This window comes from Neoarius graeffei, chromosome 2 (genome assembly GCF_027579695.1).
Source record: "Neoarius graeffei isolate fNeoGra1 chromosome 2, fNeoGra1.pri, whole genome shotgun sequence".
Taxonomy (NCBI): domain Eukaryota; kingdom Metazoa; phylum Chordata; class Actinopteri; order Siluriformes; family Ariidae; genus Neoarius; species Neoarius graeffei.
Genome location: NC_083570.1, coordinates 103,829,338 through 103,901,426, shown reverse-complemented (window position 1 = coordinate 103,901,426; position 72,089 = coordinate 103,829,338). Strand labels below are relative to the sequence as shown.

Below are 72,089 nucleotides of genomic sequence, written 5' to 3'. Positions count from 1 at the left end.
TCGCTGGCGCAGCTCAGCTCATTCCACTTCTGGAAAAGTTCTCGGGTGAAGTATCTAATGGCAAGGGATTCCTTCTCCAGTGCTTGCTCTACTTCTCCTTGCTCTCTGGCATTACCAATGAACAGAAGATTGTGAAATTTCTCACTCTACTCATGGGCAAAGCTTTACAGTGGGCTAGTGTGGTGTGGGAGCACGATGGTGAACACATCACTTCCAACAACCATTTCTTCGAATTTTTCAAGTGAGTGTTTGATCATGAACCTGAGGGAATAGAGGTTGGAGAGAGTCTCCTGACAATAAAACAGGGGAAGAGTCACGGAGTACGCCCTGGACTTCCGCACATTGGCTGCCGGCAGCTGTTGGAATAAACCTGCATTAAAGGCCACATTTTTCCAAGGGTTGTGTCCAGAAGTGCTGAGGGAATTGGCTTGCCATGAAGAATATCTGTCCCTAGACTCTCTCATCAACTTAGCTATTTGTCTGGACCACCTCATCACAAACCGACCCTCATTGCTCCCATCAACCACTCCCTCTCCTTCTACAAGTATTGAGGTTTTTCACCCACGTGACCAAGCCATGTGAGGCTGCCATTTTGGACGTCACGGCTCGAATCAGTTTGAATGCGAGGAAGGCGACAAACGAAAAACATAAAAGAAAAAGGAGCGAGATGCAGAAAACACCTTCACTATCCAGCGACGTAGGGCATTTACAGGGCGAGCAGAGGGAGAGGTATTTGCAAAAATTGAGGTTAGCAGGCTTAGAGAACGACGTTTACCTGCTTCCACCAGGATTGTTCACTGACAGCTAAGGTTTGTTCACATTTTCATTTACTTTCAGTCCTCAGGATAAACAAAATGTTATTAAATGTCATTGAAATAACTTCTTAGTCTGTTGAGACATGGCCCATTATAAGTTTTTCCTTTACTGTATTTACTAGTTTACTGAGCTAGCATGCTCCGGGGCAGGCTGGCGCTAGCTAGTGCGCTCCGGGGCAGGCTGGCACTAGCTAGCGCACTCCGGCACCGGAGCGTGCCAGCCTGCCCCGGAGCACGCTAGCTAGCGCCAGCCTGCCCCGGAGCGCGCTAGCTAGCGCCAGCCTGCCCCGGAGCACGCTAGCTAGCGCCAGCCTGCCCCGGAATGTGCTAGCTCAGTAAACTAGTAAATACAGTAAAGGAAAAACTTGAGATTGAAAGGTTTTAACAGTCATCCAAATGACTGAATGTAAACATTGCTACAGTAACATACTAGGTACTATGTTGACATTAGCTAGCTTGATGTTCAAAATGGCAGACACTGGGGCGTCACGTGACCCTGTGATGTCAGGTGAAAAACCTCAATACCAACTCCCATGGAATTTCTCTTATGCATGGCTGCAGCGATCAGAGAGAGAGAGAGAAGACAATGAGAGGGCCTTTGCTTCTACTGTGGTGAGTCCAGCCTTCTGATTACCAAATGTCCTATCTGTCCTCCATGAGGCATTCCAGCCCATCAAGTTACCAGCCCACCTAGCCTGGTGAGTTCTCTAATCAGCTATAAAACGCAATCTTTTAAAGTACCAATGATATTGAAGCTGCTAGACTCAACCCATGTCCTCTCTGCATTTATAGACTCAGGGGCAGAAGGAAATTTCATCAACTGCTTGATTGTCCAGAAATTCAACCTGTCCACAGACACCCTGCAAAGACCTCTCAAGCGAAAGGCCATCAACGAGGGTCCCATTGGTGACAGACTGATTTCTACCCATACAACTCCATTCCAAATTCAGGTGGGGGCCTTTCATTCTGAGCACATTTCTCTGTTCATCACCCAAACTGCTCATCACTACATTATCTTAGGATACCCATGGCTTCCACTTCATGACCCCTCAATCTCCTGGCAAAGAAAGGACATTCTGCAATGGTCACTGGCCTGTTTTCAAAATTGTCTTCAGCTTCCTCAGCTAGCCATTTTGTCCACCTTCATGGAAAGCCTTCAGCCAGATTCTCTAGATAATGTTCCTGCCTGTTATCTTGACCTTAAGGAAGTTTTCAGCAGGGGGAAAAGCATGTAGCTTACCTCCTCACTGTCCCTAGGACTGTGTGATTGACTTCCTCCCAGGTACTACCCCTCCTTGTAATCGTATTTATCCATTGTCCCTAACAGAGCATGTTGCCATGGAAGAATATGTACAGGAGGCCCTGAAACAAGGTTACATCAGACCATCTACCTCACCAGCTTCAGCAGCCTTCTTCTTTGTGGAAAAAAGGGAGGAGGTCTCCAGCCCTACATTGATTATCAGGGCCCGAATCAAATCTCATTATCTCTAGCCACTTTATCCTGTTCTACAAGGTTGCAGGCAAGCTGGAGCCTATCCCAGCTGACTACGGGCGAAAGGCGGGGTACACCCTGGACAAGTCACCAGGTCATCGCAGGGCTGACACATAGACACAGACAACCATTCACACTCACATTCACACCTACGGTCAATTTAGAGTCACCAGTTAACCTAACCTGCATGTCTTTGGACTGTGGGGGAAACCAGAGCACCCGGAGGAAACCCACATGGACACGGGGAGAACATGCAAACTCCACACAGAAAGGCCCTTGCCGGCCCCGGGGCTCGAACCCAGGACCTTCTTGCTGTGAGGCGACAGCGCTAACCACTACACCACCGTGCCGCCCCCGAATCAAATCACAGTAAAGTATCCTTATCTGCTTCTGCTGGTGACTTCAGCCTTGAAATAGCTACGCTCAGCCAAAATCTTCTCCAAACTAGACCTTCGCAGTGCGTATAACCTTGTCTGAATTCAGGAGGATGACGAATGGAAGATGGCTTTTAGAACCACCGCCTGCCATTTTGAATACCTGGTCATGCCTTACGGCCTTTCTTCAGTCCCAAGCATCTTCCAGTGCCTAATCAACGACATCTTAAGGGACATGCTGGGGAAATTTGTGATAGCCTACATAGATGATATTCTAATCTACTCACCAGATGAAGTCAGTCACCATGAGCATGTCAGGTCTGTGCTCTCCCGCCTGCTTCAGATTCATCTCTATTTCAAAACAAAGAAATGCGAATTTCATGTCAACCAGATCTCATTCCTAGGGTACAACATCAGTTCTGAGGGGGTAAGCATGGACCAGATGAAGGTTTCAGCCATCACATCATGGCCCACTCCCACATCAGTAAAGGAGTTGCAATGCTTTTTGGGCTTTGCCATCTTCTACCGGCGCTTCATTCAGGGTTTCAGCACTCCTCTTACCTCACTGCTAAAGAATGGACCACATCATCTCCAGTGAAACCCTTTAGCTGAAGAAGCTTTTAACCAGCTCAAGGCAGCCTTCCCCTCCACTCACATTCTCACTCACAGTGGGCTGAAAGGTTGCGCGGGAGCGAGGCTGAGTGAGAGCGGGCCGAGAGGTAGCGTGGGAGCGAGGCTGCGTGAGAGCGGGCCGAGAGGTTGCAAGGGAGCGAGGCTGAGCGAGAGCGGGCCGAGAGGTTGCGCGGGAGTGAGGCTGAGCGAGAGCGGGCTGAGAGCTACCTGCAGGCTGCGTAACAACAACAAAGGCAATGCCCCCGAAGAGAGCACCTACGGTCGAGGAGATTGACGTCATCAAAAAATCCCTTGACTTTCTGGGTGAGGAAATCTCTGCTGTCAGGATGCAGCAGAAGACCATCCTGGACCTGGTGGAAGAGGTCAAAGCTCTGCGGCTGCAGAACACGGAGAAGGCAAAGAGGATCGCCTTTCTCGAGAACCGAGTGGAGGATCTGGAGCAATACACCCGGATAAATAACATCATTGTGACCGGACTGCAGATTAAACCCCGGTCATATGCTGGAGCAGTGGCGAGAGGAGATGGAGAGGAGCAGAACAAGGAGGATGCTAACTCTGTGGATCAACAGGTGTTAGCATTCCTGTACTCCAAACGTCGAAGCATGTCACCCTCTCCCACAGAGAAGCAACACAGATAAACCGGCTGTAATAATAAGATTTGCCAACAGAAAGCATAAAATGCAACTATTAAAGCAAGGGAGGAAACTGAAAGGCTCAGATGTTTTTCTAAATGAGCACTTAACCAAAAAAAATGCAGACATTGCAAGAAAGGCGAGACTCCTGAGGAAACAGGGGAAAATCCAAAACACTTGGACACAAAACTGCAAAGTATTCATAAAGCTGAAGGGATCTCCAGAAGAGGCCAAGATCCTGGTCATCCGAGATATTGGGGAACTGGACAAATTCTGAGGGAGCCAATCAAAGCAACTTAAAATCATGACACAAGGACGGGACACTGGACACTGGACACAAGAACTGGACACTTTCCTTTATACTGAGCATAAAACACAAGATATGAAAAATAATATTGATCCGGAAAATAATCTTTTCAGCAACATCAATATCAGCTGCCGGTATTACACTGAAAATCAGTACAATGCAACGATCAGAGAAGGAAATAAGATATCAATTATTCATTTCAATACCAGAAGTCTGTATGCCAATTTCCATAACATGAAGGAATATCTCAGTCAGTTCAATACTCCATTCAATATAATAGCCATATCAGAAACTTGGATCAGGTGGCACGGTGGTGTAGTGGTTAGCGCTGTCGCCTCACAGCAAGAAGGTCCTGGGTTCGAGCCCCGGGGCCGGCGAGGGCCTTTCTGTGCGGAGTTTGCATGTTCTCCCCGTGTCTGCGTGGGTTTCCTCCGGGTGCTCCGGTTTCCCCCACAGTCCAAAGATATGCAGGTTAGGTTAACTGGTGACTCTAAATTGACCGTAGGTGTGAATGTGAGTGTGAATGATTGTCTGTGTCTATGTGTCAGCCCTGTGATGACCTGGCGACTTGTCCAGGGTGTACCCCGCCTTTCGCCCGTAGTCAGCTGGGATAGGCTCCAGCTTGCCTGCGACCCTGTAGAAGGATAAAGCGGCTAGAGATAATGAGATGAGATGAGAAACTTGGATCAATGATGAGATGGGAGTAGATTTTGAGCTAAACAGGTATGAACTTAATTATATCAACAGAAAGAACAAAAGAGGAGGGGGAGTGGCAATATATGTTGATAATAGTTTGGAATATAAAATTAATAATAAAATGACGGTAGCTGTTGATGATCGGATGGAGTGTATTACAGTAGAAATATGTTGTGAAAAAAATGAAAAATATAACGGTGAGCTGTATATACAGATCTCCTGGATCAAGCATAGAAGTTTTTATAGATTGGATGGAAAGTATGTTTATAAAATCAACACAGAAGGTCATGTACATCTGTGGTGATTTTAACATCGACCTCTTAAATCATAAGAAACATAAAATGACAGAAGAGTTCATTAACTCAATGTTCAGTATGGGACTGTATCCAACTATTACTCGACAAAGCAGGATCACTTCTCACAGCACCACTTTAATAGATAATATATTTACTAATATCCTGGAAAATAATACAGAGAGTGGACTACTATTAACAGACATCAGTGACCACCTACCTATTTTTTAATGTATATTACTGTAATTATAGCAAGAATAAGGATACTAAAAAATATAAATATATAAGAGTGAAAACTGAAGAAACCATGATTGCACTAAAAAATGGCTTAATGATACTACTGGAATGTACTGGAATGTAGTTTATAAAGAAAAAGATGTTGATAAAGCACATACATGTCAACCTATACGGAATGTCCATATTTTATACGGATTTGATTCAATAAACGTAGTATACGGGCATACAAATAAAGTTATATGGATTCTTTAAAAAAAACTTCAATATTTATTTAGAGCTATAATCAATTCCCACGATGATAAAAGAGCGCATAACATTTACAAACGTACTGTACACCACAGAAAGCACAGACAGCCAGTAAAGAGTCTTATGAAATCGCATGTTATCTTGTGGTAGCGAGACTTCGTTCCACTTTTGATCATGCGCACACCGTGTTGCGAGAATCCCGCCAACTGGGAAGTAACATTTTGTTTGAAAAGCGTATTTCCACCTGAGCGACTTTCAGTAGCGACTGAAAAGATTCTGAATGGGCACTCCAGCAAAGAAATTCAAAACACAATACAGCGGTAGGTTTCTCCCTGAATGGAAGGACCTTTTCAATGGCATAATCCAACCAGCAGCCTCCAAAAACAAAGAATACGCACACTGCACACTGTGTGTGCGTGACATCAAAGTTGCAGCATCGGGAGTGTATGATGTGAAAGAACATTTCAAATCGAAACTATATCAGCGGAATGCAAGCCAAAGGCAAAATCAGCCACTGATGACAGTATTTGCACGCTCAAAAACTGATATGCCAACAACTGGAAAATACAGAAAACACAAGGTAGTGGGCATTTTAGTTCGAATTAGGCAGTGCTCTGTTTACCCCACAGTAATGCTGACTGTGAGAGTTTTCTCTCAAGTCAGGAAGATACACACAGAGAGCAGAAAGAACCTGAATGCAGACACACTGACCTGGCCTACTGCAGTGTAAGATCAACACAGACACTTGCTGTGACATGCAGCCTAGTGAGGTATTGGTGCAGAGTGCTAAAAAAGCTGTCATGGAGTACAATTCAGAACATTAGAGTGACACTTTGTGTTTTTGTCAAACATTGGAGCTTTGTATTCATTCTGAAGGTTTATTGTTATTAATATTGAATAAAAAGTAACTGGGATAAATCATTGTTAATTATCATTCAAATTTTAGGTAAATTATTTTAATTTGCATCTTATAAGGATTTTATAAGGGAAATAAGGATTTTGGAGGTTGGTTATACAGGTTTGATTGACCAAAGGTTGACATGTATGAAAGCATATGAGGAATTTTTAATAATATTCAATGAACTATATGATAAAAATTGTCCTATAAAGAAATACAGTAATATACATAAATATACAAATAGTCCGTGGGTCACCAAGGGGCTACAAAATGCCTGCAAAAAGAAAAATATATTATACAGACAATTCTTAAAGCATCAGCAGAGGAAAAATATAAAAAATCTAAAAATAAATTAACTAATATTATGAGGATATGTAAGAAAGACTATTATAATAAATTAGTGGAGAAAAATAAAAACAATATTAAAGGTATATGGACTGTACTAAATGCTATTATGAGAAATGGATCCAAAACTACAAATTATCCGGAGTACTACACTGTAAATGATAAGACCATAAATAATATGGAGGATGTGGTGAATGGTTTTAACCAATTCTTTGTAAATGTGGGACCAGATTTAGTGGCAAAAATAAAGGAACCTGAGACAACACAATGTGGGGGACATAGAAGATATGGGGGACAGAAATCCAAGTACAATTTTTCTAACTGCAATTGATGATGAAGAAATTATGCAAATTGTAAGAAAATGTAAAAACAAAACCTCTGCAGACTGGAATGATATAGACATGTTAACAGTAAAGACAGTTATTGAGGGAATTGTGAAACCACTCACCCACATCTGCAATTTATCTTTTCAATCAGGTACATTTCCAGACAAAATGAAAATTGCAAAAGTGATACCATTGTTTAAAACCGGAGATAGACACCATTTCACAAACTAGAGGCCTGTTTCTTTACTCCCCCAATTCTCCAAAATACTCGAAAAACTTTTTTCAGATAGACTGGACAAATTCATTGAAAAACACAACCTCCTTACAGAAAGTCAATATGGATTCAGAACTGACAGATCAACATCAATGGCAGTAATGGAACTGCTAGAGGAAATCACAAACTGTATAGACAATACAAAATAGCAATTGGAGTATTTGTGGACCTAAAAAAAGCATTCAATACCATTGATCATAGTATATTATTAAGTAAATTAGAAAAGTGTGGTGTTAGGGGAGTTGGGTGGAGCTGGCTGTCGAGCTATCTAAGAAACAGGCAACAGTTTGTGCAGATAGGTGACCATAAATCTGATTTCATGAACATTACATGTGGGGTACCACAGGGGTCAATATTAGGTCCGAAATTATTCATATTATATATCAATGACATATGTAGAATTTCGCAAGTACTGAAATTTGTTTTGTTTGCAGATGACACCAATATTTTTTGTTCCGGTGAGAATTTGCAGCAGACTTTGGAGACAATCACAACTGAAATAAATAAACTAAAACTATGGCTTGACAAAAATAAATTATCATTAAATCTAAGCAAAACAAAGATCATGTTGTTTGGGAGACACAAAATAGATTGTAATGTAGAATTGATAATAGACAATACTAAGATAGAAATGGTACAGGAAATTAAATTTCTTGGTGTGATTTTGGATCATAAAGTCTGCTGGAAACCTCATGTAGGATACATATGAGCAAAACTGGCAAAGTGCTTGGCAATTCTATGGAAAACAAAACATATTCTTGATTGCAAATCTTTGCATACTCTATATTACTTGTTATTTTTGCCATATCTGACTTACTGTGTCGAAGTCTGGGGAAACACCTACAAAACCACTCTGAGGCCGATATGTACAATACAGAAAAGAGCAATAAGGACAATAAACAAAACAGGATACAGAGATCACACAAACTCACTATTCATAAAATCACACATGTTGAAATTTATGGATCTGGTCAAATTCAGAACAGCAGAAATAATGTACAAAGCGAGAAATAATCTCATCTCTCATCTCATTATCTCTAGCCGCTTTATCCTTCTACAGGGTCGCAGGCAAGCTGGAGCCTATCCCAGCTGACTACGGGCGAAAGGCAGGGTACACCCTGGACAAGTCGCCAGGTCATCACAGGGCTGACACATAGACACAGACAACCATTCACACTCACACCTATGGTCAATTTAGAGTCACCAGTTAACCTAACCTGCATGTCTTTGGACTGTGGGGGAAACCGGAGCACCCGGAGGAAACCCACGCGGACACGGGGAGAACATGCAAACTCCACACAGAAAGGCCCTCGCCGGCCCCGGGGCTCGAACCCAGGACCTTCTTGCTGTGAGGCGACAGCGCTAACCACTACACCACTGTGCCGCCCGAGAAATAATCTATTGCCAAAAAATATACAAGGAATGTTTAGTGAGAGAGAGGGGGGGATATAATCTAAGGGGAGACCTAAATTTTAAAAAGCCAAAGGTTCGAACAAATATGAAAAGAATGTGCGTATCGAGCTGTGGGGTAACTTTATGGAACAGACTGGAGACAGAAATAAAACAAAGTGCAAATATAAATCTGTTTAAAAAAAGGTACAAAAAATATTTTAAAACAAATATATAGAAGAGGAAGTATGTTAATGGAGGATGTCTCGTCTCGTCTTCTTCCGCTTATCCAGGACCGGGTCGCGGAGGCAGCAGTCTAAGCATGGAAGCCCAAACTTCCCTTTCCCCAGACACCTCGGCCAGCTCCTCGGGAAGAACACCGAGGTGTTCCCAGGCCAGCCGAGAGACATAGTCCCTCCAGCGTGTCCTGGGTCTTCCCCGGGGCCTCTTCCCAGGGGGACATGCCTGGAACACCTCCCCAGGGAGGCGTCCAGGAGGCATCCGAAAAAGATGCCCGAGCCACCTCAGCTGGTTCCTCTCGATGTGGAGGAGCAGCGGCTCTACTCCGAGCTCCTCCCGAGTGACTGTGCTTCTCACCCTATCTCTAAGGGAGCGCCCAGCCACCCTGCGAAGGAAACTCATTTCAGCCGCTTGTATCCACGATCTTGTTCTTTCTGTCATTACCCAAAGCTCATGACCATAGGTGAGAGTCGGAACGTAGATCGACTGGTAAATTGAGAGCTTTGCCTTTTGGCTCAGCTCCTTCTTCACCATGACGGACCGGTAAAGCGATCGCATCACTGCGGAGGCTGCACCGATCCGCCTGTCGATCTCACGCTCCATCCTTCCCTCACTCGTGAACAAGATCCCGAGATACTTAAACTCCTCCACTTGAGGCAGGACTTCTCCACCAACCTGGAGAGGGCAAGCCACCCTTTTCCGGTCGAGAACCATGGCCTCGGACTTGGAGGTGCTGATTCTCATCCCAGCCGCTTCACACTCGACTGCAAACCGCCCCAGTGCATGCTGAAGGTCCTGGTTTGAAGAAGCCAACAGGACAACATCATCCGCAAAAAGCAGAGATGAAATCCTGTGGTTCCCAAACAGGATTCCTTCCGGCCCCTGGCTGCGCCTAGAAATTCTGTCCATAAAAATTATGAACAGAACCAGTGACAAAGGGCAGCCCTGCCGGAGTCCAACATGCACTGGGAACAGGTTCGCATTGCCGGCAGTAACGGAGGATGATGAGGGATAAATAGAATAGGGTTGATTGTTATATGAGAACTAACTTAGTATATGGTATATATGGTATATATGTATTTATGGGGATAGTTTATATATTCATATTTACAGGGATAGGTATGTAGTAGATATTTTTGTAATTATATATTTATATAGATATTTATGAAGTGTATATATGGTATATAGTATAAATATATTTTTGTAATTATATATTTATATAGATATTTATGAAGTGTATATATGTATGTAGTATATATTTATTTTTGTAAGTATATACTTATATAGATATTTATGAAGTGTATATATGGTATGTAGTATATTGTAAAGGTTCAATACGTGTGGGTGGAGCACAGAGGACGGCAGGACAGAGATCAGGTGTAACAGAGGCTTTATTGCCACACTTTTCAGTCTAACAATCTATATATTTCCAACACACACACCAGCGTCTCGTCCAGGGATGAGCTCCTCTGCTCTCGCTCTCCCTCCTTAAATAGGGCGCGGTCACTGGGAAGACACACACAAACACAGGTTAATTGCCATCAGGTGGAGTGATTCTGCCACTTACCTTCCCTGACTCTGCCCTCCTGTCACAGACCGGTGCTTGACCACGCCCCCGCTGCCACATACCCCCACTGCCCGACTCAGGCCGGGCGGCCGTCCAGCCTGCAGCCGACTCCCCCCCCCCCCGACAGGAGAGGAAGTCCGCCATGACCATCTGCGCCCCCGGCCTGTGGACCACCTTGAAATTGAAGGGTTGGAGTGCCAGATACCAACGGGTGATCCACGCGTTGGCATCTTTCATGCGGTGGAGCCACTGGAGGGGCGCGTGGTCCGAACAGAGGGTGAAAGGGCACCCCAGCAGGTAGTAACGGAGGGCGAGGACCGCCCACTTGATCGCCAGACACTCTTTCTCGATCGTGCTGTAGCGCCCCTCATGCACTGACAGCTTCCTGCTAATGTACAGGATGGGGCGGTCCTCCCCCTCCACCTCCTGGGACAAAACCGCCCCCAGCCCTCTGTCCGACACATCGGTCTGCAACACAAAGGGGAGAGAAAAGTCAAGGGAGTGTAAAAGTGGCCCCCCACACAGTGCAGCCTTCACTTCAGAAAAAGCCCGCTGGCATTGCTCCGTCCACTGGACCGGATCTGGTGCCCCCTTTTTAGTGAGGTCAGTCAGCGGGCTGGTGACGTCCGAATAATTAGGTATAAACCTACGGTAATAGCCAGCCAGCCCCAGGAACTGTCTCACCCCCTTTTTGGTCTTGGGCCTCGGGCAGGCCGCAATCGCTGCCATCTTATTAATTTGGGGACGCCCCTGCCCTTTGCCCAAGTGGAAGCCCAGATACCGTACTTCCACCCGCTCAATCGCACACTTCTTTGGGTTGGCTGTGAGCCCCGCTCATCTCAGAGACCTAAGGATGGCCCTCAGATGTTCGAGGTGCCTCTGCCAGTCATTACTATAGATGATAATATCATCCAGATAGGCGGCTACATAAGTGGCGTGAGGGCGGAGGACTCTGTCCATCAGCCGCTGAAATGTAGCGGACGCCCCAAACAGCCCAAACGGAAGGGTGACAAATTGGTGTAAACCAAACGGTGTGGAAAAGGCCGTTTTCTCTTTGGATAGTGGAGTCAAGGGGATCTGCCAATATCCCTTTGTCAAATCCAGCATCGAATAAAAGCAAGCAGTGCCGAGTTGATCAAGCAACTCATCAATACAAGGCATCGGGTATGCATCGAATTTAGTCACTGTGTTGACTTTTCTATAGTCCACACAGAACCAGACCGACCCGTCGGCCTTGGGTACCAAGACCACCGGGCTGCTCCAGTCACTGTGGGACTCCTCGACGATGCCCATTTTGAGCATGGTCTCAAGTTCTTCCCGAACCACCTTTTTTTTGTGTTCGGGTAACCTGTAAGGGTGGCTACGCACTACTACCCCCGGGGGTGTCTCTATGTGGTGCTCTATGAGGTTGGTGCGACCGGGCAGGGGTGAGAACACATCCGAAAACTCGGTCTGCAACTGGGCGACCTCCGTGAGTTGGGTCGGGGAGAGGTGGTCTCCACAGGGGACCGGAGAGGTGCATGATGCCAATGCCCTCTTTTGAACCTCCGGTCCCAGCTCCGCCTTCTCCGGAACCACCGACACCAATGCCATGGGGACCTCCTCATTCCAGAGTTTAAGCAGGTTGAGGTGGTAAATTTGTAGTGCCCCACCCCTGTCTGTTCGCCTCACCTCATAATCGACATCCCCGACTCGCTGTGTGACCTCAAAGGGCCCTTGCCACTTGGCGATCAATTTGGAGCTTGAAGTGGGCAACAGTACGAGTACTTTATCTCCCTGGCTGAACTCCCTAAGGCGCGTACCCTTGTTGTACAGGCGGGCTTGCCGTTCCTGGGCCTGCCGCAAATTCTCCTGAGTTAGGTGGGTGAGCGTGTGGAGTTTTGCGCGCAGGTCCATAACGTATTGAATTTTGTTCTTGCTTTGTGAAGGTCCCTCCTCCCAATTTTCCCGCAGCACGTCAAGGATGCCGCGCGGCTTACACCCATATAATAATTCGAATGGGAAGAACCCCGTGGAGGCTTGGGGAACCTCTCGCACTGAGAACAACAAGGGCTCGAGCCATTTATCCCAATCATGTGCGTCCTCACTTACGAATTTTTTAATGATATTTTTGAGGGTGCGATTGAACTGTTCCACTAAACCGTCCGTTTGTGGGTGATACACACTGGTGCGGATCGGCTTAATCCCCAATAACCCATACAGTTCGCGTAGTGTCTGTGACATGAATGTAGTGCCTTGATCAGTCAGAATCTCTTTCGGGATTCCGACTCGGGAGATAACGCGGAAGAGTGCCTCTGCAATACTGCATGCTGAGATATTGCGCAGAGGCACTGCTTCCGGGTATCGTGTTGCATAGTCCACCAGAACTAATATAAAGCGGTACCCTCGTGCTGACTGATCTAATGGCCTGACGAGATCCATCCCAATTCTCTCAAACGGGGTCTCGATCAATGGAAGAGGGTGCAAAGGCGCTTTTGGAATGGCCGCTGGATTTACTAACTGGCATTCGCGGCATGCCGTACACCACCTACGAACATCGCCGCGAATCCCTGGCCAATAGAATCGGGCCATTATTCGGGCTAGTGTCTTATCCTGCCCTAAGTGTCCAGCCATGGGATTAAAGTGAGCCGCCTGGAATACCAATTCCCAGCGGCTCTTCGGAATCAAAAGCTGCGTGACTTGCTCTTTAGTTTGAGTGTCCTGTGTCACTCGGTATAACCTATCCTTCATAATTGCGAAGTAGGGGAAGGACGAGGTGGCGTTCGGCTGGAGCGTTTGACCATCGATTACTCTCACTTGGTCAAATGCATGTCGCAGAGTCTCGTCTCGCGATTGTTCTAATGGGAAATCCGCGAGGGATTCCCCAATAGAGAGAGGAGGAGCCGGCGGCTCCTCACTCTGACGCGGAGATGACGTGGACGGCTCTGTGACAGCTGCTCCCGCCAAAGCGACACCGGGACCTCCCCCTGTCAAATGGCAGGACCCACTCTTTACTAAGTGTGTCATTAACCTCCGAAATCCTGGCCAATCAGTCCCCAAAATTAAAGAGTGGGTAAGGCGAGGATTAACCGCCACCTTCACTATAAATTTTTCCCCTCTGAAAAAAATGTGGACTGACACCAAAGGGTAGCTGTGAACATCCCCGTGCACACACAACACCTTCACCCCCTGTGCTCCCCCCAATGCCTCATTTTGCACCAGGCTTTGGCGAATTGAGGTCTGATTACACCCCGAATCCACCAACGCCTGATATGTAGCCCCTTGGATACTCACCAGTATGCGATACGCTCCGGCCCGATCGAGGGTGGCCTCTGGCGCGTCGGGGATCCGAACCACTGCGCCCACTTCCATTGCCGTGCACTGTTGTTGAAGGTGGCCCGGCTCCCCGCAGCGCCAGCAAACCGGCCCGGGCTTTCCCTCTGCACCGGTGTTCTGGGGCTCACTCACCTGAGGGGGGAGAGACAGACACAGAAGGGAGAAACGGAGGGCACTGCGGGTGCGGCGGGCCGGCTGGGGTGGTGCCGGCCCCCATCTCCGCGGTGGGGGAATGGGGCGAGGACGGGACACAGAAGGAGGGAGAGAGAGAGAGAGAGAAGAGGAGAGAAGAGTAGACGCTGTCTGCTGTCCTGCCGCCAGAACAGCCACCAAATGATCCTCTGCCAGCTCAACTGCCTGATCCAGCGACGCCGGGCGGTGGCACTGGACCCACTCTGCAGTTCCTGCGGGTAAGCGAGCTATGAACTGTTCCAGCACCACCTGGTTGATGATCCCCTCGGCGTCGCGGTCGTCGGCCCTCGGCCACCGCCAGCAGGCATCCCGGAGCTGCTGGCCGAACGCGAACAGCCGGCCGATGGTGAGGGGAGACAGGCCTGCGGCCGGAGCGCTGGTGGACCCCGCCGACGCAAGGAGGTGCCGGAACGCCTCGCAGTCTTCCTGCTGGGCCAGCACCAGGGCTTTGAAGCGCCGCTCTTGTTCCTTCTAGAGGGTGATGAGCGCCTGGTGCTGGCTTTGCTGGGCCGTGGCGAGGGCGTGGACCAGGTCGGCGAACGGGGAGGACTCCATGGGGCTGATCGGTTGGTGCTCCACTCTGGTTCCCGGTCTCAGCACCACTGTAAAGGTTCAATACGTGTGTGTGGAGCACAGAGGATGGCAGGACAGAGATCAGGTGTAACAGAGGCTTTATTGCCACACTTTTCAGTCTAACAATCTATATATTTCCAACACGCACACCAGCATCTCGTCCAGGGATGAGCTCCTCTGCTCTCGCTCTCCCTCCTTAAATAGGGCGTGGTCACTGGGAAGACACACACAAACACAGGTTAATTGCCGTCAGGTGTAGTGATTCTGCCACTTACCTTCCCTGACTCCACCCTCCTGTCACAGACCGGCGCTTGACCACGCCCCCACTGCCACATATATATTCATTTTTGTAATTATAAATTTATATAGATATTCATGAAGTGTATATATGGTATATATTTTTATAGGCGTATTAATGTAGTTTGGATTTTGGGGTAGTTAAAAAGGGGTGGGAAATTAAAAAAGTATTGTACTTCTTCCCACTCCTTTTTCGAACAATGTGCGGTGTTTTGTAATGTCTTAGCTCGTTATGTTATTTTATTTTATTTTTTATTTCTCGTTTTCTTTCTTTTGTATTTACAAATAGTTACATACATTTTTTATACATGTTCAAAATACAAATAAATTCATTCATTCATTCTACAGCATCCAGATCCCACCAAGCCCTTCATTGTAGATGTTGATGCATCTGAAATGAGAGTAGTTGGGGTGCTCTCGCAGCGATTTGGGGAGAGACCAAAGCTGCACCAGGTCGCTTTCTTCTCTAAGAAGCTTACATCCACAGAGAGAAACTACAACATTGGCAACCAAGAGCTCTCAGCTATCAAACTGGCCTTGGAAGAGTGGAGGCATTGGCTGGATGGCACCACACACCCGTTCACAATTCTGAATGACCACAAGAACCTAGAACACTTAAAGACCACAAAATGTCTGAACCCACAGCAAGCCAGATGGGCCCTGTTCTTCACCCACTTTCAGTTCACAATATCCTATCACCCCGGCTCCAGAAACACCAAAGCTGATGCCCTCTCCAGAGTTCATAATTCTTTACCCCGCACCTCTGAACTGACTCCCATGATACCACCTAAATGTTTTGTACAAGCCATCACATGGGACATTGACAAGGAAATCAAACAGTCACAGCCCTCAAACCCTCCTGAGAACCGTCTTCCTGGGCTTCTGCATGTCCCACCTGACCTCAGAGGGAAACTCATCATCTGGGCTCATACTTCCCCTGCCACTGGTCATCCCAGCAGTCAGCAGAAAGGGGCTGAAAACTTTCTATATGCACTGGAAGTATATTAAAATATTTTTAATACATTAAAAATAAAATTAAAAAATGTTGAAATCCTTACTTCGTTTCATTGTAGATTTTTTTGACTGTACATTTATGCAGTTTTGCAAAAAGGTATCTGAATCCAAGTGATCTGACTGTCAACCTGGTAGATGTGTCTCACCGCTTACATGTCACCATGCAATTTTACTCAAAATGTCATAGCACACATTTAATTACTTTCTCCTCTGTCCTCATGCATAATAAGCGACTTTTAACTCTGTCACCTGCAGAGTTTTGACAAGTGTGTGTGTGTGTGTGTGAGAGAGAGAGAGAGAGAGAGACGTGTTACAGAATATCATTGTGTCGTATCACATCCTCCAACTCAGCACCTGCAGAGTTTTGACAAGTGTGTGTGAGAGAGAGAGAAAGAGAGAGAGAGAGAGAATGTGTTACAGAATATTATTGTGTCGTATCACATCCTCCAACTCAGCACCTGCAGTCTCTCCCAGCTGCAGCAGTGCAGTCTCTCTACAATCTGACTAAGGGAGGTTTTTGTATGACTCTATAACACCGTGCTAGTACCAGATGCTACTGATGTAATGCCAAGTCTGACAGTAATAATCTCCTGCATCTTCAGTCTGGACTCCACTGATGGTCAGAGTGAAATCAGATCCAGATCCACTGCCACTGAAACGAGCTGGAAAGCCTGACTGTCGCTGATTTACATATTTAATCAGGAGTTTAGGAGCTTCTCCAGGTTTCTGCTGATACCAGAATAACCGTTCACCATATGAGCCCTTGTACACGGCCTGACTGGTTCTACAGTTGATGGTGACTGTTTCTCCTGGAAGAGCAGATTTCACTGCAGGAGTCTGAGTTACTGTGACTTGACCTCTGCATTCTGGGGAAAAAAATCACAATAATGCAATATGAAATTGAAAAGTTATAATAGAAACGGGGCGGCACGGTGGTGTAGTGGTTAGCGCTGTCGCCTCACAGCAAGAAGGTCCTGGGTTTGAGCCCCGGGGCCGGCGAGGGCCTTTCTGTGTGGAGTTTGCATGTTCTCCCCATGTCCGCGTGGGTTTCCTCCGGGTGCTCCGGTTTCCCCCACAGTCCAAAGACATGCAGGTTAGGTTAACTGGTGACTCTAAATTGACCGTAGGTGTGAATGTGAGTGTGAATGGTTGTCTGTGTCTATGTGTCAGCCCTGTGATGACCTGGCGACTTGTCCAGGGTGTACCCTGCCTTTCGCCCGTAGTCAGCTGGGATAGGCTCCAGCTTGCCTGCGACCCTGTAGAAGGATAAAGCGGCTTGAGATAATGAGATGAGATGAGATAATAGAAACGGTAAGTGTATCTGAATGAACAGATCATTGTAGAGATAAAATATGAAGCTGTGTCTGACCTTGAGTCCAGAGGATCAGTGTCCAGATGAAGACGGGGATCAAAGTCATGGTAGCTGTGGGTGAAGTTGCTGTAGCAGCAGCTCTCAGTCATGAAGTGTTAAAGTCACAGCGCTATAAACACTCCCAGAGCACTGAAGCATGTGCTGCCAATGCAAAGTGTCCTCTAAGTATGGAAACACCTTTACCACATTCCCCCAATCTTACTGTAATTCTCACACTACTACAGAGTTATTGTGTGAATTTTACTTGTGGGGTCAGATGGAGGTTTTCTGTAAAACACTTTTCGGTCTAAGATGCATAAATAAGTGAATTAGAGAGAGAAGCTTCAAATTTTACTGGATGGTGTTTGTACTGAATGTTAATGAGTTTCTCACTGTAGTGGATTTATGGTGGAAGAAGCAGCATCAATGTTGGCAGTGAGTAAATACACACTCATATTTTTGACTGTAAATTAATATTTAGATTATTGTAGGACTTAAATATTATATTGTAACTTTATATCAGCCCACAGAAGGAGTGGAGGGATTATTCTCACTTTAGCTCCACACATTCAGTCATATGTTGTAAATTTCTTATTAGTACATCAGCATTTTTACTCCATGAGGCATTCTGGGTAAAACTTGTACAATTGCAGATCTACATTTGTTAAATTTCAGCTTTAGTTTGTGCAATTTATTTGTAGATCTCAGTCACTAAGTACATCCTTGACAAGCTTGATCTTTAAGAATAAAAATTACTAAAAATTCAAAAGGCAGTTAGTGTATTAATCAGCTGATGTGAGCAGAAGTTGGTGTTTTGTAGCTGTTTTGTAATAAGAGGTTTAAATGGATGGAGAGAGCAGTGAGTTTAGAGCAGCAGGGTTTTTGTACGGCCGCTAAACCTGTTTGTATCACTGTGCTCTCCTTTTGGTGGAGGAACTAAACTGTCTGTGGGACGTAAGTAACCTGTTTACTAATTACTGAAATTGTGTTCAAATTCATTTTTTTCTCCTAATAAACCTAATGAAATGTGATTTTAGTACAAAAGCCTTCTGTTTTCAAATTTCCGTTCTTTTAGAAATTTATTAAATGTACCTGACAACAGTTCATGGACCCAGGACACAATATCGGCATTATTTTTTGTGTTACTTTTTTTTTTTAACTTTGACATTTTTTCACCGAATTATACTCATCAAATTTAATATTTTTCAAGGCTGTGTGTCCAAAAACAGAGCTAAATGTGGAAACTATAACTGACTTAAATAAGTTGTCTGTTAAATGCTGTTCATTCAGATTATCAAGTAATTTTCATGTTCTGGATTACTGAATATACAGTAAACTTAAATTTGAAAATCCAGTCATCACAGTAATATAAATGATTATAGAGCTAAGATGTAAAAGTATTTGGATTGAATGTGAAACGTTTTTGATGCTCCACTGAGCTCAGTTGTGCTCTGTAAGATATAAAAGGAAGTGAAACACACAGTGAGCTGAAACGAAGCCTTTTTAAACTCTGTGTGTGTGTGTGTGTGTGTGTGTGTGTGTGTGTGTAGGCGTCACTCAGCCAAGTGTGACGGTGTTGCCTCCCTCCAGTGTGGAGCTGCAGCAGGAGAAGGTCACACTCATGTGTGTGGCTGACAAGGGCTTCCCCTCGGACTGGACACTGAGCTGGAAGGTTGATGGGAGCAGCTGGAGCTCGGGGGAGAGCCGCAGCACCGCCGTTCTGCACGCGGACGGCCTCTACAGCTGGAGCAGCACGCTGAGCCTCCACCCGGAGCAGTGGAGGAACAAGGTGGTGACCTGTGAGGCCTCCAAAGACAACCAACCTACTGTGGTGGGCAGAGTGAACACAGAGCAGTGCTTAGAGCTGTGAGCTCACACACACTTTACTCAGCTCACCTTCTACTGCTTCACTGTGTGTTACATGTCGCCTTTACCTGCCTCAGTTTGACTCAGCTTTTCTTCTTAACATCAAGTATTTGTTGTATCACTGTAATGTCCTGCTTTGAATTATTAATAAACTTCTTTGAATCATTAAACACTTTTGCTTTGTATTATTAATTCTGCGCATCATACACAAATTAGGGGTGGCACGGTGGTGTAGTGGTTAGCGCTGTTACCTCACAGCAAGAAGGTCCGGGTTCGAGCCCCGTGGCCGGTGAGGGCCTTTCTGTGCGGAGTTTGCATGTTCTCCCCGTGTCCGCGTGGGTTTCCTCCGGGTGCTCCGGTTTCCCCCACAGTCCAAAGACATGCAGGTTAGGTTAACTGGTGACTCTAAATTGACCGTAGGTGTGAATGTGAGTGTGAATGGTTGTCTGTGTCTATGTGTCAGCCCTGTGATGACCTGGCGACTTGTCCAGGGTGTACCCCGCCTTTCACCCGTAGTCAGCTGGGATAGGCTCCAGCTTGCCTGCGACCCTGTAGAACAGGATAAAACGGCTAGAGATAATGAGATGAGATGAGATATTCATGAATAAGACACCAGATTGGTCCAGCTGCACCTCCTTAGTGCACAATTTGCCCAACTAATGAATTAAGTATGTACTGCATATTCACATCTGCGATTCTGGGTTTACATTTTTAGGAATAATATAATTAATGTTATTTTGACCATAACACAGACTTTTGGCTCAACTCTGTCATCTTTGAATAAATTATGGCTGCAAATTTTATTTATTTAGAGTGGCTGATCATCCTTTCTTGCAGCTGAATAGCTGAATTGCAAAGGTCGCAGTTCAACATGGCCAAGTCGAAGGCATACAAAGGTGCCACAGGCAGCTGCCATACTACTCATGTCTGACCAGGGAACACAGCCCAGATATTGACAACTATGGGCAATTTAGAGTATTCAATTAACCTAACCGCATGTCTTTTGACAATGGGGGAAACCGGAGCACCCGGAGGTAACCCACACAGACACAGGGAGAACATGCAAACTCCACACAGAAAGGCCCTTGTTGGCCACTGGGATTGAACCCAGGACCTTCTTGCTGTGAGCCAACAGCACTTATCACTACACCACCATACCACCAGATGCATAATAAATGTTTAATACATGGCTTGAACTAATACATTCAAAGGACCCATTGTCCATATAATTTTCGAGATGCCCTGCATTTTGAATCGTCTTCAGCCTGAACTAATTCAACGAAACTATCTAGCCTGAGGCTGTGTTTGAGGGAGACTGAATAGGTAAAGAATTTACTTTTAAAACATAATAAGGGAATTCTTATTTGATGTTTTGACAACCTGTCTAACAGTTGGAGCAGTGCAAAAGATAAGTAAATGTTGTTACATCTGTTAACCAGGGCCATACTTTGCATGTGACTCCTACTGAACTGAAATATGTTTTTGATTCCAAATGATAATTGATTTTACTTATAAAAGGTGGCAGGGAGGTCATCCCTGCAGGGTTGGAATCCTGGTTTGCAACTCAACTTTATTGTTATTCTTCCACATACATAGTATACAGAAGAATGAAATGTTGTTTTCTTATGGACCACGGTGCAAACAACAAATATTCAAGATAAAACAGTCAAAATTAAATAGTGCAAACATCACATAAGATGACAAAAGACAACATAACACAACCTAACATAACATTATATAACATAACACAAAATGAAGTGCAAAAACAGTGCAGTGTGACATAAGGTCAACAACACCATGAGTTGGCCTCGCGGTTAGCGTGTCCGCCTCTCGATTGGGAGATTGTGAGTTCTACTCATGGTCGGGTCATACCAAAGACCATCATTAAAATGGTACCTACTGCCATCTGGCAAGGCACGGTGCAATACTGTAAAGGTTTCCAGAGCCGGAACGGTCAACCTCTCGAGATCAATGCCTTTGTGCCACCTGCAGAATTCTGGGGCGAAAAACAGACCAGAAAAAAACAGAGATTGGTTTCACTGTCGTTTATTCACAGTCTTTTCACCAAAGATACAGCATCCAAAAAAACCTTTTATAACATCCAAAGAACTGTTTATCTTTCTACAAGGCAGCTGTGTTTGTCTGTTGTGTCTGTCATGTATGTGTGCGTGTGTGTGTGCGTGCGTGCGTGTATGTGTGTGAGTGCATGAGTGTGTGTGTGTGTGTGTGTGTGTGAGAATGTGTGTGTGTGTATAGATGTGTGTGTGTGTATGCGTGTATGTGTGTGCATGCGTGTGTGTGTGTGTGTGTGTGTGTATGTGAGTGAAACCTTGGATCAATCATAAGCAAAATACCCTGTATATATTTCATATCAACGGATGTTCTTAGCAACTCAGCATTTACGCACGACAAAGTGCGAGATGTTTTTTACGACAATTTTAAACAAAACACACTATGTTTAGTCTAGCAAAGAAGTGTCTTTTCCACTGGACGAAGGTCAAGTTACACAGGAATAGTTTAAAATCACTGTTATAGTATATGTAATAGTCTAAAATAATAAAGGATCTTAAAAAGCTCTAAAATATTAAAATCATAAAATCTTAACACATGAATTACCTTGTGCAGCAATAAGGCTAATATAAGTCTATAAAACTAACATGAATCCTCTAAAATATTAAAATCATAAAGTCTTAACACATGAATTACCTTGTGCAGCAATAAGGCTAATATAAATCTATAAAACTATAAAACTAACATGAATCACTTAATGCAGCTTTAAATCTAACATTAAATCTAACATTCAATCATTTCAATTTCAAAATCAACACTGAAGAGACTGGTTAAATCTAACAATCCTAAAATCACATTCTGTAGCTATAAAGCTAACTTAAATCATGGCTTTAAATCTAACAATCCCCCCCTTTGATACTATTTTATAGTATCAGATTAGATTTTAATTAGATTAGTGTTACACCCTAGCAGCACGACGATAATATACATTGTTTTCCCTATGCGGGGGTTTATGGGCAAAACATTTATCATTTTATACATTCTATCCATTAGGCATTTAAAAATGCAGGGTCCCAGAAAAATAAACAAAAGAAAAACCACAATTACAGGTATACACATAGAAAGAATAACAGTCCATTTACCAAACAATCTAGAAAACCACATCCACCCTGCTGAGTCTCCATGCTCGTCATGCTCCAGCTGTTGAGTGATCTGTTTCATTTGATGTACGGCTACACCAATTTCGCCATCTGGGTTATCATTAGCAGGGACAAAAGTGCAACAGCTTTCTCCAACCATAGCACAAACACCCCCCTTTTCTGCCAACAAAATATCAAGGGCCATATGATTTTGAGTAGTCATTAGATGCAGGGCAGTTAATTCAGTCCTAATACCATCTACAGCTCTAGTGGTTTCATTAACAAAGCTGGCTAAGTGATAATGTGTTATTTCTACTTCCCTCCACAGATCAGATACGCCAAAATGAGGAAACAGCGATGTCCAGAAATGGTGCCATTCAGAAGTAAGCTGATGTGTCAGGGGTGGGAAAGTACCATAGACATCTCGTTTCGGGCGATGAGCAGAGAGGGGATGGATAGCAGTGATAGCGTTCTTGAGTCGTATGGGAGCACAAACGCCTGACCACTTGGTGGGAAAAGAAACAAAGAGATCAGATCTATTACTGCAGTACCAGTACCAGTTTAATGCTAATTTAGCACCAGGATAATTATTAGGGTGTGGTAGAACACAATCAGGATGAGCCCTACATGTATTATTGACATACCCGATACTGTTGCGTGTACAATTAGTTAGCGGAGGGTTACATTGGCATGAATTTGGGACCCAGCGAGGACATGGAGAGGTGGCGGAATTCTGATCATATATGTGATTACATTGAGAATTAGGAATTTGTCCCAAATACACGTTACTTCTTTTAGAGTAATTTGTTCTAAAACAGTGAGGGAAAATGAAATTAGAAGGCATATCTACCTGCAAAGTAGTGAGGATAGAATCTTGTAGTATAATGTTGGGGGTATCTGTGCCAGATACTGAAGAAGTCTGGTTTAACATTGCTACCACAGAGGGGTGCAGAGAGTAATTACAGAAAGGGCCCCAAAACTTAAAAGGTTGGCCCTTTGGGCCCCAAGCATAATATAAAGCTTCAGAGCATAGTGGCAAAGGTGGGCGTGTAATAATAGTAGAAGGCGGCATCAAATGACATACATAACAACTTTCGTTCGTGTGTGTTCGTGCAGTCCAGTTAGCTAATTGCCAGAAGATGTTGTCTTGAGGTCCAGCTCGAGCGGGTAACCCTGCTCCAAGCAGCAGTAGAGTGGTCACGAAACTTGTGATGAGGACTGTCATAGTTGTAGTGAGGATGATCTCTTCCCCTCTTTGTTCACAACATCTTGCAGGTAGTAATCTGAGGATTCTCAGTCGGCCAGGGCTGCACACAGGTCAGGTCAAATCTGTGTTGAGCTCAGAGAGAGAGAGAGAGAGAGAGAGAACAGAGACTGGATAGGGACACAGAAAAACGTTAATAGCAAACTTGTCATTGTAACACAGCTTTGTTATGGAGCCTTCTTCAATCGCGTGGCATGGATCCACTGTAAGTTAAAACAGCAATACGAGTAATAGTGACTATTTCTGCAGGCCCACTATATCTAGGTTCTCCCAATTGTCCAAATTGTTTAAAAAGTTGCACCAGTACCTTGTCTCCCACTTGGAAGGGGTGTGTGGGTGCTGATGGTGGAGACAATATTGTACTATTGACCTTAGTACAAATTTTATGCAACTTATCGATAAGGGCTGCAGAATACTCATCCATATGTGTTTTCAAATCAGAGGTACCCAGAGCCGGAGTCCCCTTCCTCCAGGGGAGAGGGAAAGGTCTTCCAAAAATAATTTCATAGGGGGAGTAGCCCCCTAGACTAGGTTTTGATGTCATACGAATTTCAGCCAGAGTGGCTGGCAATAAGTCTACCCAATTTTTTGTACCTGTGGCCTGCATGGCCTTAGTTCGTCTTTCAATGTTCGATTAGTACGTTCTACGATACCAGAGGATTGAGGGTGGTACGGAAAGTGAAAATGCCAGTTTAGTGAGAGATACTTACAAAGGTCTTGTGTGACTTTTGAGGTGAAAGGGGTACCTTTGTCTGAGTCTATGGTGTCTGGAACCCCATAATGAGGTATTATTTCTTTTGCCAGAATACAAGTAACTACGAGGCGGCACGGTGGTGTAGTGGTTAGCGCTGTCGCCTCACAGCAAGAAGGTCTGGGTTCGAGCCCCGGGGCCGGCGAGGGCCTTTCTGTGTGGAGTTTGCATGTTCTCCCCGTGTCCGCGTGGGTTTCCTCCGGGTGCTCCGGTTTCCCCCACAGTCCAAAGACATGCAGGTTAGGTTAACTGGTGACTCTAAATTGACCGTAGGTGTGAATGCGAGTGTGAATGGTTGTCTGTGTCTATGTGTCAGCCCTGTGATGACCTGGCGACTTGTCCAGGGTGTACCCCGCCTTTCGCCCGTAGTCAGCTGGGATAGGCTCCAGCTTGCCTGCGACCCTGTAGAAGGATGAAGCGGCTAGAGATAATGAGATGAGATGATGAGACAAGTAACTACCTTCGTGTTCTCTCGAGAACAAGGAAAGGCTTCTACCCATTTAGAGAACTTGTCCACAATCACCAGGAGATATTTAAATGGCCCACAGGGAGGCATGTGTGTGAAGTCGATTTGCCATTCTAGGAATGGAGACGTAGGTATGGGTAAACAATCGTGTTTCACGACTGCTTTAGAGGGATTATTTTGTGCGCAGATGAGGCATCTCTCGAGAATTGAGTCCACCAAACTGTTTAAATTGGCTATACAAAAAAGTTTGCTCATGTCCCCCTTCACCCCCCTTCGTGCACGATGTGTCACGCCATGAAATTCATGCACGAGGAAGGGAAGGCAATGAGATGGAAGACAAAGGCGGCCATCCTGACTGTACCATAGGCCATCAGAGGCAACATAAGCGCCTTGTAACTGCCAAAAGGCAGAATCATTTGGAGAGGATGAAGCCTGTAAAGAAAAAAGATCGAGATCCGGAATCAGTGTACTGGCAAGGCAAGACGTATTACATGGCGAAGGATCTAGGCCAGGAGACATGACACCAGAAGCAGCAGCAAGTTTTGCAATACAATCAGCAAGAGAATCACCCATGATTTCAGGTGTGTTTCCCGAGGCATGCGCTTTAGTTTTAACTATAGCGAGTGACCTAGGGAGATGACAAGAATCAATGAGATTTTGTAATAAGGTAGAGTGTGAAATGGGCTTCCTGTCTGCGGTGTGGAAGCCTCAAGACTGCCAAATTTTCCCAAAATCATGAGCCACACCAAAGGCGTAACGAGAGTCTGTGTAGATTGTGACATCCTTGCCCTGAAACAAAATACAAGCACACATTAGCGCATACAACTCGGCTGCCTGAGCCGAAGAGAAAGGAAGAGCATAGGCCTCATGCACAATATCAGGCAGTGAACACACAGAATAACCACAGAGGAAAACACCATCTGAGGGTTTAGAACAAGAGCCATCAACAAAGAGTACTTCCCCCATCCCTAGAGGGCTGGAGGAGAGATCAGACTTGATACTGGTAGTATGCAAGATTTCAGATAGACAATCATGATCGGTGTCCTCCAGAGTGTCGTCCTGAGAATTAAGAAGGCGTACGAGAGCGTGACCTACAGTATTGAAAGAGGATGTGGCACGAATTTCGAGATTGTCAGTAGAAAAAAAGAATGGTTTCATATCTGGAGCGTCGCTGCACAGTCATATGTTGGGTTTGTAAATTTTGCAACACCTGTTTAACTTGATGTGATGAGTGCAAGATCAGTGGGTGAGACAAAACCAATTTTTCTGCATCTAAAACCATCAGAGCACAGGTGGCGACAGCCCTTAGACACGCAGGTAAGCCTTGAGCAACAGTGTCTAATGTTTTGGATAAAAATGCACAAGGACGCATCCCACCCCCATGCTCCTGGGCCAAAACAGCAGAAGCTGTGCCTTGGTGTTCACAGGCATAGAGATGGAAGGGCTTTGAGTAGTCAGGTAAACTCAGGGCCGGGGCTGAACAGAGAGCACTTTTGAGGGAGTGATAAGCGTCCATCATAGTGTCAGTCCAGGTCAAAGGATGTTGCAGTGGATCGTGATGAGAGATTGCAGATCGGAGAATCTTGTCATATAAAGAGCAGTCAGGGATCCATTGTCTGCAGTAGTGGATAAGACCCAGAAAAGACATCAGTGCATGTTTAGTTGCAGGGCATTTTGTGTCTAGGATCACCTGCACCCAATCAGATGACAGCTTATGACAACCTTGTGAAAGTTCAAAACCCAAATACCTAACAGTGTCCATGCAAAATTGAAGCTTGGTTCTGGAAACCTTGAAGCCCTTGTGTGCCAGATGTTGGAGCAGGCGTAAGGAGGTGTCTTGACAGATTTCTGGTGATTCAGCAGATACCAGAAGATCATCTACATACGTCAGGACCACAGAGCCCTGAGGGAGGGAGAGGTCACAGAGTGCGTTACGAATTACGGCTGAGAAAACAGCAGGGGAATCAATAAAACCTTGTGGTAGGCGTGTCCAAGTATACTGCTTCCCCCTGTGCATGAATGCAAACAAAGGCTGTGTGTTTTCTTCAACAGGAACGCTGAAAAAAGCAGAACAGAGATCAATAACGGAAAAACAGCAATGATGAGCAGGAACTTTTGACATTACAGAGGAAACGTCAGGTACAATGGGTGCCACAGGGACAATCAGTTCATTAATCTTACATAAGTCCTGCGTAAAATGCCAGGTACCATCAGGTTTAGGTACTGGATTGACAGGTGTATTGTACGAGCTGGTACACGGTCTCACCATGCCTTGCTCAAGAAGAGACTGTAGGATGACATTGATTCCTTTGGCCTTGTTTTCAGAGAGAGGATACTGTTTAACATAAACAGGAAGCACGTGTTTAAGCTTAGCTTCATAAGGAACACAATGAACTAGGCCAACCTCGTCCTTGTGTTCAGCCCAAAGGGAGGAGGGGAGATCATTAAAAGGATCTGTAGAAGGATCTGTAGAAGAAATAACAGTGTTTACAGAAGCCATGCAAACAGCAGAGATATTTGGAACAGTCATATGTGAAGAAAGATAAGATAAGGCAGAAAGTCAGGAGTGCAAATAATCATTTTTGATCCCTGAAACGAAATGGATAAATGTAACAGACTCATTAGATCCTGCCCCATTAGATTAAAAGGACACTGTGGCATAAACACAAAAGAGTGATGTTTACGAAGTGCTGTGTCAGCGGGACAGGTTACCAATAACGGAGGAGTGCAAGGGGTGGAGAAAGGGACCCCATCAATTCCCACAGAGCAAACAGTTTTGTTAGAAATAGGGTCCTTGTAGGATTTTCCCACAGAGGACATCGTAGCACCAGTATCAATTAGAAAAGGAAGCACCTTTCCATCTATAGCTAATTCTATGACAGGCAAATCATTGGCTAGATAAGAGTCGAAAGAACAATGTAGCATCACAGGGTCACAGCTCTGTAGGCATCTCTAAGTTTGATATGGGCCTGTGGGGTGTTGCTGCGCGAAAGGGTTTGCCGTAGGGGCAGACAGATTAGGAGGAGGAGGAGGAAGGGGAAACATTTCAGAAGATTGATGCTGCTGAAGATTAGGAGGAGGAAGGGGAAACATTTCAGGAGATTGATGCTGCTGAAGATTAGGAGGAGGAAGGGGAAACATATGCTGTGAATTGGCTTCATCTGCCTTTTTCTTTCTACACTCATGTTGCCAATGTCCTTCTTTGCCACAATAGTGGCACGCTCCAGGGCGTACCCTGGCTTGCAGGCCGATGCTCGAATTCTGATTCCTTTGTTGTCTATTCATGTCCCAACGGGGCTGTGAGTAGCCACCAACCACAGAAAGGCAGGCTACCTGCTTACTATCCAGAATACCATCTCCCTCCATAGTTCTAATTTTTTCCCCTAGGGTTCTCACTATCATATTACTACGGTCACTTAAATGATATTTCAGAACCTTCTGTATATCAGGATGACAATTATTCAAACATGTCAAAATAAACAGTGGATTGGCTTGCTGCTGATTTAATTGCATGTTTCCCAGACAAGTCCATGTCTCGCTAAAATGCATCAGAAACTCTGAAGTGAGTTCAGCCTTCTCCTGTTTACAATTAGTAACCTGTGAAAGATCACGGTTAGCCTGTTGTCGTGAGAGCAGATAATGCGTCAATTGTTCCTTTAATTCACTCATGGCTCTATTGGTATCGTTCCAGTAGAACTTAAGCTCATGCTTTATGGTGGTGCTGCCGTCTTCTTCTGCCTTAGTTTTAACTACTTCGTAGTCATCATTCTAAGGGTCTAAGCAGGGCACTGCAGCTAATAATGCAGCTTCATCATAACTATCGCTTAGAACGGCATGCAGGATAAAACGGTAATCTGCTCCGACCAGCTGGGAACGTCGACACATTTTTATGAGCATGTCTACAAAGTTAAGTGGTTTGTCTACCGAAGGCAACAGCTTAATAATATATTTTAGGTCTGATGCCGAAGGCGGAGTGATCTTAAGTCCTCTTCCCCTCCGAACCCATACACAAGCGGCATTCACGGGGCGAGGCGACGGAGGGGAACCCACATTATCATCGTTATCATCATCAGAGTCATCGTCTGTATTGGAATCATTAGTCTCGTTTTTTTGTAACAGCGTGTTTGAGCTTACAGAGGGTTTTTCTTTATCTGCTTTGGGTTTATTAGGTTTAGCACCTGTGTCAAGAGATACAGGTGCGCTAGGAACGCTATCAGCGGGACATGAAGTATTAGTTAACTCCGGATATAGTTTTGCAGGTGTGTATGCAGGAACGTTTTTTGATCCCTCGTACATTGGCGGGAGAGCAGAGGCTGTATGTGTAGATCTAGACAAAGCAGGTTTTGCTTTATCGTCAGGCTTAGGGCATGGTAATGATTTATTTTGCTCTTTAGTCTCTTTAATTCCGTGAAAATCGTCCCATATTGATTTCATTTTAACCCATTCTAAATAGCCTTTGGTCATGTAATCATAATCCCATTCTGGGTTGCCAAATCCTTCATATATCTGTCTATGTGCCGAAGCGAGGTAGTTTGATTTAAAAGTTCCGGCACGAGGATAAATCAAAGACTGAGGCTGTGATTCTGTCCATTCGGCTAATTTGTCTAACCACGGAGTAGTGTAGAATTCTAAATCACATCAATTCATCCAATCCCGTGGAGTTTCTTCAGGGTTGGGTCTGAATACCTTATCACAATTACCCCCCATAATGGTTGCACGAAGGAATCAGTCTTGAGATTAATTATTATGTGTTTAACTCATAAAGCGCGCTCATCCCGTGACAGCTCATTCACGAGGATAAACACTCTTCCCATGGCTTCTCCATGAGGATAAACAATCTTCCCATGGCTTTTCCACGTGGATAAACAATCTTCCCGTGGCTTCTCCACGAGGATAAACAAATCAATCTTCCCGTGAAACCAGTCACGAGGATAAACAAATCAATCTTCCCGTGAAACCAGTCACGAGGATAAACAAGTATAAACAACTCATCCCGTGGAACTATCCATGAGGATAAACAAATAAACAAATCGTTCCGTGGCAACTTCACTCACACACGGAGATAACTGAGTTTTTCGGATACTACCAACCAGGTGGAAGTCCCTTTTAAAAAAATAAATAAAAGAGATTTCTTACCTGATTGAAAGTATTCCCCGTACGGGCCACCAAATTGTAAAGGTTCCCAGAGCCGGAACGGTCAACCTCTCGAGATCAATGCCTTCGTGCCACCTGCAGAATTCTGGGGCGAAAAAACACTGCGAAAAACAGACCAGAAAACAAACAGATTGGTTTCACTGTCGTTTATTCACAGTCTTTTCACCAAAGATACAGCATCCAAAATGACCTTTTATAACATCCAAAGAACTGTTTATTTTTCTACAAGGCAGCTGTGTTTGTCTGTTGTGTCTGTCATGTATGTGTGTGTGCATATATGTGTGTGCGTGTGTGTATGTGTGCAGCATGAATGTGTGTGTGTGTGTGTGTGTGTGTGTGTGTGTGTGTGTGTGAATGTGTGAATGTGTGTATAGATGTGTGTGTGTATGCGTGTATGTGTGTGCGTGCGTGTATGTGTGTATGCATTAATGTGTGTGTGTGTGTGTGTGTGTGTGTGTGTGAATGTGTGTGTGTGTGTGTGCAGCATGAATGTGTGTGTGTGTGTGTGTGTGTGTGTGTGTGTGTGTGTGTGTGTGTGTGTGAGTGAAACCTTGGATCAATCATAAGCAAAATATCCTGTATATATTTCATATCAATGGATGTTCTTAACAACTCAGCAACTCAGCATTTACGCATGACAAAATGCGAGATGTTTTTTACGACAATTTTAAACAAAACACACATGTTTAGTCTAGCAAAGAAGTGTCTTTTCCACTGGACGAAGGTCAAGTTACACAGGAATAGTTTAAAATCACTGTTACAGTATATGTAATAGTCTAAAATAATAAAGGATCTTAAAAAGCTCTAAAATATTAAAATCATAAAATCTTAACACATGAATTACCTTGTGCAGCAATAAGGCTAATATAAATCTATAAAACTATAAAACTAAAATGAATCCTCTAAAATATTAAAATCATAAAGTCTTAACACATGAATTACCTTTTGCAGCAATAAGGCTAATATAAATCTATAAAACTATAAAACTAACATGAATCACTTAATGCAGCTTTAAAGCTAACATTAAATCTAACATTCAATCATTTCAATTTCAAATTCAACACTGAAGAGACTGGTTAAATCTAACAATCCTAAATCACGTTCTGTAGCTATAAAACTAACTTAAATCATGGCTCTAAATCTAACAAATACAGATGCAAGTGGGGAGTCAAACTCTAGCGGTTACCAGAGGACTAGCCCCTAATTGTAACCCTAGCTATGTAATGGCCGAGGGCTACGGAAACGGAGATCAGCGCCGCCCTATGTGACACATGGCGTGAGAAGGACTTTGATAAGGTCAACAGCAGCAGAACTATGGAGTCAGGTGTGATGAGCTAAAGAATGAAGTACCAGTGCACAGTTTAAAGTGACCATGTGCAGATTGTGTAGTGAATGTCCATTGTCCTTTTGAGAGTGACGGTGAACAGACATGTGAGACATCTATTGTCTATTGTGCGTGTGGGATGGGGGAGGCGGGTTGTTCTGGGAGTGAGGTGTTAGGTGGCCCCAGGATGTTCAGGGCTCTGACAGCTTGGGGGAAGAACCTGTTGCAGAATCTCACAGTGTGGGTCCTGATGCTGTGGAACCCCCCTAATGGCAGAGTGTCAGACAGTCTGTAGGAGGGTTGAGTGGGGGTCCTTCACAAAGGCAGATGCTCTGCATACACAGTGTGCCTGGAAGATGTCCTGGATGGAGGGGAGAGAGACCCCTATGATCCTCCCAGCTGTCCTCACCATGTGTTGTACTGTAGGATCTTGTGTTTCAGTATTTTGCAATTCCTGAACCACGCAGTGATGCAGCTGGTTAGGATGCTCTCCACAGTTCTTCTGGAAAAGGTGGTGAGGATTGATGGCTGAGGGCTGGCTCTCTTCAGTCTCTGCAGTTAGTGAAGATGTTGTTGTGCTTTCTTCACAGAGGAAATGGTATTGATGGAGCAGATGAGGTTGTCAGAAATGTTCACACCAAGAAAGTTGGTGCTTCTGACTCTCTCTATTTCAGAGTCACTGATGAGCAGGGGAGGGTTGTCAGCTGACCATCTCCAGAAATCAACAACAATCTCTTTTGTTTTGTCTACATTAAGAGACAGATTGCTGTTATGATATCAGCTCATGAGTTTTTCCACCTCCTCTCTGTATGGTGTTTTGTTGTTGCTGATGAGGTCCATTAGTGTCATGTCATCAGCGTACTTGATAGTGAGTTTGGATTCTGACTCGGCAATGCAGTCATGGGTGAGCAGCATGAACAGCAGTCAGCTGAGCATGCACCCATGGGGGGCACCTGTGCTGGACATGATGGTGCTTGATGTTCTGCAGCCAGTATGCACTGACTGCAGTCTCTCTGTCCTGATGTCTGGGATTCAGTTGCAGAGTGAGGCATCAAGGCCCAGCACAGAGTTTCTTCAACAGCTGCTGGGGGATGATTGTATTAAATGCTGAGCTGAAGTAGATGAAAAGCATCCTTTGTATCCTTTGTGCCCAGGTGTGATAGAAAAGAGTGCAGGGTGTAGGAGATAGAGTCATTAGTGGAGAATTTGGGGTGGTATGCAAATTGAAGGGGGTCCAATGAGGTGGGGAGGGTGGAGTGAATCTGTCTCATGATCACATGCTCAAAACACTTCTTCATGATGGGAATCAATGCTACTGGGTGGTGATCACAGACACCTGGCCATTGATTTCTTCAGCACTGGGATGATGGTGGTCTTTTGCAGCTGGCTGGGACCACAGCCTGGCCCAGGGAGACATTAACAATGTCTGTGAGGACACCTGCCCGCTGCTCAGCACAGTCCCTGAGCACTCTCCCTGGTATGTTGTCCGGGCCTGCAACTCTGTGGGGGTTGACTCTGGATAGCATCCTCCTCACATCAGCTGGGGCCAGTCAGAGTGACTGCTCTTTAGTGGTGGGTGTGGACTTGCATGCCCATGTGTTATTCAGAGCTTCAAATGTAGAAGTATTTTAATATGTCAGGGAGGTGAGTGTCACTGTTGTTGTCATGTGATGCAGTTTTATAGTCTGTTAGAAACTTGATACCCTGCCACATGCATTTGGCATCCTTTGTATAACAAAAGTGGATGTTAATCTTCTGCACATACTGGTGTTTTGCTTTCCTGATGGCTTTGGAAAGCTGAGCCCCTGCTGACCTGAGAGGCCCTTCCTCTCCCAAGTTGAAGGCAGCATCTCTTGCTCTGAGCCATCAGTCACGGCTTCTGGTTGGCACATGTGTTTATGGTCTTTTCAACAGTGACATCCTCTACAGTATGTTCTGTTCTATGTACACACAGAGTCTGTGTGTTCTTCCAGGCATTCTTCCAGGCATTCTTCCAGCGATTTTCCAGGCAAGGATGCATTTGGCATCCTTCGTACAGTGGTGCTTGAAAGTTTGTGAACCCGATTTTGTGAATCAGATTTTCACACAAGTCCTAACAGTAGATAAAAAGACCCCAGTTAAACAAATGAGACAAAAATATTATACTTGGTAATTTATTTATTGAGGAAAATGATCCAATATTACATATCTGTGAGTGGCAAAAGTATGTGAACCTCTAGGATTAGCAGTTCATTTGAAGGTGAAGTTAGAGTCAGGTGTTTTTAGTCAGTGGGATGACAATCAGGTGTGAGTGGGCACCCTGTTTGATTTAAAGAACAGGGATCTATCAAAGTCTGATCTTCACAACATATGTTTATGGAAGAGTATCATGGCACGAGCAAAGGAGATTTCTGAGGACCTCAGAAAAAGCATTGTTGATGCTCAGCAGGCTGGAAAAGGTTACAAAATCATCTCTAAAGAGTTTGGACTCCACCAATCCACAGTCAGACAGATTGTGTACAAATGGAGGAAATTCAAGACTGTCATTAACCTCCCCAGGAGTGGTCGACCAACAAAGATCACTCCAAGAGCAAGGCATGTAATAGTTGGCGAGGTCACAAAGGACCCCAGGGTAACTTCTAAGCAACTGAAGGCCTCTCTCACATTGGCTAATGTTAATGTTCATGAGTCCACCATCAGGAGAACACTGAACAACAATGGTGTGCATGGCAGGGTTGCAAGGAGAAAGCCACTGCTCTCCAAAAAGAACATTGCTGCTCGTCTGCAGTTTGCTAAAGATCACGTGGACAAGCCAGAAGGCTATGGGAAAAATGTTTTGTGGATGGATGAGACCAAAATAGAACTTTTTGGTTGAAATGAGAAGCGTTATGTTTGGAGAAAGGAAAACACTGCATTCCAGCATAAGAACCTTATCCCATCTGTGAAACATGATGGTGGTAGTATCATGGTTTGGGCTTGTTTTGCTGCATCTGGGCCAGGACGGCTTGCCATCATTGATGGAACAATGAATTCTGAATTATACCAGCGAATTCTAACGGCCAAATGTCAGGACATCTGTCTATGAAGTGAATCTCAAGAGAAGGTGGGTCATGCAGCAAGACAACGACCCAAATTACACAAGTCGTTCTACCAAAGAATGGTTAAAGAAGAATAAAGTTAATGTTTTGGAATGGCCAAGTCAAAGTTCTGACCTTAATACAATCGAAATGTTGTGGAAGGTCCTGAAGCGAGCAGTTCATGTGAGGAAACCCACCAACATCCCAGAGTTGAAACTGTTCTGTACGAAGGAATGGGCTAAAATTCCTCCAAGCCAGTGTGCAGGACTGATCAACAGTTACTGGAAACGTTTAGTTGCAGTTATTGCTGCACAAGGGGGTCACACCAGATACTGAAAGCAAAGGTTCACATACTTTTGCCAGTCACAGAAATGTAATATTGGATCATTTCCATCAATAAATAAATGACCAAGTAAAATATTTTTGTCTCATTTGTTGAACTGGGTTTTCTTTATCTACTTTTAGGACTTCTGTGAAAATCTGATGATGTTTTAGGTCATATTTATGCAGAAATGTAGACAATTCTGAAGGGTTCACAAACTTTCAAGCACCACTGTATAACAAAAGTGGATGTTAATCTTCTGCACATACTGGTGTTTTGCTTTCCTGATGGCTTTGGAAAGCTGAGCCCCTGCTGACCTGAGAGGCCCTTCCTCTCCCAAGTTGAAGGCAGCATCTCTTGCTCTGAGCAGGGCATGGACCTCAGCCATCAGTCACGGCTTCTGGTTGGTACATGTGTTTATGGTCTTTTCGACAGTGACATCCTCTATGTATTGTTCTATGTACACACAGAGTCTGTGTGTTCTTCCAGGCAGATGTGCTGGTCATAGGTGCAGCTTCCCTGAGGATGTTCCAATCCATGTTTTCAAAGCAGTCCTGTCGTGCAGAAGTGACTCCTTCAGGCAAGACTCTGATGGTCCTTTGAACTGGCCTGGAGTATTTCAGCAGTGGCCTGTATGCTTGGGGAAGCAGGAAACAAAGGTGTTCTGAGTGTCAGGTGGGGGTAGAGGATGGCCTTGTGTGAGTCACAAATGTTGGTGTAAAATAAGGCCACCATGTTCTCTCCCCTTGTGGCAAAGTTGACATGCTGGTAAAACATTGGTGCTACAGTTTTCAGGTTGGCATGGTTGAAATGCCCAGCAACAACAAAAACGCCATTGGGGTGGGCCATTTGTTGCTCATTGATGGCATCATGGAGCTCATGCAGGAGTAGTACAACCCCGATTCCAAAAAAGTTGGGACAAAGTACAAATTGTAAATAAAAACGGAATGCAATAATTTACAAATCTCAAAAACTGATATTGTATTCACAATAGAACATAGACAACATATCAAATGACGAAAGTGAGACATTTTGAAATTTCATGCCAAATATTGGCTCATTTGAAATTTGATGACAGCAACACATCTCAAAAAAGTTGGGACAGGGGCAATAAGAGGCTGGAAAAGTTGAAGGTACAAAAAAGGAACAGCTGGAGGACCAAATTGCAACTCATTAGGTCAATTGGCAATAGGTCATTAACATGACTGGGTATAAAAAGAGCATCTTGGAGTGGCAGAGGCTCTCAGAAGTAAAGAAGGGAAGAGGATCACCAATCCCCCTAATTCTGCACCGACAAATAGCAGAGCAATATCAGAAAGGAGTTCGACAGTGTAAAATTGCAAAGAATTTGAACATACCATCATCTACAGTGCATAATATCATCAAAAGATTCAGAGAATCTGGAAGAATCTCTGTACGTAAGGGTCAAGGCCGGAAAACCATACTGGGTGCCCGTGATCTTCGGGCCCTTAGACGGCACTGCATCACATACAGGCATGCTTCTGTATTGGAAATCACAAAATGGGCTCAGGAATATTTCCAGAGAACATTATCTGTGAACACAATTCACCGTGCCATCCGCCGTTGCCAGCTAAACTCTATAGTTCAAAGAAGAAGCCGTATCTAAACATGATCCAGAAGCGCAGACGTCTTCTCTGGGCCAAGGCTCATTTAAAATGGACTGTGGCAAAGTGGAAAACTTTTCTGTGGTCAGACGAATCAAAATTTGAAGTTCTTTATGGAAATCAGGGACGTCGTGTCATTCGGACTAAAGAGGAGAAGGACGACCCAAGTTGTTATCAGCGCTCGGTTCAGAAGCCTGCATCTCTGATGGTATGGGGTTGCATTAGTGCGTGTGGCATGGGCAGCTTACACATCTGGAAAGACACCATCAATGCTGAAAGGTATATCCAGGTTCTAGAGCAACATATGCTCCCATCCAGACGACGTCTCTTTCAGGGAAGACCTTGCATTTTCCAGCATGACAATGCCAAACCACATATGCATCAATTACAGCATCATGGCTGCATAGAAGAAGGGTCCGGGTGCTGAACTGGCCAGCCTGCAATCCAGATCTTTCACCCATAGAAAACATTTGGCGCATCATAAAACGGAAGATACGACAAAAAAAGACCTAAGACAGTTGAGCAACTAGAATCCTACATTAGACAAGAATGGGTTAACATTCCTATCCCTAAACTTGAGCAACTTGTTTCCTCAGTCCCCAGACATTTACAGACTGTTGTAACGAGAAAAGGGGATGTCTCACAGTGGTAAACATGGCCGTGTCCCAACTTTTTTGAGATGTGTTGTTGTCATGAAATTTAAAATCACCTAATTTTTTCTCTTTAAATGACACATTTTCTCAGTTTAAACATTTGATATGTCATCTATGTTCTATTCTGAATAAAATATGGAATTTTGAAACTTCCACATCATTGCATTCCGTTTTTATTTACAATTTGTACTTTGTCCCAACTTTTTTGGAATTGGGGTTATATTAGCATTGGGAGGGATATCCACTACTATTACCATAATAGAGGTGAATTCCTCCGGTTAATAAAATGGCCAGCATTTCACCACTAAAAACTCCAGCTGTGGTAAGTAAGCTTTTCCTCCCAGGTCACCAGACTGCTGAACTCCAAACCCAAACTCTGAACTTCTATTTATAACTTGAACATTCCTAATTCCACAGGTCACTTTATACTATTGCACTTCATAAAATTTTTGCTGCTGCATAATTTAATTTAATACACTTCATATTTAATTCTGTGCTGAGCCAAACTGCAATGAAATTTTGTTCGGTGTACGCTTGTTGCATACTGAATGACAATAAAGGTTGTCTAAGTCTAAGTAACGGGTATCAACTGCTGAGCCATTAACATACCAGTCATTGCTGATATAACACAGAGTCCACCACCTCAGGTCACGTGCAGCACTGTGTGTTGTGTATGAGTGAGTTCGACTGAACCATGAACATCTGCTGAAAGTGTTGATCTATTCTGGGACTCAGAGCTGTTCATGTAAGCGTCTGTGTTTCTTGAGTAAACCAGCTTTTGAACTGCTAAGGAGGATTGCTTTCTCTTCTTATTTCTTTCCTTGAAAAGGATTTGCATTAAAAAAAACCTTTATAAAAATTACACAGTCAGGAAAACATGGTTTCACACTTGCAAATTAGTAATATTTGCATGATGAATGAAAAAATATATAAAATAAACATATAGTAAGATTTAGGGGCAGTTTAGCTTCTTAACTTTTCTCATAATTTATTTTCATTGAAAGAAATCTGGCTATGCTGCCCAGTAACAGTCACTATAAGTAACAGTAAGTCATTGCAAAGAAAAACTGCAAAAATAGTGGATGACATTTACAACAGAATAGCACTCATGTTGAGTAGCAGGAGTTGAAAAGTCCATAGGATATTCAAGTAACACCTTTTTGGAAGATTCTACAATAAGCAGGTTAATTGGTAACAAAAGGAGCATGCACCAAAGCAAGAATGGGTTGTGGCTCATTCCTTTGTACCAAAATTCATGAGAGAATTGTTAGTCAATTCAAAAAGAACTTTCAGAATGCACAATTTTAGGTCTTTCAAAATCTCCAGTACATAATATTGTGGAAACATTCATGGAATTCGGAGACATCGGAGTATGTAAAAGGCAAGGTCAGTAACCACTATTGAATGCGCATGACCTTTGAGCCCTCAGTTGGCACTGCCTGAGAAACTGTCATACTAATGTAACAAATATAGCCACATGGGCTCAGGAGTAGTTTGGAAAACCATTGTCACATCACACAGTCTGCTGCTGCATCCAGAAATGCAATCTGAAACTGTATCACGTAAAGAGGAAGTCATTCATTAATTCTACCATTTATTAATTCCACCACCGATTTCTCTGGGCCCGAACTCATTTCAGATGGACCGTAAGATAGTGGAAACGTGTGCTGTGGTCAGATGAGTCCACATTTCAGCTTGTGTTCAGGAAAACTGGACACAGAGTTCTCAATGCCAAAGGTGAACATGACCATCATGACCATCAGAGAAAAGTGTAAAAGCCAGCATCTGTGATGGTATGGGGGTGCAGTACTGCTCACGGCATGGATGAGTTGCATGTGTATGAAGATGCCATTGATATATTGGGGCATATATTGGGATTTTAGAGAGACATATTCATCAAGGCAATGTCTCTTCCTGGGAAGCCCATGCTCATTTGAACAGGACAGTGTCAGCCCTCATTCTGCACAGGCTACAACAGTGTGGCTTCGTGTGTGCGCTTGACTGGCTTGCTGCCAGTCCACATCTGTCTGCTAGTGAGAATCTATGGCGCATCATGAAGAGGAAAATCAGACAATGGTGACTGCAGCCTGCTGAGCAGCTGAAGTCTTGTATCAAGCAAAAATGGACAAAAATTCTAATTGCAAAATTACAACAATTTGTATCCTCTGTTCCAATACAATTAAAAAGTGTTATTTAAAGGAAAGGTTATGTAACACAATGGTAATAATGACTCCGGCCAATGTTTTTTTTCTTTTGTGTGTGTGTGTGAGATACACGCATCAAATTCTAACTTCATTTATATTTGCAAAATACAATTAAATTGGTCAGTAAAACTACTGAAAATCTTTTCTTTGTACTTTTGTCAGTTAAATAAAGGTTCATGTGAATGAACAAATGACAGACTTGTTTTTATTGCATTTTGCAAAATATGCCAAATTTTGTGTAAATGGTGTATGCATTGTGTCTGAAATGTCAGTTACTCCTTATTAATGTCTTGTTTATAAAAGTAATGTCCCACTTGCAATTGTGCTGTCATATACTGATTATCAGCACAGTTGTAAATACTTGCAGCTTTGTGAGTCTGGCCGAGTCACAGCCGAGCTGTAATTCAGCATAAGAGCACTCTTATTTGTGCAATATTACTTAAATGAACTGTACCACAAGCATCTCCATTTATAAATCCCTCTGCTAAAACAAACAAACAAAAAACAAACAAACAAACAAACAAACAAACAGAGAGATTCACATCTAAATGTATTTAGAAAAATCAGAACTATTTTGGAACATGGTCAGACAAATCAAAAATTGAACTCTTTTGGGCAATTCAGCTGATCATGTTTGGAGAAAAAACGGTTGTGTACATGATCCCCAAAAAACTCTACCTTCAGGGAAATACTGAAGTGGGAGCATCATGATATGAGGCTGCTTCTTTGCAAATAATACTGGAGCGTTATACGTCATTGGCAAAATTATGCATGGACTGATATACTGGGGCATATTAGAGGAGAATTTCATCTCACCAACTAAGAAAGTGAATCTGGGGAAAAGATCGATGTGCCAGCAAGATAGCCATAAAGCCAAAATAACTATGCCTTGCATGGCAATCAAGTACTAATGTTGGTAATTTGTGGTGTCCAGATATTTTTTCCCATCCATTTTATGCCTATGAATTCATACTCTTTGTTTGAACAAAGTCAAATAACATTGTGTGTGTATATATGAAGTAGATACAGTTCATACAGGAGGTTTCCAGACCCTTTCAATTTTTCCACATTTTGGTCCATTTCAGACTGATCTTAAAATGGATTCAACTCAGTTTTTTTTCCCCCTCATTAATCTACGCACAATATAAAACAATGACAAAGCAAAAAGTTTTGGGGATTTTTTTTTCTGAATTCATTAAAAATAAAAGATAAATATCTAATTTACATAAGTATTCAAACCCTTCACTTTGTACTTTGGCAGCAATGACGGCCTCAAGTCTCCTCGGAAATTATCCCTCAAGCTTGGCAAACATTTGTTTCTGAAGTTTCTCCCGTACTTCTTCGCAGAATCACAAACATTTTCTGGTCTCTCCAGAGATGCTCTGTTGGTTTCAGGCCTGGCTTCTGTTTGGGCAGCTCTTGAAATGTAAACTTTCACTCTAGCCTGAGATCTTGGGCACTCTGGAATAGGTTAGGGTTTTCACCTAGCATTGCTCTATATATTTCTGCATCCATCTTTTCTTCTATCTTGACTTGTATCCCAGTTCCTGTTATAGAAAAACATCCTGAGAGAATGATGCTGTCTCCACTGTGTTTCACTGTATGGATTGTAATAATGAGGTGAGGCCCAATGCATGGTTTCCACCATATATGCCACTGGTAATTGTGGCCCAATAGTTTAGTCATATATTCGTAGATCAGGGCAGAGGATCTTGCTTCTCATGGTCTGAGATTCGTTCAAATGCCTTTTGGCAAACTCCAAGTGGGCTCTAATGTACCTTTAACAGAGGAATGCACTAATGGTTGCACTAATGGTTGTCCTTCTGTACCTTAGAGACAGGTGTCTGAATTTCCTTATTATGTCTAATCAATTCAATTAGGCACAGACTCGAATGAAGGTGTAGAAGCATTTCTAGGACCAGTGATAGAAGTAGGATGCTCCAGAGCTCAATGTGGAGTGTCACAACAAAGGTTCTGAATACTCAAGTAAATGGAATATTTAAGTCTTTTAATTTTAGTCAAGTTTTAAACATTCCACAAACCTGTTTTTGCTTTGTCATTATGGACTATTGTGTATAGATTGATAAGAAACATATGAGTGGAACCCATTTTAAGATGAGTCTGAAAATATCAAAATGTGGAAAATGTGGAAGGGCCTGCCTGAAAACTTTCCATATGCACTGGAAGTATATTAAAATATTTTAATACATTTTAAAAAATGTCCAAATACTTATTTCTCTTCATTTTAGATTATTTTTTAAAGTAGATGAATGCAGTGGAGCAAAACATGCATCTGAATCCATGTGATCTAAGTGTAAACCTGGTAGATGTGTCTCACCGTTTATATGTCACCATGCATTTTTCCTCATTATGCCAGAGTATACATTTAATTACTTTTTCCTCTGTACTCACACAACATAAGTCATGTTTAACTCTTTCAACTGCAGTTTTGACAAATAGATGTGTATGTGTGTGTGTAAGGAATGTATTTCAGACTGTCATTCGGTCGTATCACATCCTCCAACTCAGCACCTGCAGTCTCTCCCAGCTGCAGCAGTGCAGTCTCTCTATAATCCGACCGAGGGAGGTTTTTGTACGACTCTATAACACTGTGTTAGTACCAGATGCTACTGATGTAATGCCAACTCTGACAGTAATAATCTCCTGCATCTTCAGTCTGGACTCCACTGATGGTCAGAGTGAAATCAGATCCAGATCCACTGCCACTGAAACGAGCTGGAAAACCTGACTGTCGCTGATTTGCAAGTTTAATCAGGAGTTTAGGAGCTTCTCCAGGTTTCTGCTGATACCAGTGTAAGTAGTGGCCATTTGAGCTGTAGTAATACACTGCCTGACTGGTTCTACAGTTGATGGTGACTGTTTCTCCTGGAAGAGCAGATTTCACTGCAGGAGTCTGAGTTACTGTGACTTGACTTCTGCATTCTGGGGAAAAAAAAATCACAATAATGCAATAGGACATTGAAAAGTTATAATAGAAACAGTAAGTTTATCTGAATGAACAGATCATTGTAGAGATAAAATATGAAGCCGTGTCTGACCTTGAGTCCAGAGGATCAGTGTCCAGATGAAGACGGGGATCAAAGTCATGGTAGCTGTGGGTGAAGTTGCTGTAGCAGCAGCTCTCAGTCATGAAGTGTTAAAGTCACAGCGCTATAAACACTCCCAGAGCACTGAAGCATGTGCTGCCAATGCAAAGTGTCCTCTAAGTATGGAAACACCTTTACCACATTCCCCCAATCTTACTGTAATTCTCACACTACTACAGAGTTACTGTGTGAATTTTACTTGTGGGGTCAGATGGAGATTTTCTGTAAAACACTTTGAGGTCTAAGATGCATAAGTAAGTGAATTAGAGAGAGAAGCTTCAACTTTCACTGGATGGTGTTTGTACTGAATGTTAATGATTTTCTCACTGTAGTGGATTTATGGTGGAAGAAGCAGCATCAATGTTGGCAGTGAGTAAATGCACACTCATAGTTTTGACTGTGAATTAATCTTTAGATTATTGTAGGACTTAAATATTATATTGTAACTTTATATCAGCCCACAGAAGGAGTGGAGGGATTATTCTCACTTTAGCTCCACACATGAAGTCATATATTGTAAATTTCTTATTAGCACATCAGCATTTTTACTCCATGAGGCATTCTGGGTAAAACTTGTACAATTGCAGATCTACCTTTGTTAATTCTCAGCTTTAGTTTGTGCAATTTATTTCTAGGTCTCAGTCACTAAGTACATCCTTGACAAGCTTGATCTTTAAAAATCAAAATTATTAAAAATTCAAAAGGCAGTTAGTGTATTAATCAGCTGATGTGAGCAGAAATTGGTGTTTTGTAGCTGTTTTGTAATAAGAGGTTTAAATGGATGGAGAGAGCAGTGAGTTTAGAGCAGCAGGGTTTTTGTACGGCCGCTAAACCTGTTTGTATCACTGTGCTCTTCTTTTGGTGGAGGAACCAAACTGTCTGTGGGCCGTAAGTAACCTGTTTACTAATTACTGAAATTAAGTGTATTCAAATTCATATTTTTTTCTCCTAACCAACCTAATGAAATGTGATTTTAGTACAAAAGCCTTCGGTTTTCAAATTTCCGTTCTTTTAGAAATTGATTAAATGTACCTGACAACAGTTTATGGAGCCAGGACACACAATATCGGCATTATTTTTTGTGTTAATTTTTTTTTTAAACGTTGACATTTTTTCACTGAATTATACTCAACAAATTTAATATTTTTCAAGGCTGTGAGTCCAAAAACAGAGCTAAATGTGGAAACTTTAACTGACTTAAATAAGTTGTCTGTTAAATGCTGTTCATTCAGATTATCAAGTAATTTTCATGTTCTGGATTACTGAATATACAGTAAACTTAAATTTGAAAATCCAGTCATCACAGTAATATAAATGATTATAGAGCTAAGATGTAAAAGTATTTGGATTGAATGTGAAACGTTTTTGATGCTCCACTGAGCTCGGTTGTGCTCTGTGAGATATAAAAGGAAGTGAAAAACACAGTGAGCTGAAACATAGCCTTTTTAAACTCTCTCTGTGTGTGTGTGTGTGTGTGTGTGTGTGTGTGTAGGTGTCACTCAGCCAAGTGTGACGGTGTTGCCTCCCTCCAGTGTGGAGCTGCAGCAGGAGAAGGTCACACTCATGTGTGTGGCTGACAAGGGCTTCCCCTCGGACTGGACACTGAGCTGGAAGGTTGATGGGAGCAGCTGGAGCTCGGGGGAGAGCCGCAGCACCGCCGTTCTGCACGCGGACGGCCTCTACAGCTGGAGCAGCACGCTGAGCCTCCACCCGGAGCAGTGGAGGAACAAGGTGGTGACCTGTGAGGCCTCCAAAGACACCCAACCTACTGTGTTGGGCAGAGTGAACACAGAGCAGTGCTCAGAGCTGTGAGCTCACACACACTTTACTCAGCTCACCTTCTACTGCTTCACTGTATGTTACATGTGGCCTTTACCTGCCTCAGTTTGACTGAGCTTTTCTTCTTAACATCAAGTATTTGTTGTATCACTGTAATGTCCTGCTTTGAATCATTAATAAACTTCTTTGAATCATAAAACACTTTTGCTTTATATTATTAATTCAGCACATCATACAGAAATTATCGATGACCTTTTAATATATTTTATAGAACATATTCATGAATAAGACACCAGATTGGTCCAGCTGCACCTCCTAAGTGCACAATTTGCCCAACTAACGAATTAAGTATGTACTGCATATACACATCTGCGATTCTGGGTTTACATTTTTAGGAATAATATAATTAATGTTATTTTGACCATAACACAGTCTTTTGGCTCAACTCTGTTTGTCATCTTTGAATAAATTATGGCTGCAAATTTTATTTATTTAGAGTGGCTGATCATCCTTTCTTGCAGCTGAATAGCTGAATTGCAAAGGTCGCAGTTCAACATGGCCAAGTCGAAGGCATACAAAGGCACCACAGGCAGCCGCCATACTATTCATGTCTGACCAGGGAACACAGCCCAGATATTAATACCTATGGGTAATTTAGAGTATTCAATTAACCTAACCACATGTCTTTTGACAATGGGGGAAACCGGAGCACCCGGAGGTAACCCACACAGACACAGGGAGAACATGCAAACTCCACACAGAAAGGCCCTTGTTGGCCACTGGGATTGAACCCAGGACCTTCTTGCTGTGAGCCGACAGCACTAATCACTACACCACCATGCCACCAGATGCATAATAAATGTTTAATACATGGCTTGAACTAATACATTCAAAGGACCCATTGGCCGTATAATTTTCGAGATGCCCTGCATTTTGAATCGTCTTCAGCCTGAACTAATTCAAAGAAACTATCTACCCTGAGGCTGTGTTTGAGGGAGACTGAATAGTTAAAGAATTTACTTTTAAAATATAATAAGGGAATTCTTATTTGATGTTTTGACAACCCGTCTAACAGTTGGAGCAGTGCAAAAGATAAGTAAATGTTGTTACATCTGTTAACCAGGGCCATACTTTGCATCTGACTCCTACTGAACTGAAATATGTTTTTGATTCCAAATGATAATTGATTTTACTTATAAAAGGTGACAGGGAGGTCATCCCTGCAGGGTTGGAATCCTGGTTTGCAACTCAACTCAACTCAACTTTATTGTTATTCTTCCACATACATAGTATACAGAAAAATGAAATGTTGTTTTCTTATGGACCATGGTGCAAACAACAAATATTCAAGATAAAACAGTCAAAATTAAATAGTGCAAACATCACATAACGCAACACATAAGATGACAAAAGACAACATAACAGAACCTAACATAACATTATATAACATAACACAACACAAAATGAAGTGCAAAAACAGTGCAGACAAAATACAGTGTGACATAAGGTCAACAACACCGTGAGTTGACCTAGCGGTTAGCGTGTCCGCCTCTCGATTGGGAGATTGTGAGTTCTACTCATGGTTGGGTCATACCAAAGACCATCATAAAAATGGTACCTACTGCCATCTGACAAGGCACGGTGCAATACAGATGGAAGTGGGGAGTCAAACTCTAGCAGTTACCAGAGGACTAGCCCCTCATTGTAACCCTAGCTATGTAATAGGCAAGAGGCCGAGGGTTACAGAAATGGAGATCGGTGCCGCCCTATGTGAAACAACAACAACAATCTCTTTTGTTTTGTCTACATTAAGAGACAGATTGCTGTTATGACACCAGCTCATGAGTTTTTCCACCTCCTCTCTGTATGGTGTTTTGTTGTTGCTGATGAAGCCCATTAGTGTCATGTCATCAGCATACTTGACAGTGAGTTTGGATTCTGACTCGGCAATGCAGTCGTGGGTGAGCAGCATGAACAGCAGTCAACTGAGAATGCACCCATGGGGGGCACCTGTGCTGAACATGATGGTGCTTGATGTTCTGCTGCCAGTATGCACTGACTGCGGTCTCTCTGTCCTGATGTCTGGAATTCAGTTGCAGAGTGAGGCATCAAGGCCCAGCACAGAGTTTCTTCACCAGCTGCTGGGGGATGAGTGTATTAAATGCTGAGCTGAAGTGGATGAAAAGCATCCTTTGTATCCTTTGTGCCCAGGTGTGATAGAAAAGAGTGCAGGGTGTAGGGGATAGAGTCATTTGTGGAGAATTTGGGGTGTTATGCAAATTAAAGGGGGTCCAATGAGGTGGGGAGGGTGGAGTGAATCTGTCTCATGATCACATGTTCAAAACACTTCTTCATGATGGGAATCAATGCTACTGGGTGGTGATCACAGACACCTGGCCATTGATTTCTTCAGCACTGGGATGATGGTGGTCTTTTGCAGCTGGCTGGGACCACAACCTGGCCCAGGGAGACATTAACAATGTCTGTGAGGACAGCTGCCCGCTGCTCAGCACAGTCCCTGAGCACTCTCCTTGGTATGTTGTCCGGGCCTGCAACTCTGTGGGGGTTGACTCTGGATAGCATCCTCCTCACATCAGCTGGGGCCAGACAGAGTGACTGCTCTTTAGGGGTGGGTGTGGACTTGCATGCCCATGTGTTGTTCAGAGCTTCAAATGTAGAAGTATTTTAATATGTCAGGGAGGTGAGTGTCACTGTTGTTGTCATGTGATGCAATTTTATCATCTGTTAGAAACTTGATACCCTGCCACATGCATTTGGCATCCTTTGTATAACAGAAGTGGATGTTAATCTTCTGCACATACTGGTGTTTTGCTTTCCTGATGGCTTTGGAAAGCTGAGCCCCTGCTGACCTGAGAGGCCCTCAGCCATCAGTCTGGAATAGGTTAGGGCAGGGGTGGGCAATTATTTTTTCCATGGGGCCACATGAGAAACAGAAAATTTTGTGGAGGGCCAGACCAAAAGGCTGAACTAAATTCTGCATAATATTAATTGTATTTCTTTATATAAAGCAATAAATAACATTGTTTTTACAAGCTGCTAAGACTGGTAAGAGTATGGAAAAAACAAGGTTGCCTTACAAAAAATGTCATTTATTCAATCAAATTTCCCAAAACAATGGTTAACAAAATGTGAATGTTTGTACCATTTTTTTCAGTCACATTCACCCCAAAACGCAATAAAGACATCACAATATTGTCTTTCTACTCCAAATATCAAGCAAGATACATCATATTATAACAATGATGCCCACATTTGTAGTCTAATCACCTCATTTGGTGCTTTTCAGTTTTTTATTTTTTCAGTGAGAGAAATCTAGTCTCTGTTGGTCTTTAACAAGTGCATCAGAGTCAGGTTGAATGTCTGAGGTGGAGATGCGAAGCACAGCTGACAGATGATCATCAGTCGATTCGGTGTAGGAAACAGATCTTTTTTTTTTATTAAATTCAAACATAGAAATATTTTATATTACAACATAAAATCACACCTCCTCTGAAAATATAATCTAAAAAGAAAACTTATCAAATACATATTTATACACAATATATGTAAAATGGAAAAACAAAAAAAGCAAGGGGTTTATGAAAGGTTAACTTCTGCTATGAATGTGTACAGTATATTTGCATGGGTATTGTTTATATATTTCAGACATTTTTGTAACAAGGACAGTTCATTCTTAAGAGCAGGCCATGAAGGGGGGATTTGGCATATCGACACTTGTGTATGTAATATTTTGTAAAAATAATGAGATTATTCACCAAAAAGTAGGAATCAGATCTACAGATCGGCTCCAGCGCCTGCTGGTGACATCACACTATGTGATTGGCTGGACCGTTTGAAGGATGACGTACAGGTTTGTGGTTGGTCTGGACAAATTACAGAAGTAGTTATCGCGGGATTAAGTTTCATGGGATTTCATGTCATGTTCATATCACGCGCATTGCATTTTTGTTGAACACAACTTCAAAATAAAAGCAATGCACATTCAGTCCATGCATGAGGTAAAATTAGAAAATACGTTTATTTTGTAATTTCTAATTAACCTTATGCGGGCCGGTCAGAATGAACCAAAGGGCCGGATGCGACCCGCGGGCTGGAAAATGCCCGGGTCTGGGTTAGGGTTTTCACCTAGCATTGCTCTATATATTTCTGCATCCATCTTTTCTTCTATCTTGACTTGTATCCCAGTTCCTGTTATAGAAAAACATCCTGAGAGAACGATGCTGTCTCCACTGTGTTTCACTGTATGGATTGTAATAATGAGGTGAGGCCCAATGCATGGTTTCCACCATACATGCCACTGGTAATTGTGGCCCAATAGTTCAGTCATATATTTGTAGATCAGGGCAGAGGATCTTGCTTCTCATGGTCTGAGATTCGTTCAAATGCCTTTTGGCAAACTCCAAGTGGGCTCTAATGTACCTTTAACAGAGGAATGCACTAATGGTTGCACTAATGGTTGTCCTTCTGTACCTTAGAGACAGGTGTCTGAATTTCCTTATTAAGTGTGGGTGCAATTGGTCTTAAGTGATCAGTCTCATTAAATCAGTCTCATTAATAATACCATTAATTTTGGTGTTTAATAATAAATTACCAAGCAGCAAAATTATGGCATTTTCCAAATTATTTTGATCACTACTGATGCAGCAATAATGTATTACTTACCATATTACATAGACACTACAGCCAATAGCATTCATATACACTTGGGTGAAGGCAATTTGGAGTTCTTTGAGATGGTGTGACTTCGAGGATACAGCAGCAAAAACCGAGAAGCACAGTTTAACAGAATAATTGAATTTATTATAACAACGATACTAAATGGGTAATAGCAGTTGAATACATTCAATATGGTCAGCAGCAATATATAGACAAGGCACAAACAGTGAGGTAGTACACTCGATGAGCATGTGTGTATGTGTGTGTGAGCGTGTGTCTGTGTGTCTGTGTGTGTGTGTGTGTGTGTGTATGAGAGGGAGAGCGAGAGGAGAGATGTTGTTTCCTTGCTGCCAAGCGAGCGACTGAGCTCTTAGGGCGTGTCCCGTGTGCAACCGCGTAATGTGAGTGTTAGGATTGCGCTGTGTGCTGTTCAGATGCGTTATCAAAGGAGTACTCCTGGGACAAAAGAGAGCAAACCACACGAGTTAAATCAATCTGGTTTATTCTCAGCCGTGCCCAACGCGCAGCTGCGTCGGGGCGTTTATATACACTCCTCGCAGGGAGTGTCAGCAGTGGAAAATTACAGAATGTGCTTGCACACACCGTCAAGGTCACACAAGAGTTATGCACAGTTTTCACAGGATGTTTCACACGAAAACATATACAAAATCAGGATATGAAATGGGAACAGAACATGTGGAAGTGCAAAATGTACAGAGCAGCACGTATTGTAGCTGGCCTAAAGTAAACCCTAAACTGCTACACTAAACGACAGTCACCCTTGGGCCGCGCATTTACAAGAGTAGGTTTAGGAGTATTCAGGATTATATTCTTACAGTGAGAAGGGAGGAGCATGAGGCAGAGAGGAAGAGAGAGAGAGAGAGTTTGAGTATGCGCGCGGGAGGTGCGCGGACAGAATGTGTATGTGTGAGGATGTGCAAGGTAAATAAATCAGAGATTGGAATGTTATCTAAGGTGTTGGGGGAAGGGAAAATCACCTTGTGGTTTTCTTGAGACAAAGGAATTTATCGTGGTTGCTAATTCCACTACCTTATAACATTACCAAATCCACTGAAATCTTGATGAGGTCAAAGTGTGTGTAATACTGAAATTAAGGGGTGTTAGAGAGGATAGAGAAAGCATGCAACAACCTATCTATTAAAACAATGGAGAGAACAATGTAGAACCACAATGATCAACTCGACACTCTAAGTGTCTATGGTGTGCACAATTAAACAGTTCCTGAGTTTAAATTCACACTACTTCATAAAGCTAATTCCTAAGACTAGTTTGCCCAAATGCCAGCCTTACTTCCAGTATCTTGCTCCTATGCAGGAATGCAGAGATGTACCGAAGTTTCGCGGAGTTTCGAGTGCTCGCGGAGGTTCACAGAAAGCTCGTGGGTTGCTCCTGTGAAGGCACAGAGTAGTCCTTGATCCGAAGCTTTGTTGTTTGTGAGGAAAAGTCTCTGATCAATAATGTGCACAGCGATTAAGTCAGAAGGAATCTGGTCGCTTCTAACTTTTAATTAACTGCTTGGGCTGCAGTCGTAACGTTACTTATAATAAACAAATAAACCGGTTGTAACTCGATTGAGTGAGACGATGCAACTTAGGTACTCTTTACCGTGGCCAGTGGTATATACGAAAGCGCGTTGAGTCTTCTTTCTTGCAAGGCAGATGTCGTGATTTTGGATGGTCCAATGAACGGGGGTATCTCTATACGTCTGTATGACATGAAGGTCCACAGAGAGAGAGAGCGAACTGAGGGTGACCAGGTCACTTATAGAGTCGGGGGGGAAGTGACATAGGTGATCATGGAGGATGTGACGTAGGTCATCGCGGGAGTTAGTTGATGGGATTTGTAGTTCTAGACGGGGACTGTGGCTGTCCCTACATTCCCCCTTTTGGTCTCAGGGGTATGACTGAGTCGTAGCACTGAGAGCACAGTACAGTACAGTCCACATGCCCATAGTCCTTGAGGTAGCATCCTCTGTACAGTCCATGGTGTCCTGTGAAACCTGTGTAAACTCAAGAGTCTTAGTAAGACAGTTGGAGGCATAGTCATTTGGGCCAATATCAGGCTGTAAGCATTTGGGCATATAATCACTCTCTATCTAACTAGGTCAAAATCACATCTATAAAAAAAAAAAAACATTAAACACTACATAGTTACTTCATTTCCTAGGCATAAAAACAAGAGAAGAGAAGGAATGAAGCAAAGAAAAGAAGTATTAGTGCTTGGGTTAGTAAGCCTAATCTTCTGGAAAGGTAATAGCAGCGGGTGGTCTGGCCAGAAAGCATGCGCTACTGTGGCTAAAGCTTTCAGGGACACAGACTATCTTATCCAGCTTGGCATGTAGTGTTCTTATGTATTTGTGTAGCATGTATGCGATTCCAGCGGTTAAGACCCAGCCACTGAGGAGAAGTCCCAAAGCAATCAGACTTATAGTAGATCCTAGATCAGATGACTCTCTGACCTGGTAGCAGGAGACCATAGTCGAAATTCCAGTCTGGCCTAAACTAAATTTCACCGTTTTGGTCCCTTCAACCAGTAGTTGCTGTTGGAGGGTGTCATTGAGCTCAAGATCATAACCTTGAAATGCGTCTATCATTTCAATCTCAGAATCGTACCTGTCAGTACTAAGATGGTGTAAGGTGATATCACCTATGTGAATGGTGGCTCCCTGTGGTACACTAAGGAACACCGTTTGGTTTGGGATTTTCATTCTGGTGGCTGTGTCATGCTGATCGTATGACATCAAGACTTCAGTTTTTGGAGTGTTAACAACCCACCGATTACCAGCTCTCTCTACTCTAGTTTCCATATCCTCGTCCTTTGCAGACATTTGACCTACACACTTTTGTTCAGGTGCTTTTGCCCTCAAACCACACAGGCGATCTGTAGTGTCTCTAATGAATGGGTTGCTTGGGCAGACCCAGTGGATGTCTTTAGTGGAGGTGCACATCTCTAGGTTGGGAATAAAGTAGACAGAGGGACTGTCATCATGGAATGCTACCATGGGTGGTGTCTGTATGCGTATATGGACATTGTTTTTCCAGAAACTCATGTTGAGGACAGACTTGAGTCTATATATGTTGTTTTTCTCAATGATGGATAGGTTCAGCATTAATCCTATCTCTAAGTCTTGTGGATTCACAAAAATGGGGATAGCACTGCCAAGACTATAGGCCAGGTATATTTGCAATGAATACACATTAGTAGTAGTAGCAGATTTTAGTATTTTATCTACCATGCTAAGGGGTATTAGATACGGTGGGATTTTACCACTACTCAGGGTACTGATTGAGCTGCCAATTTCCCTAAGCAGGTCTTGCATCAAATCCCTTACTACCCGGACGTATTTGAACTCACTCTTGATTATTTCGGCCAACTTGTCTACGGCATGCGCTGTGTTATTGATTAGAGCAGAATGCATGTTAATGGTTAGTATAGTTCCCTGCAGGGTTTTGCCTAAGCCCTGCAGCTCCTCCTGTTGAGAAAGCAGTTTCTCTCGGATCTTTGTCATTTCCTCTTTCAGAATGCTAACTTCTCTTTTCACCACACTCAGACTGACTGAGTTGGCTGCAGAGTAACCAACAGAGAACAAGGACCCAATGGCAGATGCAGCAGTAAGTAAACCCCCGAGGAACCTTTTCTGATGTGTTTTGCCACTCAGCTCTTCCTCAGTGACTAAGAATTTTTGTAACTGCTCCAGCATGTGGATAGTTGTGCATTTAGCATGTTCAACTGTATTCCAGATCTCACCATTTGGTCTGCTATCATTGGTCGATTGTGATAGTGACTTGAGGTGTTTACGGTATATGTCCCATGGGTCTAGTCGGGCGTATACATTTTGAGTGTGAATGCAGCAGTTTGTAAGAAGGAGCCCAGGAGCCTCCTGCAGGATGATGCCAGCTGGGGGGCCAGGCTCCACCACCTCACTTGACAGACTCAGTTGTAGGGTGAGGAGGATGCACAGGATCCCGAGGGAGTCCATTCTGTAATGTACAGAAGGGTTATTACTTTATTGGGTTGGTAAATGTGACTGGGAATGTTAATGTACGCTTATGGGTGAGTGAGGCGTACAAGCCAGGTGGACAGGATGGGCCTAACTATCGTCCACCCCCTTTTGGAGTGAGGACTGTTCAAAAGGCTTGATTTGATTGCTATGGACCCATCGATATGAGGGCGTTTGATTAGGCCTGGATGTCCGAATACGATATGTGATGGGGGACAATTTTCCCACAATCTTGAAAGGTCCCGACCAGTGTGGTAGGAACTTCTTTGAGACTCCTACTGGCTTGGTAAAGTTGAAGTATAGGACTTTGTCGCCTACAGTGGTGCTTGAAAGTTTGTGAACCCTTTAGAATTTCCTATATTTCTGCATAAATATGACCTAAAACATCATTAGATTTTCACACAAGTCCTAAAAGTAGATAAAGAGAACCTAGTTAAACAAATGAGACAGAAATATTATACTTAGTCATTTATTTATTGAGGAAAATGATCCAATATTACATATCTGTGAGTGGCAAAAGTATGTGAACCTCTAAGATTAGCAGTTAATTTGAAGGTGAAATTAGAGTCAGGTGTTTTCAATCAATGGGATGACAATCAGGTGTGAGTGGGCACCCTGTTTTATTTAAAGAACAGGAATCTATCAAAGTCTGGGCTTCACAACACATGTTTGTGGAAGTGTATCATGGCACGAACAAAGGAGATTTCTGAGGACCTCAGAAAAAGCATTGTTGATGCTCATCAGGCTGGAAAAGGTTACAAAACCATCTCTAAAGAGTTTGGACTCCACCAATCCACAGTCAGACAGATTGTGTACAAATGGAGGAAATTCAAGATCATTGTTACCCTCCCCAGGAGTGGTCGACCAACAAAGATCACTCCAAAAGCAAGACGTGTTATAGTCAGCGAGGTTACAAAGGACCCCAGGATAACTTCTAAGCAACTGAAGGCCTCTCTCACATTGGCTAATGTTAATGTTCATGAGTCCACCATCAGGAGAACACTGAACAACAATGATGTGCATGGCAGGATTGCAAGGAGAAAGCCACTGCTCTCCAAAAAGAACATTGCTGCTCGTCTGCAGTTTGCTAAAGATCACATGGACAAGCCAGAAGGCTATTGGAAAAATGTTTTGTGGACGGCTGAGACCAAAATAGAATTTTTTGGTTGAAATGAGAAGCGTTATGTTTGGAGAAAGGAAAACACTGCATTCCAGCATAAGAACCTTATCCCGTCTGTGAAACATGGTGGTGATAGCATCATGGTTTGGGCCTGTTTTGCTGCATCTGGGCCAGGACGGCTTGCCATCATTGATGGAACAATGAATTCTGAATTATACCAGTGAATTCTAAAGGAAAATGTCAGGACATCTGTCCATGAACTGAATCTCAAGAGAAGGTGGGTCATGCAGCACGACAACGACCCTAAGCACACAAGTCATTCTACCAAAGAATGGTTAAAGAAGAATAAAGTTAATGTTTTGGAATGGCCAAGCCAAAGTCCTGACCTTAATCCAATGGAAATGTTGTGGAAGGACCTGAAGCGAGCAGTTCATGTGAGGAAACCCACCAACATCCCAGAGTTGAAGCTGTTCTGTATGGAGGAATGGGCTAAAATTCCTCCAAGCCGGTGTGCGTGACTGATCAACAGTTACCGGAAGCGTTTAGTTGCAGTTATTGCTGCACAAGGGGGTCACACCAGATACTGAAAGCAAAGGTTCACATACTTTTGCCACTCACAGATATCTAATATTAGATCATTTTCCTCAATAAATAAATGACCAAGTATAATATTTTTGTCTCATTTGTTTAACTGAGTTCTCTTCATCAACTTTTAGGACTTGTGTGAAAATCTGATGATGTTTTAGGTCATATTTATGCAGAAATATAGAAAATTCTAAAGGGTTCACAAACTTTCAAGCACCACTGTATTTGATATTCGTGATGGGAGGCTTTTCGTTCGTAGTAGGCCTTTTGTCCTTTTACGCTCATTTCGAGATTGTTTTGGGCCCATGCAAAGGTTGACTGTAGGTGGCATTGTAGGTCGGCGACATATTGATGTGCGGTGTATGCAGTTGTGACGCTCATGTCCTCTGGTCTGTACAGGAGATGCAGTGGGAGAACCATCTCCCACCCAGTCATCATCTCAAAGGGTGTGACTCCAGTGGTGCGATGAGGGGTGGACCTAATGGCCATTAGCACCAAGGGAAGTTTCACATCCCAATCTTTACCATGGTGGGTGACATACTTCCGCAGCATGCTCACAATGGTTTGATTGGCTCGTTCAACCTGACCAGAGGATTGAGGGTGGTACGCGATATGGAATTTTGCCTCAACGCCTAACATGTTCCACAGCGCAGCCATTACACCAGCAGTGAAATGGGTGCCTTTGTCTGAGTTGATGGATAGAGGGAGGCCCCAGCGGCTGAACACATGGTTCATGAGAAGGAGAGCAGTGGTCTCTGCGGTATCGTTGGGAGCTGGTAGACATTCTATCCATTTTGTGAAAGCGCATGTGACGGTAAGGAGGTATTTGTTACCTCGGGAAGATTTTGGGACCGGACCGATCCAGTCCATTTGGAGGTTGAACCAGGGGAAGGTAATTCCTTGACTTAGCAGTGGAGCTCTATTTAGCGGTTTGGATGGGCGAAATTGACAACAGACCAGGCATCCCTTGACATACTCGGTTATGTCTTTGATCATGAAAGGCCAATAGACTATCGGCTGAAGGGTCTTGTAGGTGGCCCTAGCGCTTCTATGGCCTCCACATGGACTGTCATGAGCATACTGCAGCATAACTCCCCTATGGTCCATAGGAACAACCCAGCGGGGTGGTCCTTGGCCACGAGGCACATACACCAGGAGCCCTTTCTCAAGCTTCTCAAGGTCCTTTGATTGTTGTAGCGCCACTTCTGATATAGGGGATGCCCGTGGGTCTGTGACAAAGTTGCGAATCTGGCTGATAGTTGGGTCCCTATCCTGCATAGTTACCAGATCTGTGTCGCCTGGTTGTCTACCTAAATGGACGGTCAATGACTGGGGTTCAGGGTCTTCATGCCCTTCTCTAGCCTGTCGGCGGGTAATGGTGTTCACGACATGACACGGTTTCTCAGGGAGCCATCCCTCTTGGAACTCCCAGGGGGGGCCGTCCACAGCTTCTGCTTTGGCGAGGTGGTCAGCCTCATCGTTACCAACCATATCAGGTCCAGGGACTTGGGAGTGCCCTTTCACCTTCTTCCAGTACATGGTCATTCCCTGGCCTGCCACCAGTTTGTCACATGCCAGGAAAAGTTCAGAGTGTTTGACTACTTTTCCTCTAGCGCTTTTCATGTCATTCATTTTCCATGTGGGGAAGTGAGAAATGAAGCTGTGACGGGCATAATTGGAGTCAGAGCAGATGACTAGCTGCTCAATGCTCACTTTGCTAGCTTGTTGTAAAGCGATGAGCACTGCTGCTATCTCTGCATATTGGCTTGTCCTGGCTCCTATTTGGCACTGGTATTGTCCTTTCAGAGGGCCTATTGTCCAAACAATACCAATGCCGGCTCGCAGTTCATTCTCATGATGGAAGGAACAACCATCTACGTAGACCATGGGAAGGTCTTTACAAGAGTTATCGTCATAATAGTGGTGGTCTGACGGAAGGGAAGGTGTAGTTACGAGGGCAGGATTCTCTCCTGCCTCCTGCTCGCAATCGCAATGCTGGCAGTCGGCTAAGCCTTGGCCCAATGCCATTTTATGGTTCTGGGCATACTTCACCTCAATGTCATAGCCCTGTAATGCCATCATCCATGCCGCAATGTGACTATTGGGCACCCTTCCTTCTCTTAGCCTCTGACTGTTTAAGAAAGAGACAGGTTGGTGACATGTCTCTATCACAACTTTCTGACCACCAATGTAGCTGCGGAAATGTTCAACGGCCCAAACAGTAGTTAGCAGGGCTTTCTCACAGTTTGAGAATTTAAGCTCCACACTACTAAGTGAACAGCTAGCGTATGCGACAGCTCGCCTGTCTTTGTCATACTACTGTGATAAGGCAGCACTTAAGCAGTGAGTGGAGAAGCTGGCCTCAAGGTAAAATGCTTTGTCCTTGTCTGGATAAGCGAGACAGGGGGAGGAGCACAATTTCTGCTTCATTTCTCTGAAAGCATGTTCTTGAGGACTGTCCCACTGAAATTCCTTATCCTTTCGGAGAAGCTCTGTGAGTGGTCGCGCAATTTCTGTGTAGTCCTCAATAAACTGCCTAGAGTAATTGCAGATGCCTAGAAAGCTCCTAAGCTCTGACACATTGGTGGGGGCTTTAATGTCTTGGATGGCTTGGACTCTCCCTGACTGGGGTTCGATACCATCAGGCCCCACGAACAGGCCAACGTATTCAACTTTTGTGTGACATCACTGGCCCTTGGTAATGGAGAGCTTGGCTCCAGCATTAGCAAGCTGAGTAAGGACATGTCGAATTTCAATTAAATGAGCTTCGAACGTTTGTGATCTGATCAGGATGTCGTCAACATAAATCAAGTTTCTGCGAGCAGCAGCATCATTCATGGCCTTGTGTAAGAATATGTTGAATTCAGCTGGTGAGTTGGAGTACCCAAAAGGGCACCGGTTCCAGGTAAATTGCCGATTTGCAAAGGAGAACGCTAGTTTATACTGGTCTTTAGGATCGACTTTCATCGCCCAGAATCCACTGGCCACGTCGGCGGTGGAGAAAAACTTAGCGTCTCTCACCTTGGCGAGTTCCTGGTCTAAATGGATCATTGGCCACCTTGACAAGGGGACTTGCTTATTTAGCTGCCTGTAGTCAATGGTGAGGCGCCATTTTCCATTAGGCTTCAGCACGGGCCACAAGGGAGAATTGTATGTGGAATTACATTCTCGAATGATCTGCTTCTCCAGCAAAGTGTCTATGATCTCTTGGATAGAGTCATAAGCTGCTAAAGGGATTTTGTACTGGCGCACAAACGTTAGTGGTGCATCCGGGTCAGTGGGGATTTGTACGGTGTGGAGGTCTGTGACTCCGCAGTCATTAGAATCCCGTGACCAAATGTCTTTGAAATCATAAAACAATTGGTGGAATTGTTGTTTCTGAGCGTCCAAGGTTAGGCTATCAGCCTTAGTAAGCTGTTGTTGGACCTCCAGTTCAAAACCTGGGCATGGTTCACCTAATGGAGAATCTACAGCATCTGATGCAGGGGTGTTTTCACCCAGCTGAGAGGAGAGGGCATATACCATCATGTCCTCTGCTGTGTCAGCTTTGGCCATGATGACTTGGTCATCGCGCAGCATGTCGTGTGGCTCGATACGAATCATGTTATTGGGGACGGTGAAGAAAGTGTTTCTACTGTCTTCTAGTCCGACCAAAGAAAGAGGCAGTTTGCCTATGACTGGAATTGTTAGTTCAAAGTCATGGAATGATCTGTCTATCAGCAGACCTAGGGGGCGGCGAGCAGGCACGGTGAGAGGAGTGTTGGTCAAGTTTTGCACCAGAATGTAAGATGAATGATGGTTCAGTTCAAGCAGAGGAGTGCCACAAACTGTTAGGTTAAGTTCCAGAAATAGAGGCAGAGGTTGGAAGAAAGCCTCTGAAGTTGGAAGCTCTTGACCTCTCAGAATGACCAACTTAAGGGGAAAACCGGCTGTCCTAGCAGGAATAACAATGTCAAACTCACTAGCTACCTGGCATGCCTGAGGGATGGTTTGTCCAGAGCACATGCGTTCAGGGTCAGCGAGGAGTGGGTGGTTTTTGATGTTGGCTTGAGTCCAGATTACCTGGTTTACCATGTCTATCTGGGCTCCTAGCCTGACCAGAATGTCTGCCCCAATGAAGAGTGATTGGAGAGTTGAGGGACCACGCTCAAGAAATGGAGGAACTCTCTTGTTCCGATTGTCATGGTCACGGCACAGACGCCAACAGCCTTAACAGAGGTTTGGGGTTGTTCGGCAGAGAGAAGTCGGTGGCTTTTCTGCACGAATACGGGGCAGGAATGGCTTTGACACAGCGTGTCAAACAAAGTCTGGCTGATGGCTGACTTCTCAGACCAAAGCGTCATAGCTGCATTGAGGACCGTGGTCCCATTGACTCGCACTTCACCTGATAGGATAGGGCAGTACATAGCTGAGGTTGAGTTACTCAAGGAACAAAGGAAAGAGGCATGGTTTTCAAAAGAATTGTGGTCACTAGGGGGACTCGCGATGTCAGGTGTTTCGACACCAGACTCGGTGTACAAAGACATGAACTGAAGTTCATCGGAAATTTGGTCTCCCGTGGCACTTGGTTGGTCGGTGTCTGCACTAATCTCATCGCAACGGGCTTGTGCATGTTTTGTGGGATCCAACGGTTGTGGGGTCGTGATTTGGGTCCACAATTGACTGCGACGACAATCAATGAGTGGCGCCAACCTGTCGAGTAGGTCTTGGCCAATCGATAGTTTTTCCATACCCACTGAGCAGATGTAAGTGGGATGTATGATTGACATGCCTTGGAATGTGAGTTCCAACCATGCTATTTGTGTTACTGGGGCTTTGTTTTGCATGAAGCTGACCAAGTTTATGTTGCAGGGCTTGGTTGGGATTGGGTCACCTTGTGAGAGCCGTGTCTGAGAGATGGTGGCGAAGACTTTAGCGCACATGAGCGTGATCTCCGATCCAGTATATAGAAGGGCCTGGAGGGTGATTGTACCCTCGACCACCACGGGGGTGTAAATGCGCTTAGCATTGCCCCTTCTAACTAGATTGCCTAAGAACTGCATCAGAGGTGCATTTTGTGTGTTTGCCTTCACCACCGGGGGGGCCCTACATCCTGACCATTGCCTGCTGTTTCACAGGGATCTCCTCCCCATTTCACGAGATATACTCATGGTTCCTGGCCTAGTCATGCCTGCGGGTGGCCTTTGTCATCTTTCTTGGGCTCTTTTGTTTTATCTGTTGAGGGGTCTGACCTCTTCTGTAATAGTCCTTTAACCTCAGCCAACTGGGCTTTCAAAGAATCCAGCTCTGAGCAGAACTTACCAGGTTGGTCTGAGTCACTGTGTCGGTCACCTGTACCCCTACGTGTAGAGCTACGGTCGGAGCACTCCTGCCATCTCTGTCCAGAGCGGGGATGACGAGCTTGCTGCCAACCGCCTTGTTCCTTATGACCCTTTTCATATGATGAGTGGTTGCCATGGTCACTGTGGCCTTGCCCTTGGTCTCTCCTGGCCTTACCTTGCCGATTCTTCCACTCACCCTGGTGATGGCTCAGCAAGGGGCGGTTCGGACCGGGATTTCTCCAGGTGGGTCCCCCTGGTGGAGCTTCACCTCCTTCTAAGGCTAGCAGGGGCCTGTCTGCACCCTGGAGACTAAGGACCCTGGGTTCATCATCGTTTCTGTCTGTGGTTTTGACAATGGTCTCCCAGGTCATTTGGGCTAGTTGCCTAATTTCCCTCATTGAGTAGAAACCTTGTCGACACGTCAATGTGACTTGAGTCTGCACGCTTGGGTGGAGATTATGTAAGAAGAGGGATTTGAAGCCTCTATCTTCTTCCAAGCCTGGTGCGCTACTACCCTGGAAATAGGCAGTACGTAGCCATCTATAATATTCACGAGGCGCCTCAGACCATTTCTGTTTAATTTGTATTGCATACAATGTCACGGAGGTTTCATCATGTAATTGAGAAGTTTTGAATAACTATCGCGAATGTCTGGGGGTAGCATCTCTAAAAAGGCACGAACGCTGCTACTGGATGTCTTCCAGATCAATTTAAGTTTCTCTCGCGTTGTGGCTTTCGGCAGGTCCATCAGGCATTGGTCAATTTCTCGCAAATAATAATTTACATTTGTTCTTTTATTGTCAGGATCGAATTGCTCAACATCTTTGGCAAGTAGGTCAATTTGCCATATGCGAAGGGCTTGGTGCATGTCCTTGTGCGGCCTCCTTGGCTCTCCTGAGTACTCACTATCTGAGCTACTCTGGTATTGCTCCCGTTTCGCACTAGATTCATAGTCTGATTCATCCGAAGATGGATCAGGGATACTGTAGCGCACTGACCTGGGTGTGCTATGGGCCTGGGCTCGGGATGAGCACAGTATGGCTCCACCCTGGCTAAAAGACGAAGGAGTCATGTAGCGAGTTGATGGAGTTTGGCGGGATGTCTGGTCCTCAACCAGGTAATCCACGGTGTCCGGTTCGGATGCCTCTTCCCGCTCTGAGCTTCGGCACATTGCTGGGGGTCTTTCACGCCCCTCACGCCCTTCTTGGGGGGTCTGCTCCTTGGCAGCCCTCTTGGCAGCCTTTTCGGCTTTCTCTAGCCTTTTGGCGCAATCATCAAGGGAGTTTTTCAAGAGCTCACGCTCCCTATATAAATCATTGTTATCGTCTGCCAGCTCGGCTTTGCTGGTGGTCAGCCTGTCAACCTCTCCGCGGAGGTATCTGATTTCTAAATCAGTATCTTGGAAGTGTAACAGGAATAGCCTACCTAGTGCCTCTTGGACACTAATAATTGTTCTTTTTGGATCTCTCATATGTTTTATTGAGTTATCTATGTTATTTTGGCATTCACCCTTACTCATGTTCCTAATGTTTGCTTTTTCGGAGGCAGAGCAGTGAATGAGGTCTGCGATGACATCAAAGAGAGACACGTCTTGAGCGTTGTCTTCAGCCTCTGAGACACGAGGGGATGCCATTTTACTTAGGTTGGATATTAGGTAATTAATTAATCAGTTTGTTTTTGTTTGGAAATGCTATCTCTTATCCTAAGGTATTAATATGCTGTTAGTATTTTGTGATATGGTTATCACGCTACTGTTAACCGTTTAACACACCTGGGGATATACCTTGGCAGATGCTTAATCAAACTGATAATTTATCTGTTGTTGCAACAATATTCAAGAAGTCAACAAACCAATCACCTTACATGGGGCACCAATAAATATGTGGGTGCAATTGGTCTTAAGTGATCAGTCTCATTAAATCAGTCTCATTAAATTAGTCGCATTGATAATACCATTAATTTTGGTGTTTAATAATAAATTACCAAACAGCTAAATCATGGTATATTCCAAATTATTATGATCACTACTGATGCAGCAATAATGTATTACTTACCATATTACATAGACACTACAGCCAATAGCATTCATATACACTTGGGTGAAGGCAATTTGGAGTTCTTTGAGATTGTGTGACTTCAAAGATACAGCAGCAAAAACCGAGAAGCACAGTTTAACAGAATAATTGAATTTATTATAACAACGATACTAAATGGGTAATAGCAGTTGAATACATTCAATATGGTCAGCAGCAATATATAGACAAGGCACAAACAGTGAGGTAGTACACTCGATGAGCATGTGTGTATGTGTGTGTGAGCGTGTGTCTGTGTGTGTGTGTGTGTGTGTGTGTGTGTGAGAGGGAGAGCGAGAGGAGAGATGTTGTCTCCTTGCTGCCAAGCGAGTGACTGAGCTCTTAGGATGTGTCCCATGCGCGACTGCGCAGTTTGAGAAGGGAGGAGCGTGAGGCAGAGAGGAGAGAGAGAGTTTGAGTATGCGCACAGGAGGTGCGCAGACAGAATGTGTATGTGTGAGGATGCGCAAGGTAAATAAATCAGAGATTTGAATGTTATCTAAGGTGTTGGGGGGAAGGGAAAATCACCTCGTGGTTTTCTTGAGACAAAGGAATTTATCGTGGTTGCTAATTCCACTACTTTATAACATTACCAAATCCACTGAAATCTTGATGAGGTCAAAGTGTGTGTAATACTGAAATTAAGGGGTGTTAGAGAGGATAGAGAAAGCATGCAACAACCTATCTATTAAAACAACAGCGAGAACAATGTAGAACCACAATGATCAACTCGACACTCTAAATGTCTACGGTGTGCACAATTAAACAGTTTCTGAGTTTAAATTCACACTACTTCATAAAGCTAATTCCTAAGACTAGTTTGCCCAAATGCCAGCCTTACTTCCAGTATCTTGCTCCTATGCAGGAATGCAGAGATGTACCGAAGTTTCGCGGAGTTTCGAGTGCTCTCGGAGGTTCACAGAAAGCTCGTGGGTCGCTCCTGTGAAGGCGCAGAGTAGTCCTTGATCCGAAGCTTTGTCGTTCATGAGGAAAAGTCTCTGATCAATAATGTGCACAGCGATTAAGTCAGAAGGAATCTGGTCGCTTCTAACTTTTAATTAACTGCTTGGGCTGCAGTTGTAACGTTACTTATAATAAACAAATAAACCGGTTGTAACTCGATTGAGTGAGACGATGCAACTTAGGTACTCTTTACCGTGGCCAGTGGTATATACGAAAGCGCATTGAGTCTTCTTTCTTGCAAGGCAGACGTCATGATTTCGGATGGTCCGATGAACGGGGGTATCTCTATACGTCTGTATGACGCGAAGGTCCACAGAGAGAGAGAGCGAACTGAGGGTGACCGGGTCACTTATAGAGTCAGGGGGGAAGTGACGTAGGTGATCATGGAGGACATGACGTAGGTCATCGCGGGAGTTAGTTGATGGGATTTGTAGTTCTAGACGGGGACTGTGGCTGTTCCTACATATGTCTAATCAATTCAATTAGGCACAGACTCGAATGAAGGTGTAGAAGCATTTCTAGGACCAGTGATAGAAGTAGGATGGTCCAGAGCTCAATGCAGAGTATCATAACAAAGGTTCTGAATACTCAAGTAAATTGAATATTTAAGTCTTTTAATTTTAGTCAAGTTTTAAACATTTCACAAACCTGTTTTTGCTTTGTCATTATGGACTATTGTGTATAGATTGATAAGAAACATATGAGTGGAACCCATTTTAAGATGAGTCTGAAAATATCAAAATGTGGAAAATGTGGAAGGGTCTGAAAACTTTTCATATGCACTGGAAGTATAGTAAAACATTTTAATACATTTTAAAAAATGTCCAAATACTTATTTCTCTTCATTTTAGATTATTTTTTAAAGTAGATGAATGCAGTGGTGTTAGGACTGGGACTGTTTTGGCCTCTAGAGGCCGCTGTTATTTCCATCTTGTCATGTTTGTTTTGGCCTCTAGAGGCCGCCACTGTGTTTTTGTGTTTGTCTTCATTGCCTGTTTCCTGCCCCGCCCTGTTCCTTAATTAGTGTGTGTATAAATACCCCTCTGTTTGTTCCCTTGTCACGGAGTCTTTTTCCTATGCTATGCCTGTTAGTGCTAGTTCCCTCTGTTCCATGGTCCTTGCCTGTATCTTTGTGGTTTTTGTACTTTGCTTTCTTTTTGGACCTTTTTGTATTTTGTTTTTACCAGTTTTGAGATCTTCTGAGCATTTGCATTTTTGCCTTTTCTTTTCTTATTTTTGGACTTTGAACTTTTGGATATGTTTTTATTTTCCCTTTATCTTCTGAGCTTTTGGATTACTTTTGTTTTTTGCCGTGGATTGTACTTTTTGTAAATAAACTTTTTGATACTTTTCTTCTTCCGCCTCACGCCTCTGCACTTCAGTCATCCCCCTGGTAGCCTAGTGGGGGTTTGCTGGATTATTACACCAGCGAACCAGGTTCAAAACCCTAACAGTGGAGCAAAACATGCATCTGAATCCATGTGATCTAAAGGCCCGGTCCCACTGCACTTATGGATGCAAAGAGGATATAAAACGTAAAAAAATCTTTGCCATCCGTTGGAAAACGCTATGCATCCGTTGTGTACTCATTGCATACGTGCTTCATACGCTCTATCCATCGAGCATCCATCCACTGTGATTTCATCTGCGCAAAAAGTTTTGAGCTGCGCAAAAAGTTTTGAGCTGCACAAAACTTTTAGAACGGATGAACTTTCCGCCGTGTATGATGTAAATCCGCGACATATACGAGCAACAAATGTTCTATGTCCGTTATCATCCGTTAAACGTCTGCTGTATCCTCTGGGCATCCTCGCAACTCACATCCGCTGCAGCTGAAAACGGAAAGAGGGAGGAAAGATAAGGTACATGAAACGTCTATTCATCGTTAGTAGCACGGAAATAGAAAGGATGTAAGCGTATGCATCTCGTATATAAAGTATTCAAAATGGACAAAGCGTTTATATCTGGGATGTATCTCGTATATTTAGGATGTCTGGAGTATGTCTAGAGTATGTAGAAGGACACCTAGCGCAGTGAACGGTCTGCATCCGATATACATCCGCGCAACATCCCCTTTGTTTCCGTTAGGCGTACGTGATGCAGCCCCTTCACCCGCTATGCATCCCTTCTTTCTGCTATGCGTCCGCTTCTCAGTTATCACCGGTAACCCCTTTGGAGCTGTCATCCACTTCCATCCACTTTCATCCGCTAGGCTTCCTATGAACATGCGTTTAACATCCCCGCTATATACTACCCACGTCCGTTCTTTTCCATTCTGTTTTCGCAAATTTTGTCCATTTCTGGAGCGGATGAAAATGGATAGAGCCACCCCCGAAATTTTGCTCGTCCGCTGTGTCCTTTTTGCATACGTTTTGTGTCCATCGGCCAGTGGGACCGAGCCTTAAGGCTACGTTTACATTAGACCGTATCTGTCTCGTTTTCTTCGTGGATGCACTGTCCGTTTACATTAAACCCCCTGGAAAAGCCAGGAAACGGGAATCCGCCAGCGTCCACGTATTCAATCCAGATCGTGTCAGCTCTGGTACTGTGTAAACATTGAGAATATGCAAATACGCTGTGCTGAGCTCTAGCTGGCGTCTCATTGGACAACGTCACTGTGACATCCACCTTCCTGATTCGCTGGCGTTGGTCATGTGAGGCGACTGCTGAAAAACGGCGCGGACTTCCGCCTTGTATCACCTTTCATTAAAGAGTATAAAAGTATGAAAATACTGCAAATCACACACGGACTGGCCATTGGGAGTAGCGGGAGTTTTCCCGGTGGTTCAGTGTGGGCCGGCGGAGAAAAAAAAAAACAGTTGCGCGCTGGCCTTTAGTATGATAAGCAATGTTAATAGTTTCTTTAAGAAACTGTTAACATTGCTTATTACAGTTAACATTGCTTATTACAGTTGCACGCTGGCCTTTAATATGATAAGCAATGTTAACAGTTTCTTTAAGAAACTGTTAACATTGCTTATTACAGTTGCGCGGTGGCCTTTAATATGATAAGCAATGTTAACAGTTTCTTAAAGAAACTGTTAACATTGCTTATCATATTAAAGGCCAGCGCGCAACTGTTTTTTTTTTTTTCTCCGCCGGCCCACACTGAACCACCGGCCCACCGGGAAAATTCCCGCTGGCCAGTCCGTGTGTGCTGCAAATACTGATGCAAATACTGCCCATTGTGTAGTTATGATTGTCTTTAGGCTTGCCATCCTTCCACTTGCAAGTAATAAGTGATATGCGCTGGGATCACACACACAGCGGCTCAGTCCCGAATCGTGGCTTGTGCACTTCACTCGCGCGCTGTGTGAGCTGCGCAGGGCCGGAGTGCACACCCTCCAGAGGGCACTCGCTGTTCAGGGCAGAGTGATTTGGAGCGCAGGATGCCTGCGGAGCCGAGCGTATCCGTGTATTAGGCTTGCCATCCTTCTACTTGCAAGTGGTGAGCCTTGCGCGGCTTGCCATCCTTCTACTTGCAAGTGGTGAGCCTTGCGCATGCCCTAAATGCACTGGGATCATGTTACGCGCCGTCTGAAATGCACTGGGATCATGTTACGCGCCGTCTAAAGTCATGTGATTAGCGAATCCGCGTATTGGCGTTGCTGTGTGCACGGCTAACGGTTTTAGTGTAAATGCGAATCGTTTTAAGAACGTTAATCTGATGATCCGCTGATTCGACGTAATGTAAACGTAGCCTAAGTGTAAACCTGGTAGATGTGTCTAACTGTTTATATGTCACCGTGCATTTTTCCTCATTGTGCCAGAGTATACATTTAATTACTTTTTCCTCTGTACTCACACAACATAAGTCATGTTTAACTCTTTCAACTGCAGTTTTGACAAATAGATATGTATGTGTGTGTGTGTAAGGAATATATTTCAGACTGTCATTGTGTCATATCACATCCTCCAACTCAGCACCTGCAGTCTCTCCCAGCTGCAGCAGTGCAGTCTCTCTACAATCTGACTGAGGGAGGTTTTTGTACGACTCTATAACACTGTGTTAGTACCAGATGCTACTGATGTCATGCCAACTCTGACAGTAATAATCCCCTGCATCTTCAGTCTGGACTCCACTGATGGTCAGAGTGAAATCAGATCCAGATCCACTGCCACTGAAACGAGCTGGGAAACCTGACTGTCGCTGATTCACAAGTTTAATCAGGGGTTTAGGAGCTTCTCCAGGTTTCTGCTGATACCAGTGTAAGTAGTGGCCGTATGAGTTGTGATAATATACTGCCTGACTGGTTCTACAGTTGATGGTGACTGTTTCTCCTGGAAGAGCAGATTTCACTTCAGGAGTCTGAGTTACTGTGACTTGACCTCTACATTCTGAAAAAAAAAAAAACACAATAATGCAATGTGAAATGGGAATATTCTAAAAGAAACAGTAAGTGTATCTGTCAGATCACTGTAAGTAAACAGATCATTGAAGAGATAAAATATGAAGCCGTGTCTGACCTTGAGTCCAGAGGATCAGTGTCCAGATGAAGACGGGGATCAAAGTCATGGTAGCTGTGGGTGAAGTTGCTGTAGCAGCAGCTCTCAGTCATGAAGTGTTAAAGTCACAGCGCTATAAACACTCCCAGAGCACTGAAGCATGTGCTGCCAATGCAAAGTGTCCTCTGAGTATGGAAACACCTTTACCACATTCCTCCAATCTTACTGTAATTCTCACACTACTACAGAGTTATTGTGTGAATTTTACTTGTGGGGTCAGATGGAGATTTTCTCTAAAACACTTTGAGGTCTAAGATGCATAAATAAGTGAATTAGAGAAAGAAGCTTCAACTTTCACTGGATGGTGTTTGTACTGAATGTTAATGAGTTTCTCATTGTAGTGGATTTATGGTGGAAGAAGCAGCATCAGTGTTGGCAGTGAGTAAATACACACTAATATTTTTGACTGTAAATTAATCTTTAGATGATTGTAGGACTTAAATATTATATTGTAACTTTATATCAGCCCACAGAAGGAGTGGAGGGATTATTGTCACTTTAGCTCCACACATGAAGTCATATATTGTAAATTTCTTATTAGCACATCATCATTTTTACTCCATGAGGCATTCTGGGTAAAACTTGTACAATTGCAGATCTACCTTTGTTAATTCTCAGGTTTACTTTGTGCAATTTATTTGTAGATCTCAGTCACTAAGTACATCCTTGACAAACTTGATCTTTAAAAATCAAAATTACTAAAAATTCAAAAGGCAGTTAGTGTATTAATCAGCTGATGTGAACAGAAGTTGGTATTTTGTAGCTGTTTTGTAATAAGAGGTTTAAATGGATGGAGAGAACAGTGAGTTTAGAGCAGCAGGGTTTTTGTACGGCCACTAAACCTGTTTGTATCACTGTGCTCTCCTTTTGGTGGAGGAACCAAACTGTCTGTGGGCCGTAAGTAACCTGTTTACTAATTACTGAAATTAAGTGTGTTCAAATTCATATTTTTTCTCCAAATCAACCTAATGAAATGTGATTTTAGTACAAAAGCCTTCTGTTTTCAAATTTCCGTTCTTTTAGAAATTGATTAAATGTACCTGACAACAGTTCATGGACCCAGGACACACAATATCGGCATTATTTTTTGTGTTAATTTTTTTTTTAACTTTGACATTTTTTCACTGAATTATACTCATCAAATTTAATATTTTTCTAGGCTGTGTATCCAAAAACAGAGCTAAATGTGGAAACTTTAACTGACTTAAATAAGTTGTCTGTTAAATGCTGTTCATTCAGATTATCAAGTAATTTTCATGTTCTGGATTACTGAATATACAGTAAACTTAAATTTGAAAATCCAGTCATCACAGTAATATTTTTCTAGGCTGTGTATCCAAAAACAGAGCGAAATGTGGAAACTTTAACTGACTTAAATAAGTTGTCTGTTAAATGCTGTTCATTCAGTTTATCAAGTAATTTTCATGTTCTGGATTACTGAATATACAGTAAACTTAAATTTGAAAATCCAGTCATCACAGTAATATAAATGATTATAGAGCTAAGATGTAAAAGTATTTGGATTGGAAGTGAAACGTTTTTGATGCTCCACTGAGCTCGGTTGTGCTCTGTGAGATATAAAAGGAAGTGAAAAATACAGTGAGCTGAAACATAGCCTTTTTAAACTGCGTGTGTGTGTGTGTGTGTGTGTGTGTGTGTGTGTGTGTGTGTGTGTGTGTGTGTGTGTAGGTGTCACTCAGCCCAGTGTGACGGTGTTGCCTCCCTCCAGTGTGGAGCTGCAGCAGGAGAAGGTCACACTCATGTGTGTGGCTGACAAGGGCTTCCCCTCGGACTGGACACTGAGCTGGAAGGTTGATGGGAGCAGCTGGAGCTCGGGGGAGAGCCGCAGCACCGCCGTTCTGCACGTGGACGGCCTCTACAGCTGGAGCAGCACGCTGAGCCTCCACCCAGAGCAGTGGAGGAACAAGGTGGTGACCTGTGAGGCCTCCAAAGACACCCAACCTACTGTGGTGAGCACAGTGGACACAGAGCAGTGCTCAGACCTGTGAGCTCACACACACTTTACTCAGCTCACCTTCTACTGCTTCACTGTGTGTTACATGTGGCCTTTACCTGCCTCAGTTTGACTCAGCTTTTCTTCTTAACATCAAATATTTGTTGTATCACTGCAATGTCCTGCTTTGAATTATTAATAAAGTTCTTTGAATCATTAAACACTTTCGCCTTATATTATTAATTCTGTGCATCATACACAAATTATCAATGCATCCCTTTCAATATATTTTATAGAACATATTCATGAATAAGACACCAGATTGGTCCAGCTGCACCTCCTTAGTGCACAATTTGCCCAACTAATGAATTATGTATGTACTGCATATACATATCTGCGATTCTGGGTTTACATTTTTAGGAATAATATAATTAATGTTATTTTGACCATAACACAGACTTTTGGCTCAACTCTGTTTGTCATCTTTGAATAAATTATGGCTGCAAATTTTATTTATTTAGAGTGGCTGATCATCCTTTCTTGCAGCTGAATAGCTGAATTGCAAAGGTTGCAGTTCAACATGGCCAAGTCGAAGGCATACAAAGGCACCACAGGCAGCCGCCATACTACTCATGTCTGACCAGGGAACACAGCCCAGATATTAACACCTATGGGCAATTTAGAATATTCAATTAACCTAACCGCATGTCTTTTGACAATAGGGGAAACCGGAGCACCCAGAGGTAACCCACACAGACACAAGGAGAACATGCAAACTCCACACAGAAAGGCCCTTGTTGGCCACTGGGATTGAACCCAGGACCTTCTTGCTGTGAGCCGACAGCACTAATCACTACACCACCATACCACCAGATGCATAATAAATGTTTAATACATGGCTTGAACCAATACATTCAAAGGACCCATTGGCTGTATAATTTTCGAGATGCCCTGCATTTTGAATCGTCTTCAGCCTGAACTAATTCAAAGAAACTATCTACCCTGAGGCTGTGTTTGAGGGAGAGTGAATAGGTAAAGAATTTACTTTTAAAACATAATAAGGGAATTCTTATTTGATGTTTTGATAACCTGTCTAACAGTTGGAGCAGTGCAAAAGATAAGTAAATGTTGTTACATCTGTTAACCAGGGCCATACTTTGCATGTGACTCCTACTGAACTGAAATATGTTTTTGATTCCAAATGATAATTGATTTTACTTATAAAAGGTGACAGGGAGGTCATCCCTGCAGGGTTGGAATCCTGGTTTACAACTCAACTTTATTGTTATTCTTCCACATACATAGTATACAGAAGAATGAAATGTTGTTTTCTTATGGACCACGGTGCAAACAACAAATATTCAAGATAAAACAGTCAAAATTAAATAGTGCAAACATCACATAATGCAACACATAAGATGACAAAAGACAACATAAAACAACCTAACATAACAACATTATATAACATAACACAACACAAAATGAAGTGCAAAAACAGTGCAGACAAAATACAGTGTGACATAAGGTCAACAACACCATGAGTTGACCTAGCGGTTAGTGTGTCTGCCTCTCGATTGGGAGATTGTGAGTTCTACTCATGGTCGGGTCATACCAAAGACCATCATAAAAATGGTATCTACTGCCATCTGGCAAGGCATGCTGCAATACAGATGGAAGTGGGGAGTCAAACTCTAGTGGTTACCAGAGGACTAGCCCCTCATTGTAACCCTAGCTATGTAATAGGCGAGAGGCCGATGGTTACGGAAATGGAAATCGGCGCCGCCCTATGTGACACATGGTGTGGGAAGGACTTTGATAAGGTCAACAGCAGCAGAACTATGGAGTCAGGTGTGATGAGCTAGAGAATGAAGTACCAGTGCACAGTTGAAAGTGACCATGTGCAGATTGTGTAGTGAATGTCCATTGTCCTTTTGAGAGTGACGGCGCACAGACGTGTGAGACATCTATTCTCTATTGTGTGTGTGGGATGGGGGAGGGGGGTTGTTCTGGGACCGAGGTGTTAGGTGGCCCCAGGATGTTCAGGGCTCTGACAGCTTGGGGGAAGAACCTGTTGCAGAACCTCACAGTGCGGGTCCTGATGCTGTGGAACCTCCTGCCTAATGGCAGAGTGTCAGACAGTCTGTAGGAGGGCTGAGTGGGGGTCCTTCACAAAGGCAGTTGCTCTGCGTACACAGTGTGCCTGGAAGATGTCCTGGATGGAGGGGAGAGGGACCCCATGATCCTCCCAGCTGACACCATGTGTTGTACTGTAGGATCTTGTGTTTCAGTATTTTGCAATTCCTGAACCACGCAGTGATGCAGCTGGCTAGGATGCTCTCCACAGTTCTTCTGGAAAAGGTGGTGAGGATTGATGGCTGAGGGCTGGCTCTCTTCAGTCTCTGCAGTTAGTGAAGATGTTGTTGTGCTTTCTTCACAGAGGAAATGGTATTGCTGGAGCAGATGAGGTTGTCAGAAATGTTCACACCAAGAAAGGTGATGCTTCTGACTCTCTCTATTTCAGAATCACTGATGAGCAGGGGAGGGTTGTCAGCTGACCATCTCCAGAAATCAACAACAATCTCTTTTGTTTTGTCTACATTAAGAGACAGATTGCTGTTATGACACCAGCTCATGAGTTTTTCCA

At 43.7% G+C, this 72,089-nt stretch overlaps 2 protein-coding genes and 1 gene segment (V, D, J or C); 2 read left to right on the top strand and 1 right to left on the bottom strand.

Annotated features, from left to right (window-relative positions):
* Positions 1 to 21,086: 21,086 nt before the first annotated feature.
* On the bottom strand, positions 21,087 to 23,720 carry LOC132882079 (endogenous retrovirus group FC1 Env polyprotein-like). The gene is made up of 3 exons (XM_060915308.1): positions 23,372 to 23,720; positions 22,525 to 23,026; positions 21,087 to 21,368 (listed from the first exon to the last, which is right to left on the bottom strand). The coding sequence occupies exons 1-3, from the start codon at positions 23,591 to 23,593 to the stop codon at positions 21,187 to 21,189; spliced, it is 906 nt and encodes a 301-aa protein (XP_060771291.1). The 5' UTR covers positions 23,594 to 23,720; the 3' UTR covers positions 21,087 to 21,186.
* An 8,607-nt stretch (positions 23,721 to 32,327) lies between these two features.
* Positions 32,328 to 44,384, top strand: LOC132870617 (immunoglobulin lambda-like polypeptide 5). Its single transcript, XM_060904331.1, has 4 exons — positions 32,328 to 32,471; positions 41,835 to 41,993; positions 43,251 to 43,335; positions 43,940 to 44,384. The coding sequence occupies exons 1-4, from the start codon at positions 32,328 to 32,330 to the stop codon at positions 44,257 to 44,259; spliced, it is 708 nt and encodes a 235-aa protein (XP_060760314.1). The 3' UTR covers positions 44,260 to 44,384.
* A 14,399-nt stretch (positions 44,385 to 58,783) lies between these two features.
* LOC132870612 (Ig kappa-b4 chain C region-like) lies at positions 58,784 to 69,666 on the top strand. The segment is given in 3 exon segments: positions 58,784 to 58,900; positions 68,304 to 68,388; positions 69,181 to 69,666. Coding segments are annotated over 3 exon segments (522 nt in total).
* The last annotated feature ends 2,423 nt before the right edge of the window (positions 69,667 to 72,089 follow it).

What these genes read in the sequence shown, in the direction of transcription:
- LOC132882079 (XM_060915308.1), bottom strand. Translation starts at nt 23,593, where the DNA reads ATGCCGCCTTCTACTATTATTACACGCCCACCTTTGCCACTATGCTCT. An exon ending in CTATCCTCACTACTTTGCAG is followed by an intron (nt 23,027 to 23,371) that starts GTAGATATGCCT and finishes TTTCCCACCAAG; the next exon opens with TGGTCAGGCGTTTGTGCTCC. An exon ending in GTGGTTTTCTAGATTGTTTG is followed by an intron (nt 21,369 to 22,524) that starts GTAAATGGACTG and finishes TTTTCGCCCCAG; the next exon opens with AATTCTGCAGGTGGCACAAA.
- LOC132870617 (XM_060904331.1), top strand. Translation starts at nt 32,328, where the DNA reads ATGTCATCAGCGTACTTGATAGTGAGTTTGGATTCTGACTCGGCAATG. An exon ending in ATGTAATGCCAACTCTGACA is followed by an intron (nt 41,994 to 43,250) that starts GTAATAATCTCC and finishes CAGTGAGTTTAG; the next exon opens with AGCAGCAGGGTTTTTGTACG. An exon ending in AACCAAACTGTCTGTGGGCC is followed by an intron (nt 43,336 to 43,939) that starts GTAAGTAACCTG and finishes GTGTGTGTGTAG; the next exon opens with GTGTCACTCAGCCAAGTGTG.